This window comes from Zingiber officinale, chromosome 8B (assembly GCF_018446385.1).
Source record: "Zingiber officinale cultivar Zhangliang chromosome 8B, Zo_v1.1, whole genome shotgun sequence".
Lineage (NCBI taxonomy): Eukaryota > Viridiplantae > Streptophyta > Magnoliopsida > Zingiberales > Zingiberaceae > Zingiber > Zingiber officinale.
In genome coordinates, this window is record NC_056001.1 from 114031341 (window position 1) to 114092288 (window position 60948).

Genomic DNA, 60948 nt, shown 5'->3' on the forward strand with positions numbered 1-60948 from the left:
AAGCCTCGATAAGCATGTTGGCAGATTAAGATTGGTCCACTCACATAGACAATCATCTCTATTTGTTAAGTATAAATAAAGGTAAAATCGTTACTTATGGGGCAGCTTATATAACTGTGAATAGAGACATACTCATAAGTTAAGGTCACTTTGATAATTGTGTCAATATGAGATCATTTATGTAATAATCAGAGTAAATGAACCCACCATTTACTGAATCTGCTTAAGGCCAGATTGGAATTCATATGTTGAATTCAGGATAGACATTAGGTATATCTAGATCGAAATATGTACGATGTTAAATTTTAGGAAAAACATACGCTCTTTTTAGTAAAGAGAATAACATCGTAACATGTAATTCATATCATATATGCAATGGCAACAAGATGGGTAGGAGGAGAATGGATCCCTACTTCTCTACTATGTGAGACCCTTGAGATTATAAGTTAATATCAATTTTATCCTAAGTGACTTTTTAGCTGTCTACTTGAAGTTCTTATCAGTGTCTGTTACTTTAACATGTTTCCTATCGACTATGGATGATTCGGTCTATGGAGCATAACTAAGAAAGCGACTGATTAGAATGAATAGATTCTAGCTAAAAAGGAATATTAAGATTGATTTACATCTGTGATATTTGTTTACTGGTACCAGTTACATTTTTAATTCAATACATAAAATATAATTATAAATAATTGTATTGATTGGAGATGTTGAACATACTCTTGACATAATAGTTATTATGAGGGATTAGAAATGTTTATATTAATATAAATAATTTAATCTAGGATAAACACAAGTTATTAATGTCTCTGATTCGTTCTATGGAGCAGCTATGTAAGGTGTAACAATCTTCTTAGTAATTATTGCTCAGTGTGTTTGTTGTCACACGAACCATTTACCCTATAGTATGGATTGAATGTTCTTATTGGGTCTTTATAACTAATTAATTTTTGCTCTGGTCTTTGTGGCTTTATCATCATATAGTCTATGTGACTTATTTGGTCTTTGTGATTAATTAAGGTTTTGCTCTGATCTTAGTGATATGATCATCTTGTAGACTATGTGACTTATTCAATCTTTGTGATTAATTAATGTTTTGCTCTGGTCTTTATGACATGATCATCTTGTAGTCTATGTGACTGACATGGTCTATATAACCATTATGGATGGACTTAGATGAGTGGGAGATGTTGGTAGAAGATTTGAAACGTTTCAAACGAACGTTTGCAACATTAAACGTTGAGGAGATGATTGGTTCATCTCTCTCAATGTTTAATGCAATGAATGTCATCAAAATATCAGTTACAAACCCATGCTTTCTAACTATATAATCTGTCATCCAAGAACAATCGAGATGACAAGAGAACAAGAGAGTAAGAGAGATATCGGTGAAGAACATTTGAGCAGCAGAGGATTTTGGTTCGTGAACTTTACGGAAAGCTTTTTGATATCGATTTGTTATCATTCTTCCGACGTCAAGCAGTGACCAAGTTCATCTCGAGATATCACTGTAAATTATTTACAATTTTATTTAGTGTTTGTTTCATACTTTAGATACAACAATTCCATAGAAGGGTAAAAAAAATTGAATTTATTGTACACAATTTTATAAGAGGTTGATTTTAAGATGCAAACCTGTAATTTTAAAATCACACACAATAATTTACCATTGTACCAAGAAAGATTCCATTAATAAGGAGGGATGAACTTTTAAAAAGTCCCCAATCATTACCAATTCTCCTAAAACAATCAATAAAAATTAAAACTTCAAACTTAAATTTTCTTAATTTAAACCACATCAATCATGTATAATAAAAAGATGACCAAATGCAAGCATGCTTGTGAACAACTTCTGGGAAATTAAACACAATTTCAACAATTGATCTCGCCGTGAAGAAGTTGAATGAAACAGTTCTATGCTTTACCGGGTAGTTAAGTTTTTCAAATAGTTAATTAAATATTTAAGGGTTGAATTTTAATTAGGGTATAATTTTTTTTCCAAGTAAAATGATAATTTTTAAAACGTCGACAGCTTGTATAAATCTATGTGAGCCTTTTTCTGAATTATTTAATAATCGATGAAAAATTTAAATAGACTAACCGATATTAATCGATTCAAACAATTGAATACTAGCTTGAATTAAAAACAAAAAAAACCCAAGGATTTACTATAGAATGCGTATTTAAAAGAAAGAATAGCATTACATGTCCATAAAGTGTATTTCCTTCTCATAAAGTGTCGTTATCGGAAATTTAATTTAAAAAATAAAGTAAAATAAAAACAGTTCGGATCCTCTGTCTCCATTTCTCTGTCTCCGTGTCTCATTACCGATCGGACGGATCAGATTATATCTCAAGGATACCTTGCACATCACGAGAATATTACACACATCTTAAAGATGTCATGATACATTGAGATATAATCTGGTTCGTCTGATCAACAATGAGGCACAGGGACATAGAAAAATGGAGACAGAGAATTTGATCTCAAATAAAAATAAACCAATGATATATAAGGAAAAAATTTTAAAAATTTAAAGGTAAACATATAAATTTATAATCTATTTTTACTTTTATAAGTCTACTTTACATGTCTATCTTTAAATTTTTTTAATAATTTTTTCCTTTTTTCTAAAACGTCATAAAACCCCACATCCTGTTTTTGTAAAAAAAAAAAATTGACGATTTATTTTTATTTTGAAAAAATCATAATAATATTCTATCTAATTATCTTTAAAAACTGATATTATTTTGCAAAATGAACGGTGAGCAATATGAAAAAAAAATAAATCCAGACATTTGGTAAACAAAAACATAGAGTAATGTGGCTGCTGGGATTCGAGCCCAGGTCTCCACGGCCACAACGTGGAATTCTCACCACTAAACTACAGCCACAGATGAAGTGCGTATGATGCTTATAAAACTTATAGTATATATTCATAAACGATCAAAACTTAAAAATTAAGAGATATCTGATAAAAGAAATGTGGCTGCTGGGATTCGAGCCCTGGTCTCCACGGCCACAACGTGGAATTCTCACCACTAAACTACAGCCACAATGATGGCTGGAAAGCTATTGTAATTTTAAAATATATAATAATATAGAAGGTTTTTATTATAAGATATGTATTTCAAATGATCTTTATCATTTTCGTGTCGATATATGAGAATTAAAATTGAATTTTCAAAAAACAACCTGTAAATAAAATTTTTGGTCACTTGACCATCTTTACTATTTTTGTATTTCGTTATAAGACCAACCATAAAAAAACATTCGAAATAAACAAGTCACTTTTTTGTCACGTGGTCTTTATCATTTTCATCTTTTTTTTTTTCATATACAATAAAGTTTAAAGTCGGCAATTTAGAAAAGATGTATCCAGATTTTTGAAAGTTACTAAACATTTGCTATACATTATTATTTTTAATCATGAAGATGTTTTGAAAAAAAATAAATTTAATAGATTAGTTTTTTATCATATGGCAAAAGGTGATTCGTTCGCCCCAGTACCCCCGTCAACTCGTCTCTAGACTAACACAGAGGAGGTAAATCACGGGTGACTATTAGTCATTAGTGCAAATGACCAAGACATAGGGGAGGTTATGCTTGATCACGCCAAGTTTCGATCTCAAGACCTCATATGATAACACCTCATGTTTTAACCATCGCACCGTCCTGAGAAGACTAGATTAGTTTTTTATCAGTAGAGTGGTAGAGTGGAGAGAGAACGAGAGAAAGAGATTGTGGTTGCATGTATTTGGCAGAGGGTAAAATGAAAATTTCAAATAAATTATTATGTCTTTTGGTAATTATGAAAGTTTAGTATGTCTTCGGAAATTTATAAGACTTGAAATAGATATAATCGAATCTCTCTAAGTCAATCAATAAATTTCGATTGAAATTCATTGATTGACCTAGAGAACTCTAATTTGATCCATTTTAGATCCTAGTTCTGATGTTATAAGAAGTTTAAATATAATATTAATTATTTATTTCAGTTTTTCAGAGGTATTAAAATGTAATTGAAAGAATCGGTTGATATCTCAGATACATTTTCCCTGATATAAAATCTCACATCCAGATAAGCCGAAATAAATAATGGATGACATATTTACACTCTTTACAATATCAGGAATCCACATGATTTGAAATGGGTGTAATCGAAACTCTTTAGGTCGATTAATGAATTTCGACTGAAATCGACCGAAATCCCACGTTGGGCTTGATATAATTTCATATCAGGCCCAACATGAACTTGATATGAACTCATATTAGGCCCAACATGAGATTTCGGTTGATTTCGATCAAAATCCACTAATCGACTTAGAAAGTTCCGATTGCACCAATTTCAAATCATGTGGATTCATGAGATTGCAAGGAGTTTAAATATGTCCTCCATTGTTTATTTAAGCTTATCTAGAAGTGGGATTTTATACCAGGCCTAATGTGGGATTTCGGCCAATTTCGATCAAAATTCATTAATCGACCTAGAGAGTTTCAATTGTTTCCATTTCAGATTCTATGGATTCTTGAGGTTGCAAGGAGTCTAAATATATCCTCCATTGTTTATTTCGGCTTCTCCGAAGGTGAGATTTTATATCAGACCCAATGTTGAATTTCAATCAATTTTTCAAATAACATTTTAACACATCTGGAGAAGTCGAAATAAATAATGAATAGCATATTCAACTTTTTACAACCTAAGAAATTTACAAGATCTGAAATGGGTGCAATCGAAGATCTTTGGTCAATCATTGAGTTTTAACCGAAATTCACTAATCGACCTAGAGAACTCTGATTACACTCATTTCAGGTTCTCTAAATTTCTTAGGTTGTAAAAAGTTCAAATATGCTATCCATTATTTATTTCGACTTATCCGGATGCGTTAAAATATTATTTAAAAAATTAGCTAAAATCTGACATTGAGCCTGATATAAAATCCCACTTTCGAAGAAACCGAAATAAATAATGGATGACATATTTGGACTCCTTGCAACCTCAAGAATCCACGGGATCTTAAATGAGTATAATCAGAGCTCTCTAGGTTGATTAATGGATTTCAATAGAAATCTGCCGAAATCCCACGTTGGGCTTGATATAAAATCCCACCTGTAAAGAAATTGAAATAAACAATGGAGGACAAATTTAAACTCCTTGCAACTTCAGGAATCTACAAGACCTGAAATGGAAGTAATCAGAGTTCTCTTGATCGATTAATGGATTTCGAGAAATCCCACGTTGGGTCTTATATGAAATCATATCAGACCCAACGTATGATTTCAGTCGATTTCGGTTAAAATCCATTAATAAACCTAGAGAGCTCTGATTACACCTATTTCTATTCCTGTGGATTCTTGAGGTTGCAAGGAATCCAAATATGTCCTCCATTATTTATTTCAACTTCTCCAGAGGTGGAATTTTATATCAAGCCTAACGTATATGAGATATCAGCCGATTCTTTCAATTATATTTTAATACCTCTAAAAAAGTCGAAATAAACAATGGATAGCATATTTGAACTAATTTCAATCTCATAAATCCACAGGACCTGAAATGAGTACAATCAGAGTTCTCTAGGTCAATCAATGGGTTTTGACCGAAACCCATTGATTGACTTAGAGAACTCTGATTGCACTCATTTCAGATCTTATGAATTTCTTAGGTTGTAAAGAGTTCAAATATGTCATCCATTTTTTATTTTAGCTTCTCCGGATTTGTTAAAATGTTATTTGAAAAATTGGTTGAAATCCAACATTGGGCCTGATATAAAAGCTCACCTCTGGAGATGCCGAAATAAACAATGGAGGACATATTTAAACTCCTTGCAACCTCATGAATCCACATAACCTAAATTGGATACAATTTGAGCTGTCTAGGTCGATTAATGGATTTCAACCAAAATCGACCAAAATCTCAAGTTGGGTCTGATATAAAATCTCACCTCTAGAGAAATCGAAATAAATAATGGATAACATATTTAGATTTTTGCAATCTCAGGAATCAACAAGACCTGAAATGGGTGTGAGATTCTCAGTCGAAATCCATTAATCGACCTAGAAAGCTTCGATTACGCCCATTTCAGGTCATGTTGATTCCTGAGATTGCAAAGAGTCTAAATATGCCCTTCATTATTTATTTCGGCTTCTTCAAATGTGGGATTTTATATCAGGGCCAACATATGTGAAATGTCAACCGATTGTTTCAATAATATTTTAATACCTCTGGAGAAGTTGAAATACACAATAGATAGCATTTGAACTCCTTATAACATCAGAAATCTACATAATCTGAAATGGATGCAATCGGAACTCTCTAGGTTAACAGTGAGTTTCGGTCGAAATCCACTAATTGACCTAGAGAACTCCAATTGCACTCATTTCAGATCCTATAGATTTCTGAAGTGGTAAAAAGTTTAAATATGTTATCCATTATTTTTTTTAGTCTTCCCTAGTGGAGGTGTTATGAAAAAATAAATAAATTTGAGTAGAATAAATCAATATGTAAGAGAGATGTTAGCTTTCTACGATGGTTGCAAAAAGTGAATACGCTCGCCCCCAGCTTCCCCGCCAACCCGTCTCAGGGCTAACACGGATGAGGTAAATCACGGGCGACTACTAGCCTTTGAAATAGTAATTAGTATATAAGTCAGGTATTTACCTCAATTTTACTGAAATTTGAATTTCATATCTCATGATGATAATAGATCTCATGGTGACAATCCCAGACCTTAGCTTTCTACGAGTAGAGAGAGTGAGGGAAGAGCGAAGGAGAGAGATTATGGTGGTATTTAACATAAGGGGTAGAATAGAAAAAATCAAATAAATTAGTATGATGATAATTATTAAAATATACTACACCTTTTTAGTAAATTTACAAAAGATAAATGCCCCTTTGGATAAATTATTGTAAAGTTTAAGCGTTTGTTGTCTTCTCTTACTTTTTTTTTAATATTATAATTATCCTTTTTCACTCCCTATTAATTCCAAAACTCTATTCTTTTTCTTAGATGAAGAGTTAATAGGTTTTGTTCTTCATTTCGTCTGAGTATTCTTGTATTAATTTGTCCTAGGTCAATATAGAAAAAATAAATTATGAGTGACTATTATTTATTAGTACAAATGACATACTTAAGCATACTAAATTTTAACTCTAAGATTTCATATAATAATATTTTATGTCTTAATCATCGCATTGCGGCAAAGGAATTACATAACTTCCCAGCATAAAGCCCATCACAGATTTTGTCCATTTTGATGTTTGCTATCTCGGTTGCCTCCTTATGTTACTGATTTATTAATCCTTTCCCAATTTAAAAATTAACTTAAAATGTATACAAACTAACTTTAAAAGGCACATAAGGTTAGTAGTAAATTGGCTTACTTATAAAAAATAGCACAAAACTAGTATAATTTGATAAATAAAATATAAATCATAATTTATTTTGTAAAATAACTTGTGTACAATGATATAAATTATTATGAGAAAAATGAGTATTTCGTAGGGCATCTTATAAATTTTACTTGAGGGATATTTTTTACATTGCATCAAATTTAATGATTTTATTAATTTCAAAATATTTTAAAATATTTTTTTACTATTGAAATATATTAAAACGTGCTCTTATATAAAGAATACATAAGAATAGTGCATATCAATTGATATTTTTAATTTAATTTTATTTCGGTCAGTATCATTCTCTATGGCAATTTGAATTTTTAATCATTTGAATAGAAATTATTAGCATATGGAATCGAAATTTGAGAGTATGATTATACTCATGTCTATCAATCTAAGTTTATGATCGTGAAGATTTTATGTTAAATTATTTTATGATCATCAAGATTTTAAAAACTCATATCTATCAATCTAAGTTGTAAAATTTAAATTTGAGAGTATGATTATGGTTACAGTTAGAAGGCTTTTTTTACAAGTGTAATGAGTTTAATTTAAAATGATTCTGATATTACTAAAACATAAATTTTGATAAAAATTTACAGATGATCTTACATACCTAAAAACATTCCAAATTAAATTCATTACGTTCTTTACATCTCCTTAGTCTAAGGATGCCCTTTGACAAATATTTCAAAGTGCGATAAAAAGTTATGAGTTTTTAAAATATTATAAGAGTTATATAATCATTGTAACAGTATATCATCTGATGTGGTGGTAAGAAGGGTCCCACCTCACGGAGGATAGATATCACAGTGGAGGTCAGGGTCAAAATGGTCAACGTGCAGATATCATCGGTCAGTCAGGCAACTTGGTCCCCGATCGGGATAAGAAGAAGCCCGATTCGACAACCTTTAACTCGGGGATGCGCTAAACAAACTATACCCAATGGAGTACTGGACGTCGGACGGAGGAGGAGACGATATATAGAAGTCGGACCGAGCAGCTACTCCGCTCGGCCTAGCAGCAAGACTCGACATTGGTGGAGCAGAACTTCGGCCGAGTAGACGTAGCACGAGCACAGGGGAGTTCCGATCGAGCGGACGCATGCAACGAAGTCCCGGTCGAGCGGGTGATACACAGGAACAGCAGAGTCCCAGCCAAGTGACTAACCCGCTCGACCCAGCAATAGACTCATTACACTACCTTTCGACATCCTTTTGGGAGTTAGTGTCGCTGACATCAGGAATAGGCAACAAGAAGATCGTACGGCGGAAGCTTCTAATGTCACGTTAGATATATGCTCGGCTCGTTAAGGTATTGTGTCAGGGACACTTTACTTACAAGTCTTTTTAGGAGAAACTTCGAGAAGTGTGTCCGCTTGGGGAAGTATGCACGCGTGCTACAGGATCTCTATATAAAAAAGGTCTAAACATTGACGGAGGTATTCACAATACACTGTTTTTGCTACTGTTCATTCTTGTTGTTGCTCCGCCTTTTACTTCATTTGTTGGTGACAGACTTGAGCGTCGGAGGATCAACACCGGGATCCCTTCCCTGGTCCGACACTAACATAATCTATGTTATAAGTCAAAACAAAATCTACAAACAATCAACAAAAACCCTACATCCTTAACTTTTCATCATACCAACTTTTAAACAGCATCATCATCAAATTGAGTTATGGGCCATCAATTACTTATCGCAAATTGAGCACGAGAAAAGAATCAATCGTTGAACTTGATTGTAACATATATAGCAGTATAACATCAATCAATTGCTCATAAAGTAGGGGCATAACTGAAAACTATTATGTGATTTGATAAATATAAAAAGTTGGATCTACATTTCAGATATTATGACAAGTAAATTGCTGGAAATTATTTTTTTTAATGCAAGTATTCAGTTCTTACGTTTGATTAATCTTGGATGATGGTTAATCTTGGATGATGCAGTGATAAGGGCCCATCAAATATGGATCAAGGACAGAGATAGCAAGTAGCGTGGAGGTTAAAGTTAACGCCAATGTAGATGTCAAAGTAAAAGCAGTTAATGTTAAGGAATTAGTGGGCTCACCTAAAGTAGGTTGAGCGGAGGACGACTTCAGCTGTTGACCAACATGATGGGTCCAATCAGCTAGAAGACTTATCGAAATAGATCGCTCTTCCAGACATATATTATAGAAAGAGCATCATATGCTTAGCACGGATCGGAAGAACGCTTAGGCTACCAGAACACTAGTCCGGTCGGGCGGAATCAATCAAATGAGCTACGGGATTATGGAGAAGAACGGTAGAGGTTGACCAGGCAAGGATCCCCGGCCGAGCGGTTCTCTCGCTCGGCCAAACAGTGGGAGCCCTCTCATATCCCATAATATCCCTTTGGGAGATAATGTCGCTGACAAATATGCATGGTCAACGGGCAGATCGTACGACCGAAGCTTTTGCTATCTTGTCAGGGATTTGCATGCTCTGTTAAGGTATAGTGTTAGAGCTAGTTTTCTGACATGTCCTTTCATAGAACAATTTGGAGAACATGCCCACGCCTTGAGGAGCGTGCACATCACTCACTGTAGCGCTATATAAAGGGAGGTTTATGCACCGACGGAGGTATGTGATATTCACTATTCACGTCTGTACTTACTGTTGCTTCATTTTCTTCTACTCCAGCGTCTGACTTGAGCGTCGGAGGATCAACGTCGAGGACTCATCAGAGGAATAATGCTGAGTGGATAGTGATCCAAGACACTCCTTGGACGATGCGCCCATTCGGGATACACGGAAAAGGAAAGCACCAAGAAATGATGATTCACCAGAATGGATCAACCGACAGTTCTCTCACGGTATTCTGGACAACCCCCTACCCTGACATTACACCCAATTGATGATCGAGGAATACAATGGAACGACCGATTCAGATGACCATCTAGCTAAGTTCGATAACGTGGCCATGCTCCATCAGTGAAGTGTCGGGTCTTCCTCACCACTCTTTCAGGATTAACACAACGTTGGTTTAAACGCCTGTCGATCAGATCAATTCACAACTTCAAAAATTTTCAAGCGGCATTCTTGTGCCACTTCACTAGCAGTCGCCGCTACCAGAAGACAAGTGTTAGTCTGTTCGCAGTGAAACAGGGACCTAAGGAAGCATTGAGGGCCTACATCAAGTGGTTCAACAAGGTGCCATGGATCGGATATTCCATCGGTCTCCTCGAAGATATTGGTAAATGCCTTCTCCCAGGGGCTCGCCAAAGGGGAATTCTTCCGCTTTCTCATCCGGGGGCCACCAAAAGACTTCAACCACCTACTTAGGCGGGCCACCGAATACATAAACGTGGAGGAAGCCCAAGCGGCGCGAAGGAAGGAAGCGCTTGCCGAGCATATTGCTCCCCCGGAACGACGGCTGACCACCCATCATCAACCACCAAAGGGTCCCTGATCGGGAGTAGCATAGCCGCACCCAGAGCCAAGAACACATGCCGTGCAACATGTAGTAGCAGGTCGGCCCAAAGCTGCGAAAGGCAAACTTGGACGCCAATGTTTTGCTCGTTTCATCAATCGATGACACATAACCCTCAGGACTGTTATGACTTGAGGCTAATTTCCAGTCCACTGGCTCCTTCAAGATACCGTCATCGCTCACCAACTCCTGAGCAACGACATCGACGCCGGTCAGACGGGCTAAGAGAAGAACACAGGCTGACAGACGAACAACGCCATCGTCAGGCTCAAAGAAGAAATAACACAAGTCCCGTATGAGCTTCTACTGAGCAGACTAGATCCTCAGCTCGGGAAGAGGAGAACGAAGCAATGCCGCTCGGGGTGAAATTGGAATAATCGTCGGTGGGCTAACCGACGGTGATTCCAACCAAACAAGAAAGTCGCAGGCCCGACAACTAGAGATACACACTGTGGGATGCAGCAAAGAGAAGGCCAAGGGACCAGAGATCAATTTCAACCCCCGAGACCTAGAGGAAGTAGAGATTCCTCATGATGATACCTTGATCATCTGGGAGGTAATAACTAACTATACTATTCACCGAACTTTGTTGATACATATAGCTTTTTGAATATAATATTTAAGAAGGTGTTCGACCAGCTGCAAATCGACCTGAGCGAACTACAGTCCATGACGACCCCACTCTATGGGTTCACGGATAATGAAGTATTGCCGATCAGCTAAGATCGGCTGCCCATATCGCTCGGAGAGGAACCTCTCCAGAAGACCAGGACAACAAATTTCATTGTGGTGGATGCGTCATTCGCCTACAATGTCATATTGGACCGACCGACCCTTAATGAATTCCAAGTTGTGGTGCCCACCTTCTGTCAGAAGATCAAGTTTCTGGTAGATAATGAGGTGGACGAAGTTAAAGGCGACCAGTTGGCCGCTCGACGATGCTACGTCAAGATGGTCAAATCCAAAGTAAGGGTCGCGCGGAAGATCCCGCGTCTGGAAGTGAATGCCATCATGGAAGGACCTCTCGCGTTGGTCTATGAGGAAAAGGAGGAGGTTCAAATCCATTCCATTCGGTCGGAAGCCACTACATTTGTCGTCGCCGACCTAACAGATGAGAAGAAGGTAGAGCTGGTTGTCTGCCTTAGGCGAAATCATGATGTGTTCGCCTGGTCGACACACGAGCTCCTGGGCATCTTGCCAAGCATAACTCAGCATGAGATTCATGTCTGACCGGACGCTTGGCTGATGAAATAGAGAAAGAGGGACTTCAACTCAAGCAGAATTAGATTATCCAAGCAGAGATAGAAAAGTTGCTGAAGGCTGGTCACATCCACAAAGTACAATTTCTGAGCTGGTTGGCTAATGTCGTGCTTGTCTCCAAGCCGAGTAACAAGTGGCGAGCCCGCATCGACTTTCACGATCTGAACAAGGCATGCCCAAAGGACTTCTATCCCTTGCCCTGGATAGTCTAAATGGTGGACTCCAGGCGAGTTTGTGAGCTGATCTGCATGCTCAACGCATACCAAGGTTACCACTAAGTGTCGCTTGCCCATGAAGATCAAGGGAATGTCAGCTTCATTATGGCCAATGGGACTTACTGCTACAATGTCATGTCGTTTGGATTGAAGAACTTCAGTGCCACCTATCAAAGATTGATGAACAAGGTGTTCTGACGGTGGATTGACCATAACATGGAGCTATATGTCAATGACATCTTGATAAAATCTCTCCAAGTCGTTGACCTTTGCACAGATATTGAAGAAATCTGCCGAACTTTGAGGGCATATGGAATCAAGATGAATCCAAACAAGTGCCTGTTCGGAGCAAGGAGTGACTGCTTCCTGAGATATATCATCATCGAACGGGGGATCGAGGCGAATCCGAGCAAGGTGAAGGCACTGCAGGACATGCCCCTGCCCTGTAACTTGAAGGAGGCCCAACGACTAACCGGACAGACCACCGCATTATCAAGATTCATCTCTAAATTGTCCAATCAAAGTTACCCGTTCTTCAAGATACTGCGTCGAGCGATGAAGTTCCAGTGGGATGCGGAGTGCGACAAGGCGCTAGAGCTCAGCGAGTACCTTACCTCCTTTCCTGTATTGGTGAAACCCAACGTCGGCGAGCCGCTCTGGATTTATTTGTCATCCATAAAGCATACGGTTGGCTCAGTGTTGGTGCGACAAAATGACCCTGAGTAATAGCTTGTATATTTCTAAGTCATATATTAAAAGATGTAGAGTCCTGCTACAGTAGTCTCCAAAAATTGGCATACGCACTAATACTCGCCACTTGGAGACTTCGTCCATATTTTCTATCACATCCGATCATGGTGATAAGCAACAGCGCACTAGGAATAATCCTCCTTAACCTAGAAGCATCCGAATAGCTGATCAAATATACCATCGAGTTGAGCGAGTTTGACATACAATATCAACAGTGAGCGGTGATCAAAGCACAAGACTTAGCTGATTTTGTTATCGAGGTCCAGAACGTCGAGTCGGACGCAACTTGGAAGATCTATGTAGATGGTTCATCTACCCCGTAAGAAAGCAGGATCGACATCCTCTTGATATCGCCTAGGGAGGACAGGATGTAATTGTCCGTATGGCTGGATTATCGAGTTACAAATAACGAAGCCGAATATGAGAGCCTGATAGCCGGCTTGCAGGTAGCTCGGCATGTAGAAGCCACAAGAGTCCTCATCTACTCGGATTCTCAACTGGCGGTACAACAGCTATTGGGCACATTTGATATAAGTAACGCCCATCTCAAGCTATATGCCGAAGCTTTCAAAAAATTGAAGGTCAGCTTTCCAGAAATGATTATATAGGAGATCCCCTGGTTGGACAACCAGGCCGCTGACGAGCTGGCTAAGTTAGGTAGTTCATTATCACCGATCGTGATAGATCAGTCGGTCGAACATGTCTCACTGGTGGCACACATCGATAGATAAACGGAATAACCTTCCCGGACAACTGGAGGACACCATTGATAGAGTTCCTCCAATTAGGCATCACACCAGCCGATCAGGAGGAAGTTTCCTTGTTGAAAAAGAGGGTCGGGTGGTTCACCATGATCGGGGATCAGCTATATAAAAGAGTCTTTTTAAGGTCGCTGCTCAAGTACATCAGATCGAAGGACATTGAATACATCTTGCAAGAGGTTTATTAGAGCTCCTGCGGAAGTCACCCGGGCGTCATATCACTGTGCCGAAAGATTTTGTTGGCAGGGTAATTTTGGCCCACATTGCAAGATGACGCCGCTCGGATAGTGGCCACTTGCTTGTCATGTCAAAAGTATCATAACATCCTGCACTAACCCATCGAGGAGATGAAAGCATCCACGGTATCTTGTTCGTTCGACCAGTGAGGCATGAACATTGTTGGACTGTTTCCCTTAGCGATTAGGCAACGAAGATTTCTACTCATGGCAGTAAATTATTTTTCAAAATGGGTGGAGGCCGAGCCGCTAGCCAAGATAACCAAGTATATGGTCATCAAATTTATATGGCAAAATATCTTGTGTTGGTTCGGCATCTTTCGCCAGCTCGTCTCAGACAATGGAAGATAATTCACAGGATGGAGGCTCAAGGAGTGGTACAAAGGCTATGACATTGCACAGGCTTTCACCTCAGTGGCCTACCCCAGAGTAACGGCCAGGTGGAAGTCACCAACAGGGAAATCCTCATCTTCAACTAGTTACATTGACGAACGAAGGTATAAGAATGCATACTTAAAAAATTTTTCACAAAACGCTATAAAGTGGTCAAGATGCTAGACAACCCCACGGGGGTAAAACAACGATGCATGGAGGAACACTTGCAAAATTTAACAAAATGAAGAAGTGTCGAACGGGCGTTCATCCATTGACACTTAGAAAATCTTTTACAAAACATCTGGAGAAAGTACAAAAGGCAACCTGTGAAATAGAGAGGAGGGTTACTCGAGATAGACGAGCACGTCGTCCGGCAAATACTCGGTCAGCTACTCTCTGTTTATAACTTTGTTGGTCAGTGTGGGAGAGAGATAGCCCTCGTCCTTCAATTGTTGGAGGGTCCCGTCGATGTCGAAGTTGAAAAGGCGAAGCGCCCGATCCATGAGCCGGTCATTGAAGGGTTCCGAGCAGAGATAGTCGCATTTAAGAACTTCAAGCCCGACTCTGCCTCTTAGTAAATTTGGAAGGTCATTCGAGATGCCTCTAACTCGACCTTCAATGAATTTAGCTTAATATCCCTAGCGTCTAACTGAGCCTGCGTAGTCACTTGCTCGGTCGATCGGCTATCCCGCTCGATTACCAAAGCGACCTCAATCTCCTTTAGATTTTGCGCTAAGACCCTAGCCTCTTTATTTTTAATCTCTAAGTCCTTTATGGTGCGAAGCTTTCGAGTGTTGGCAGAGTTGATTTTGGACTCAAACTTGCTAGCCAGCTTGTTGAGCCGCTTAATTTGCGAGGCCCGCTCGGTACTCTTGTTCTGCTCAACTTGAAGTTGTTCGGAGCTCCTCTCTAGATCGGCCTTCAATTGGGCCACCTCGGCAATCATCTGCTCAAAATGAGCCCGAGAGGCCTCGGAGGAGCCGCTCGAGTTATGCAGCTATTGGACTTCATGCTCCAAAAAGGCTAGTCTCTTGAACACGATCAGGCTCTCAACCCAGAATTGCAGAAAAAAATAAGTTAGTAAATGCTAATCAGGAAATAAGCAAGTGGGTATAAGGGTAATATACGTACCCCAGTGACCTTCTAGGTATGGCTGTGCGCAAGCTCCCCCGGGGAAATGGTTGTCACGTGTGCCCTAGCATCGACTCAAACTTGTGCCAGCGACCCTTGTATCCGAATCTGGTGTTCGGGGGAGCACAACTCAAAGTCTCTCAGATGGAGCCACTCATTCGTTGGTAAATGGATAATGGTCGTTATGTGTCTCTGGCCGCTTGGACCAAAAGGCTCAGAGGTCGCTTAGCCTGTGGACTTGGGCATCGAGGAAGATCGGATAGTAGATACTTGTGGGCCGACAAGGAGGAGTGAGGAGGCATATACGTGATAGACGGCGCACATATGGTCCCCGACAGCAGCTCAGATAAAGAAGGTGTTTGGTCGGATGACACGGAAGTATGAATTGAGACGTTCCCTTGCTCGGGAAAGGCGGGTGATGAAGTATCACCCCGCTCGGAGGAAGGGCGCGAACCGATATGGGCGAGGGTCTGCAAGGTGGAAGTGGTTGAGCAGGAAGAAGCTTCCCCCGGGTGCCTCTTGCGTCGTATTAGAGGTTCGCCGGATGTAGCCAACTCCAAGGGCATCACGATCAGGAACATTGAAGGCTGGCCAGGAGGAAATTCTGCCGTGGCAGCTGCGACATCGCTAGCCACTATATAACTTGCTCCGACCTCACTAGTTGCATGGCTCCCTCCCAAATCACCGGTCAAATTGTCGGATTGGTCGACCGGTTGTAAGACACGACTCTATAGCTCAGCAACGCCAATGGTGTTAATCTCTGTGTCTGTGAGCTTGCTCTTACTACTCAAACGCGCCCTCAACATGATTTGAGCGGAAAAAAGGAGAAAAAATCAGTTAGATTCAAAGACTAGGGAAAGAAAGAGCATACCTAGGGTAAGAGGCAGCCGCGTTTAGATCGGGCTCAACCCAAATACATAAAGGGCACTCTCCAATAATAGCCCGTGTATATGGTGTTGGTGCAATATTCCTTAGGTCAAGGTTGACCTGGTTGACTGAGCTTGAATTGGGTTAAGCTCGAGTCTTGATGTTTGGATTTTGATGTTTGATAATACATGGAGACAAGACATGGAGATTGCAGGTGCAATTGTTCATATGGTTAGATTGTGAAGGAGAGCCAAGTAGGTCAAGGTTAACTAGATACTTGACTGAAAAATCCTAGTGAGTGAAGCTAGGTGAAAGACCTGGTGAGTGAAGTCAGGCAGTATGGAAAGTCCTGGTGAGTGAAGTTAGGCAGTATGAAAAGTCCTGGTGAGTGAAGCCAGGCAGAAGGAAAGTCCTGATGAGTGAAATCAGGCAGAAGGGAAATCCTAGTGAGTGAAGCTAGGTGAAAGACCTGGTGAGTGAAGTCAGGCAGTATGGAAAGTCCTAGTGAGTGAAGCCAGGCAGAAGGAAAGTCTTGGTGAGTGAAGTCAGGCAGAAGGAAAATCCTAGTGAGTGAAGCTAGGTGAAAGTCCCGGTGAGTGAAGTCGGGCAGCTGGTAAATCCTGGTGAGTGAAGCCAGGTGAAAGACCTAGTAAGTGAAGCTAGGCAGGATGGAAAATCCTGGTGAGTGAAGCCAGGTGAAAGACTTAGTAAGTGAAGCTAGGCAGGATGGAAAATCCTGGTGAGTGAAGCCAGGTGAAAGACCTAGTAAGTGAAGCTAGGCAGGATGGAAAGTCCTGGTGAGTGAAGCCATGCACAGGAAATTCAGATGGATCAAGTTTGATTAGACATCTGGTGTTGGGAAGCCCAAGTAGGTCAAAGGGATTGACCGGATACTTGGCACGGGAAATCCAGGTGGATCAAGGTTGATCGGACATCTGGTGAAGATAAGTCCAAGTGGGTCAAGGATGACCGGACACTTGGCACGAGGAGAAAAGTCCAAGTGGGTCAAAGGGATTGACCAGACACTTGGTGAGAGAGTTCTAGCAGGTCAAGGATGATTGGATGCTAGGTGTGATGTACCAACAGGTCATGGTTGATCGGATGTTGGTTTAGGGGACTTTGGACTTGTTTTTGGGCAAAAAGAAGGGCTGGATCGATCAGCCGATCGATTGGCTCATGCCCAATCGATCAGCTGATCGATTGGGAGAGTCCCCGCGACAAGCCTCCTCCCAATCGATAAGTGGATCGATTGGGGAGAAGTGTCGCGCAACAGAAAGTCTCCCAATCGATCAGTCGATCGATTGGGAGCCTCCGATCGATCAGCCGATCGATTGGGAGATGCGATTCGCACGATAAGCTCTGGATCGATCAACCGATCGATCCAGGCAATTTCCGAGAGCACAGAGGCATTCTGGATCGATCGACCGATCGATCCAAAGTCTCCCCGATCGATTGGGAGCAATCCAATCGATCGGGATTTGACCGTTAGCGCAGGATATAGCTGTTGGCAAGCGTCTTTCTCGGTAGAACTTCCACGGCTTCGATTCTCTTCTACACAGCAGTTCTCCACAGCCTTCTTCTCCACTCTCACGCCAGTTCTTGAAGGATCTTGGAGGCACGTCCAAGTCAAGAGGCAAGTTACAACAAGAAGAAAAAGCTAGGGTTAGGGTTTTCATTGCATATCTTGTAAGATATTTCTTGTATTTGTTTTCCCTTGCTTTCTTCTTGTATTGAGAGTGTTGTAAGGCTTTTCCGCCTTCGGTAGTTACCGAAAAGAAGTGTTTACATAGTGGAGGGTGTGTGAGTGTGTGGATCCTTGGATTAGTCACCTCTTCTTGAGGTGTATACCAAGTAAATCCGTTGTGTTAGCGTTGTATGTGTTGTTTCTTGTATTTTCGCTGCATATCTTTGAAGAAACAAGCAACGAAGAGCACGAGGAGCGCTCCGAGCTATTCACCCCCCCTCTAGCTACATATTTGGTCCCAACATATGGTACTTCTAACCATCCAAGCTGGAAGCTACTTGAAGGTAGTCCGAACGGCTTCGATATCTGCTGAGGGACGGAGGCTTCATCACTTTCATTTGCCAATTGGTCGGGAAGTTAAGCCGATCGAGAAAACGAATGAAAAAATAGTGCTCCCTCGAGTGTTTATTGGAGGACAACATTTTTTCAAAAAAGACAGAGCCCACTCAAGCTTGGAATAGAAAGGTCCCTGGCTCGGACAACTTGGAATAATAGAAGTAATGGAATAACTAAGGTACTAAGGGGATGTCGTGCAGACGGAACAACATGACTACCCCGCACATCGGCCTAAAGGAGTTCGACACTAATTAGTGTAGGGAGATACAAAAGTATTTACATACAAAAGAAAGCGTGAACGGGAAATCGAAGACCGACACCGAATTGGTCCTTAAAGAAGGGCAGGAAGCCGACGGGAGGTTGATGGGGTCGATCGTAGGCGGAGGGGATGGCGATTTGATAGTCTAAAGGGAAATGGTAGGTGAGTTTCATCTGATCAATCTTGTCCCCATTGAACTTGGATTCGGTGGAAGTGTACCAAAATCCAGGGACGACCGGGCAAGGTTGAGAGAAGACAACCATAGAAAAGTAAGAAATTAGCGAATCGAGGACTCAATGAAAGAAAGAGAGGGAAGGCTTACTGAGAAAAGTCGTCGACAAAGACTAGAAGAAGAAGAAGCTTCAAAGAACGTGTTTAGGAATGAAGACGCAAGAAAGTATGAGGGTGACGACGAGTAAATAAGGGCTTATAAAGCCCAGCGAGCGATGGCTCTGAGCCATCTGATCGAGGGTTATAGAAAACAAGGTTAAAATATGATCGTTGAATTTGAAAAGGTGCTTGTCACATCAATCACGGATATTCACCTATCACATCAAACGTGCAACAGCAGAGGTTGGGACACGTGGCGGCTGGCGATAGAGAAGTATTAATGGGGCTTAATTAAAAGGCATGAACGACTCGCTCATCCATAATGACTAGGGATTTGTACAATCTCCCAGAAATTGAGATGGTGTCAGCAACTATTACAAGGCGCTCGCCCAAGAAAGAAATGAGATATGAAAAAATTGCTAAGTGTCGCTGCCAACCACCCAGATCGGCACATATCTTTGACTATATGATACCTGAGCAGTGACTCAAAACTCAGGCTTGTGAAGTGAGATTTGAGCGGCGGCTACACACTCGGGTCAGTAAGATGAAGCAGAACGACGATTAAGAAGATTATATAATCCGATTGGAAGTTTGAGAATAGAGAATGCCTGATCAAGAGGGCACGAAAGACACTACCTATCCAGTCAGTCGGACTTACAGTCTCCTTCGACTAGACTTGAGGGGAAGGCTTGTAATGTGGTGATAAGAGGCCCACCAAGTGCAGGTCAAGGACAGAGGTAGCAGATAGCGTGGAGGTCAAAGTCAAGGCCAATGTAGATGTCAAAGTCAAGACAGATAACACCAAAGAACCAGCGGACTCACCAAAAGTAGGCTGAGCAGAGGATGACTTCAGCTACCGACCAATATAATGGGTCCGATCGAGTAGGAGGCTTATCAAAGTAGATCGCTCTTCCGAACGGGTATTATAGAAAGAACATCAAATGCTCAACACGGATCGGAGGAATGCTTAGGCGACCGGAGCGCTGGTTCGGTCGGGCAAAAACAATCAAATGAGCTACGAGATTACGGAGAAGAACGACAGAGGTCAATCGGGCGGGGATCCCCAGTCGAGCAGCTCTCCCACTCGGCCAAATAGTGGGAGCCCCATCATATCCCTTAATATCCCTTTAGGAGATAATGCGGCTGACAAATATGCATGGTCAACAGGCAGATCGTACAATGAAAGCTTCTACTGTCTTGTTAGGGATTTGCATGTCCTATTAAGGTATGGTGTCAGAGCCACTTTTGTTAGACCCCGTGGTTATTTTGATATGATCAACCAAGTTAGTTAGGTCCTGTTTGTTGTTGATCCCTGTGTCTAAGTGTGCAGGAGCTTAGGAGCACAGGAAGTCGAGCAGAAGACACAGCTAGCGAGAAGGACGACACGGGAAGGGAGCCGACGGGCTCGGTGTGTCCGAAGGATGAGAGAGCTGCGGAAGAGTACATCAGTGGGCGAGAAGAACGTGTACGACGTTCGAGGGACGTAAAATCGGGACGGAAGATTGCTCAAGGAGAAGGCCAGAAATTGGGTTTGGATGAGCCCTATTTCGGTTGGCCGAAATCACCCAAGCAAATGGAGCTTCGGAAGTCAAAGCAAAGGAGAAAGCGAGCTGGAAATGCAACTCAAGGCGCCTTCATCAAGATTAGAGCGCCTCCACCTTTGAGGCGCCTCAATCAAGCATTGGAGGTGCCTCAAACCTTTGAGGCGCCTTCAAGCTTGTTTAAGGCGCCTCAGCCCGGGTCAACTCGACCGTTTGTCCGTGGATAAAACTTTATCCCCTTGACTTGGTTGGAGGCGCCTTGAACCTTGTTGGAGGCGCCTTGGACCCTCGGGATAGACTTTCCAGGAGTTATATAAAGGCCCCTGGAGTTAGGAAATAAACATTCATTCAAGCAATCAACTCTGTAATCATTCCTAGCAATCTCTGAGCGTTCTAAGTGTGTAAAAAGACTTCTCCGCCTATAGTGAAGGAGATATTCTAGTAGAGCTATTCGATCGCTGTGAATCAACAACCGTCTTGGTTGTAACCAAGTTAAAATTCTGTCTCCTCTTTTATCTCTGTCTTTTATTTTATTAGTATTGTATTTTTGAGTTGAAATCCTTGAGGAGGGTATAATCTTATTTTGCAGGCAATTCACCCCCTCTTGCTGGCCTCACTACACCAACAACTTTTTTGACATGTCATTTCATAGGATAATTGGGAGAACGTGTCCATACCTTGAGGAGCGTGCGCGCCACTCACTGAGCGCTATATAAACGGGGTCCATGCACCGACGGAGATATGTGTTATTCACTATTTACGTCTGTGCTTACTGTTGCTCTGTTTTCTTCTACTCTGGTGATTGACTTGAGCGTCAGAGTGCCAACGTCGGAGACCCCTTCCCTAGTCCGACACTAACGTTTCTTGTGTTGTAGGGCGGAGCGGATTCTTCATGCAGTCAACCCAGAAGCCACATCCCAAACTAGCATTCTTCACGATTTTCGGACATGATCATTGGAGATGATTGATGTGATTATGTTTGACTAATTTTAGAGTTGATTAATGTGGTTCTATGGAAGTTTTTTATCGATCATCAGGATAAATCATGAAGCACAGATGGATCACGACGAACAATATAACATTATAAGTTTTTTAAACTCGCCAAGTGTAATGTGCTATACCCGGTTTTAGGGATTTGTTTTTATCAATCATCAGAGTAAATTGAAAAGTACAGATAAATCCTAATGGACAACCTAACGATACAAGTTTTTCAAATTCACTAGATGTAATGAGCCTGGGTGAAATTTGAATCATTGTTGTTTAAGCCTCTGTTAAGAAGGAGGTGAGGAAAGGGTAAATAAAAGGAAGGGGAGAATTGACCCTTGTTTGAGATAAAGTGAGTTAAGGAGAGGTAGGGGAGAGAAGGGTAAGCCTTCCCCTTGCATGCTCGAGAGTGAAATTTCTTATACCTTAAATCTGGATGTAAAGAAGAAAGAATCTCATAACAAATTTGTTCCAATTTTATTCCTAATTTAAATGAGGTATTTTAAATAAACGTTTTCAAATTCTATTGAAATTATCTTATTAATATATATATAAATTTATTTTAAAATTTTAAAAACTATAGATAAATTATATTTATTAATTCTATATATTTTCATCTATTAAAATCATTAATAATAATTTGATTATTTTATTTTATTTTTAAAGAGAGTTTTTATATATTTAACCTTATTTTTCTTTTTTCTTCCCACTGTGGAAAAAAAGATAAATACGCTCGTCCTGAGTCCCCCGCCAATCTGTCTCAGGGCCAACACGAAGAAGGTAAATCACGGACGGCTACTAGCCTTTGGAATAGTGACTAGCACATAAGGGAGGTATTTACCTCGGCTTTGCCGAAATTTGAACCCTAAACTTCACTATGACAATACCTCATGCTCTAACCACTAAATCCATCCGAGAAGACTACCTTTTTTCTTCCCACACAACATAACATGTTAGACACATAACATGTTAGATTAATAAATCTTATTTCTCTCCAAACAAAGAGAATATTGTTCTCTTCTCTTATCTTTTTGTTTTTTTAATGAATCTTTAGTCATCCCATTCAAACAGAGACTAAGGCTCCGTTTGATAGGGATAATAGGATTAAAATTGGGTTGATTAGGATAGGAATGAGGGTAGAATTATTAATCACTCCTCATACTTAGGAATTGTGAATCTCACTCCTAATCAACCCTAATCCTATCCCTAATCAACCCTACCAAATGGTATATTAATAACTTTTTTAAAACATAATCCTAATCCTATCACCCCTATCAAACACAGCCTAAGAGTCCATACTATCTCTTAACATTGCACTATAACCTAGAGCTAAAAATTACATTTTACCTTTTAAATTAGTCTTAATTTGTATAAAAAAATGATATCGTTCATTCTAAACGGTCCAATATCATCTTACGGTAAAATATAAATAAATCATAAAAAAATATTTTATCATAGTATATTAGCCCCTTACATAAGAAAGATTAAACACGCAACAAATTATTTTACACTTGTTAAAAATTAATAGCAACTATGTCGGTCCGTTTGAGCAAATTGGTCTTAAAAAAAATCGTAATTCATGGTCCAAAATAATAATAATAAAAATAATAATAAATTCAGGTTCCATTTCATCCCGTCCCATGCCCTATAAATTCTCATCTTGTGCAGAGGGAGGTCGTGAATGGTGGCCAAAACCAACATCGCCGCCGCCGGCCAACGTGGTCGCCGACGAACCCAACTCTGCTCCGATTCCATACGTGGTTAGTGCGACCTATCTTCTCCGCTCCTCTCGCAACCCGTCCTCCCTACTCTGGTCGCCGTGGCAGCGGCAGGTGTTATGCAGCTGCAAATGCCTAGATTCGGGTAGAAATTTCCATTGATGATTCTTTGTACCAGGTTTGCCTCAGAACGGATCCTTTCTGATTATTTCCACTAATTGCTAGCTATGAATTGTTCTTTTTTGCAGCTTTCTGTTGTGTTCCAGTGATCTGTGGATTTGCTGCTAATCTATCGATTGTGCCTCTGCAGGTCAATATACGAATAATTTCTGGCCTATCTTACGATTTCGTGTGCTGATTAGGATTGCTAATCATGTTGGTCTTCTTGAGGCGGGGGGCCTCATTCCAAAACCCTTCCTTTTCTTATTCTTTCGTTAGATTCCTGTTAAATTCGGCTCATTTAGTGAGATCTTACCCAGTGAGCGATCTCTCTCTTTACACTTCTAAGATACAAGAACTCTGTCGACTTGGTCGCGTTAGGGAAGCTCGTAGCTTATTTGACGCAATGCCCCACAGAGACTCCATCACCTGGAACTCCATGATATTTGGTTATTCTATCAATGGCATGATGGACGATGCACGGATGCTCTTTGATGCCTTTGTTGGAAGGAACACTCGGACATGGACCATCTTGGTCTCTGGTTATGCTAAGAACAGCCGCCTCAAAGATGCACAGCTCCTGTTTGATTCAATGCCAGAACGCAGCATCATTTCATGGAATGCCATCATTAGCGGATATGTGCAAAATGGGGATATAAACACAGCTCAGCGTATCTTTGATGAGATGCCCGTGCGAGATATTGCATCGTGGAATGCTATCATCACTGGGTATTGCCATGCTCATCGTATGAGTGAAGCGAGGAAATTGTTTGACCAGATGCGCATGAGGAATTTGGTATCTTGGTCTGTGATGATATCTGGGTATGTTCAGGTTAATCAATACGGAGAGGCCTGGATGAGTTTTGTTAGGATGCAACGGGAGGGAGTGAGACCAGATCAAGCTAGTTTCACAGTCTCTATATCTGCAATTATTGGGCTTGACGACCTCAAATTGCTCGAGAACCTGCGAACATTGGCAATCAAAACAAATTATGAAGAGGATGTAATTGTGGGCACTGCCATCCTGAATGCTTATACAAAAGATATTGTAGGCTGGGACAAAGCAGTGAAGTTCTTTGAATTAATGAAAGAGAGGAACGAGTACTCCTGGTCTACTATGATCACCGCATTTGCTCATATTGGCCGGTTGGATGATGCCATCTCCATGTATGAGAGAGATCCTGTAAAATCTGTAGCTTCTCAAACTGCTATGTTGACTGCCTATGCCCAAAATGGACGGCCAAGTGAAGCAAGAATCCTTTTCGAAAAGATTCCTAATGCTAATGTGGTTTCTTGGAATGCCATGATCGCTGGGTATGCACAGAATAAAATGTTAGATGAAGCCAAAGAGTTATTCCACAGGATGCCCATAAGAAACTCTGTTTCGTGGTCTTCCATGATTGCTGGTTGTGCACAGAACGGAGAGAATGAGGAGGCTTTGCATCTTCTCTCCGAGCTACACAGGCTTGGAACCTGTCCCAACCTTTCATGCTTAACAACTGGCTTTTTTGCTTGTGGCAATATTGGAGCTTTTGAATTTGGCAGACAACTGCATTCTCTTAGTTTAAAAGCAGGTTCCCAGTTCAATTCTTATGTAAACAATGGTCTAATTACCATGTATTCCAAGTGCAAGAACATAGAAGCTGTCTCAAGGGTTTTCACCTGGATGCGAACGAGAGATATTGTCTCCTGGAATTCTTTGATAAGTGCCCTTTCTCTGAACAACATGTTGGAGGATGCACGAATGGCTTTTGATAAGATGTCCAACCGAGATATCGTATCCTGGACTGCCATTATATCTGCATATGTACAGGATGAGAATTGGAATGAAGCTTTGAGACTCTTTATCAGAATGTTGGGTGAAGGAATACTTCCCAACTCGCTAACAATCACTAGTGTTCTAAGTGCTTGTGGCAATTTAGCCTTCACCAACCTAGGCCGACAAATCCATGGCTTCACCTTTAAATTGGGATATGATCTTGAACTCTTTGTTGGCAATGCTTTAATAACAATGTACTTCAAGTGTGGCTCTGCGGATTCGTTTAGGGTCTTTGATGAGATGGTTGATTGTGACATTGTTACGTGGAATTCAGTGCTAGCTGGTTGTGCACAACACGGTCTTGGAAGGGAAGCAATTGAAATTTTTGAACAAATGAAGTCTGAATGTTTCCTTCCAAATGCAGTCACATTCTTGGTGCTCTTGTGTGCTTGTAGCCATGGTGGTTTAGTTGATGAAGGATGGAGTTATTTCAAGATGATGAGCAATGTATACGGAATTAGGCCATCAAAAGAGCATTATGCTAGCATGGTGGATCTTCTAGGGAGGGCTGGTTACTTAGTTGAGGCCGAGGAGTTCATAGAGAATATGCCAATTGAACCAGACTCGGTGGTTTGGGGTGCACTTCTAGGCGCATGTAAAATCCATCAGAATGCAGAACTTGGCCGGAGAGTTGCTGAGACACTGTTTGATATGGATCCACAAGATTCAGGTAACTATGTTTTACTTTCAAATTTGTATGCATCACTCGGGATGTGGAATGAAGTTGAAGAAGTCAGAAAGTTGATGATTGATCGAGGGGTGGTAACAAGGCCGGGTTACAGTTGGACTCAATTGAAGAGAAAGATTCAATTCCTTTATAGTGGGAATAATCAGCCAGAACACATAGGTGCCATATATGCTACCATGGGAGAGTTTTACGACAGCATGAATAATCCAAGTTATAACTCCAATACGAGAATCCTTCAATAAGATACAGAAAGGATGACAGTACTCAAGAGCTTAGAATGCTGATGGTTCAGATATTGAAACAGCAATTTCAACTGAAACTGTGGCTTGTGCATCACCTTTACTCAAGGGGGGTCAATGATTTAGCAAATGATCTACTCTATCGAAACTCAGAACAAGTGCACAAGTCCAGTTATTTAATTCAGCTGTTTATAACTCACTTCTCATCAATTGGTATCTGTTTCTGAGATTACTGAGAGTAAAAGATCACTCACATTACTGATTGAATTGACTGCAACAGACCATTCCAATTTACAGTACCATTACAGCATCACAGTTTGTGTATGTCAATCAAAGATACAATTCCATTCTAAGTTAACTCTTGGAGACTGGAGATGGCTTGAGAACAGATGCTTGAGAAATAGCTCGGTTCTGGTGAGAAAAGTGCTTAATATTCTGTTCTCTTCTACGCATCATGGTGTCCATTCTCACGCCACATTCAACCTACTTTTGAAGCCCTTAGCTCAACGTTCCCTCAAATAAAGAACTTCTTAGTTGAAAAATCATCGTCCGTGTCGAGGTAACTCAGAAGCAAATCATTTCAGTTGATCTGCTCCAAATTTTAACAAGTTGCCGATGCTGTGTGTAAGTACCTTATAGATGAAAATTTTTGTAATCAGTGTCCAATCAGGAAATGGTATTCATAGCTTTCCTGCTATATTGCTGATCAATGAAACAACAAGGCTTCCATATCATGAGCCAAAGGATCTGAATTCGCTTGTGTATTTCTACCACAGAAGCACTGGTACAATGCTCTAACTGTTTTTCTTTTCCTAGTTAAACATCTCATTTGATTTCCAATTTCTACCATATTTTCTGTTTAACCTTTTTTTTATATAAATGTTAAGGAAATTAGGTGGACTCTTGCAAACATAGAACTGACTAGCCTCTGATTATATAGTAGATTTGGCTTTTATGATGAGAGATCAAGTGCCTTTATTTCATCTTCATCTACTGTGGTTATTCTATGTCTTATCATTTTCTACATCTTGTGTAGTAATATTCTTACACCTCAAACCTTTTTCTTTATATTTATACAGGTTTAGATCCAATCATACTTCTGGAAATAGATCAGTCCAGTTCAGAATTCTCGAATCTGCAGGGGAGTTGATAACCAAGGAGCCTTATTTGGTGTTTGAAGTACTTTTCATCTTCTTGAGAATGATCATATACTTTGTCCCCGCGATATACTCATTCGTGAAACCTTTTTGGGTCCCACATACCTGGCACCTGAACTTGCGATTACTGCATGAATTGAGCCAGCTATTGGAGCAGATTTAAAATTTAGTTGAACTCAAAGGTCGTGGAACAACCTTAAGCTTTGGAGCCAAACGAGGAACCTTCAGAAAGGAGCGAATAACTTATGGGTTCTGGCGGCTTCTCTTGCCTCTTTATCACTCAGGTGAGTCCTCATCACTTTCCTCAAAACTCTCTCTTTCGAACTTGCAATGATATCTTTTCAATACTTGTGATGGTAACAAGCTGTGTTTGGTGGGAAAAGTGAACACTATTTTCTTCATTTCCCATCTTCATTTCATAAAAAGGCAAATTAATTAACCAGAGCTCATTTATAGTTGAGCTGTCACACTAGTCTTTTTTCATGTCAATGAATATTAACATTTTCTACCTGTGACAAATTTAACTCTACTTCAAATATAATATAATAAATGGATTAAAATTTATAAACTGAATAAATATGACTTGAAATGGATCGACTCTGCTCAAAATGGATACAAATTAGATGGCATACTTAATAAATGGTCATGTTACAATGTACTTGAAAAATATTTGATGGTCAAGATGAAAATTGTAAAAACATTCCTATTATTTATGATTGCCAAGTTATTTTTCTCTTTTGATCTTGAGGTATCTTAAAACAATCTATTTAACCAATCTATGAGTAATATGTAATTAATTATCCATTGCAATTTAGTAGTGATAATGATTAAATTCTGGTTAGCACTAATAATAAGTTCACATCATTTGTATCAATAGTTGTTTAGTTCAATGTTAAACAAGTTAATTTTAATTTTTTTAAATAAATTTATATAATAATACTATTTAGAGAGATTTAACATTATCACTATGACATACAAATACTTCATAATCAATAGTCAAATCCAAAAAAAATACACCATATTTATTTATTTATTTGCTTAAATTTGTAGGATATTTTTTAATTTTTAATAACGAGGAACTCTTCTCCGATCTCTACCTTTATAACAAGTTTGAAATCAAAAGAGTGGTTTCTCTTTGGATACCAATCAATGAGTTAAGATGTAATCTTTCAGAACAATGAAACGAGGTGCATTACTTTCGGGAATGTATGTAAGGATCACATTGATAAGGGAGTGCTTATAGATATCAAGAACAATGCAATACTATGAATGTTTGAATATGAAACTAGATTGTTCTATTTTGAGAAAGGGAGAACAATATACAAAGGAAAAGAAAGTCCAACTTACTATAAAGCTAAAACCCTTCTCTACTCGAAATCACACATTTAGTTCCCTTATTTTAGTCTCGTCCTTTGATAACTAGATGATGTTAACACATTGCACTTTCATAAATTCAATACAAGACGACGAGCATGCCAACTCTATACCTAACTAATCCAATATCATATCTAGTATAGTTCATGGTGTTATCTTGCTTGCACTTTACACAGGCAACATAGTTGGCATAACATATAATAAGGCTCAACCTAATTCTTCTTGTCCCTAGACATTAATACCTAATTTATTATCTATATTCAACCCAAGTAGAAGAACACAGAATATAGAAAAGAATGATATCTTTTTCATTCACTTGTGTGATCGTACATCACTTTAACAGCACACTAAAGAATGCAAACTCTCTCACTATCTACTTGTTTGATTTTTTTAATCCAAATTTGATGTATGCTACAATTATATATACACACACACACCCATGAGGCATTGTATACTTCGATTGAATTTATAGTAGATTAGATATGATGTGAAATTTATCATTTTATTAATTTTGGTTTGGACCAATGAATGAGCTTATAGTGGAACAAGTACAAATTCAACTTAGATAAGGCCAAGTAAAGGGAATTTAGGTATAGTTCACCAAGTACAAATTCAATTCATCTTCAAGGCTTTACAAGATTGAATAGTTTTTCAGTAGATACTCTAGGTACAACTCTGTACTACCAAAAAAAAAAAAAACCCACAAGCTTGAATGGTAGTAATGCTGCCACTTCCATGGAATAAATCTTAAAGAGTGGTGGTGAGCCAACAACATCAAATCAAAGGCACTTGTTAATGAACAGTTTAGTATCTGAATAATTGCTTGCTTTATATCAAGAAGTCTTTGAATTATAACACAAGATTCATTTGGCCTTCCTTACGTTCTCCTCTGCTATCTGCCACTCCAATTTAAGTTAATGCTTATCATCACCACATCATAAAGCCACTTTTACAAAAAAGTTGTTGTCACTTTCAATTGTGAGCCTCTTTATCTGTCACTTTCCTTCCACTTCCTCATCTTTTATTCAGCATACATCACTTTGCTTACTATGACTTTCAACATCTTGTTTCTACGAGTAGCTGTCTTTTTAGGAACTGCACAACTCAAAATGAAATCTCCACAGATGCTGGCAGAGTCTGTGTTATACTGACTCAAAAACATATATTTGAGAACTTGATAGGAGCATATTGAATTCATTCTGAATTTTGAAATGTAAACATTGATCGATGTCGAATGCTTCTCATAAGTAGCTTTTGTACTATACCTGACTAAAGATTACAATCTTCGCCAGTCCTAATAGGATAAAAGAATACACATAGAACGATACATTTCCATTCATCTCATGGTCCCTGTACAGTAAGGCAGTTGAAAATCTTGATAAGCAGTGGAACATTGTGCTGTACAATTTGCAGATGTTAAGCGATAGGTAGAGACTTTGTCCTGGTGTGCGCACTTGCAGATCCAGAGTAGAAGTTATTTGCAGTGAACATCTGCTCAGGACTGTCAGGAGAGTTCATAACACGATTTTGATCTCTGTGCGATTGCAAACTGCAATGTCTTGAATCAGAAGAAGTCATCTTAAGACTGCAGGGTTCGTCAGTATCGCTCTGAGGTATGTGGAACGAGTATCTCTTCCCCAAATGAAAGGACTTCATCTGCATTATTTCTTCTGAGGAACCTACAAAGCCGTTTTGTTTGCCTCTCACCATGTTAGTAGAGTCAGGGGATGGTCGTGGCCCTCTTTTGGATGGTCGTTGTGACTCTATCACGTAGTTTGCCTCGAACCATTTCAGGTCTTGACCGATGCCATTCAAAGAAGCATCTAGTTCATTGGGTGCAGTAAACTGGTAATCAAACTCGGGTGAATCAAGATACTGCTGCAAAGTCTTCTTGGATTCACTTCTTGAGCAATCATCCATGTGTATGACCTTTTCCCCCTTCCCTAACGAGTCTAATTGTCCACATTCTTCATCAGAGTGATTAAACCTCAATGAAAGAGAGCAATCCTCAAGTTCAACAGATTGGCTTGTGAATAGCATAGGCACTTCCTCTGTGACACAAAGCTCGGTTTCCTCAACTTGGTAGGTTACCTCTTCAAACCGGCCATGCATTTCAGCACACTCAATGTGGCAACAGTTGACAGATTTCATTGAACCACACGAAGAAACATTAGACGCACATTTGCGGCAAACTCTTGGATTTTCTTCTATGCCAGGACCTAGTTTCCATCCCGGTACCAGAGAAGCTACTTCTCCGTCGATCATGTCGGCTATTTTAGTTACATCATAATCCATTATATCTAATTCCGCAACCATCTCGGTAGCAACACTCAATGCTGTATCAGCCTCAATGTCAAAGAGAAAATATATATTTCGTACACAACCTGCACAAAGATTTGAATTTAGCTTCCATATTTTGTGTAACAAATGAAACAAGGAAACAAAAATTCCAAGATGTAAATTGTCATTACCCTCTTTATCTGAAATCCTTAATCTAAGAAATATGTTCCCGTCTTCTTTTCTCTTTCCCTTGATAGTAATATCTATGTTCGCAGGTTGATCATCTTTGCGATTGTCAAAGAGGCTCATGCCATGCTCTACCATATCGGTGATATCGTAATCCCAGCCATTTTCCAATTCTATTTGGTGTTGTACATTGTTTGAAAAATAATTACCACTCAAAGAACCATTGCTTTGAATAAGTTCAAGGGAAGGTTCCCTAAGTATCTGATGCAGAAAGCCAATGTCTTGCTCCTCATAACTCGAACCAAGATCAATTTGTAAAAAGGGATCGTCAAGAAGCTCCCTAGCAGAAAGCCTCTCGGATGCAGTCGCAAGGCATTTTTCAACGAATTCCCTGACCTCAGGATCTTTAACTCGGTATAGTGCTTCCGGCTTCATTCCCTGTAAGTAAAATGAAGGTCACACCTTCACTACTTGGTTGCGATATCAATCAACAAGTTTAAAGTTCCAAGTTTCTTACAGAGATAACTTTCTTGTAAATTTGCACAGGGTGGGTGCATTCGCTATAAGGGTACTCAAAGGTGACCATTTCCAGCACACACATCCCGAACGAATAGATGTCGACTAGTTCATTGTATTCTTCCTCATACACCTCCGGTGCCATGAACTCCGGTGTGCCTGTAAGTGATTTCAAAAACCATCCAAAAAACGGTTACATACTACTGCCACAAGGAATTTGATGGGCAAAGATCCAAAAGTCTATGATCATACCCACGCAATGGATGGCGTGTGATTTCCGAAGAATGGCAGCAAGGCCAAGATCCCCAATCTTGACCTCGCCTTGATTGCCATTGATGAAGATATTGTCACACTTGAGGTCCCTATGGATGATTGGGGGATCATGGCTATGGAGATAGAGAAGGCCACTAATAATCTGCCTACACCAATGCTTCACTGCCCTGATGTTAATCCTTCTGTGCTTTTGCCTATACCTATCCACAGATCGTAAACCGCTACCGATCGGAACACAAACAGATTGTTTTAAGGTATAAGGACAGAAGAAACAAGCAACAAGATCGACTTACTGCCTGAGGGTGCCGGAGGTGAACAACTCAGTGACAAAATTGATGTTCCTCTCAGCGGTGTCCACCCACGAGGTGTAGAACTTCATAATGTTCCTGTGCTTCAAGGTCTTGAGGAGGTGGATCTCACAGTAGAGCCTCTCCAGGTTCTCGGGGCTCTGCAGGAAATCATACAGCTTCACTTGGTTCCAAGCAACCTCAATCCCTTCGTACTCATCGAAAGCCCTATAACTGGCGGCAAGAAAATCCCCCCCCAAAAAAAAGAGGGCAAAAGATCAGAAAAAGCAAAAGCCTGCAAATCAAGCGACAAGAAACCCAGATTTAGGTTAAGAAATGCTTCGTACACTGTCTTGGAAGCGCCCTTGCCCAGGATCTCGTTGTACTGCGCAGAAACAAGCCAAAAGAAAAAAAGATGAAATCTTTACCCCCAAACTGGAATCTATCTTTAGCAGCAATCAACGAAAAGGATGAAGAAAGAAAGAAAGCAAGAAGTGTCACTACCCTTCCATATCTTCCTGTGGGATCGACCTCGACGAACTGGAGGTGATTCGGGTCTTCCGCTTCACTGCCCATCCCTGAAGAACATGAAGGATCCTGATCGCCGAGAAGGGGGAGGGGCGGCGGAGGAAGCGGAGGAATCAAGGTGGAAGATAAGTCGAAGGAATGGGCATGGGGATTTCCACCAAACAAGAAGAAGAAGAAGAGATCTTCGCAAGAAATCAAAGGCACAAGGAAGGCTGGCTGGCTAGCTGGCTAGCTGGCTCATAAGTTTTCTCAACTGGGAGAAAAGAGTCCCCATCCCATAGGACAAAAGCAGGACGAGATGAAACCACCTTTAATTTCTTTTTTTTTTATTCAATTATTTTAAATATTTTATTTAATAGATTTAATTATCCTTTTATTTCATCATTTTTTTTTCTGTTCTTCTTAAGTTATCTTATTTTATTTAATAGAATTTTAGTCGCACCCTATCTTACGAGGTCAGGTCCTCTCGTCCAGAATTTTTTAGATCAGGAGAAATCCTATTCATTCATTGGGTCGGTGGATTGGATCCTACCTATCAAACATGTGAGATTCAACTCATTCACCCAATAAATGATCAAGGAATCAAAATTGATCCAGGGATCCAGGACCAGAGAATCCCTACCTTTACCTTGCACATTCATACATAACTGAGTATAAATTTAGATATCAAGAGATTCGTTCGGATATGTCTATTTATTTTTGAAAATCGAGGTATTTAAATTTATATTCAATCACTTTGAGTGTGTAACATAATGATGTGAAGATTAAACAAATTATATATATACACATTCAATTTTACGTCCCACATTTCATACCCATCTAAATATTTTTTCGATTTAATTTTTTTTATATTTAATAATATAATTCAATCTTTAAATTTTAAAGTTAAAATTCTAAATAATAAATTTGTAGTTAAAATAAATAAATTAAAATTAAAATAATGCTTGTCGCAGGCGTTCACAGGGACTGTTCTTAGAATATATATTAAAAGATGTTCTGTTGCAACCTGTGTGGATTTGAACAGTTTGTTTTTAGTTGTGATTATATATATATATATATATATATAAAAGGAAAATAAAAAGGTTTTAAATGATACGTTTTTCCTTCAATTTTCTTATTTATAAATAGTAGTATTTAAGATATTATTTAATAAAATAAGTTTATTATATTTAATAGGGTGTTGAGCAAAATTATGACTCTTTTTTTTTCAAACTACAAAAAACGAAGAAAAATATTGGTTGAAAATTAAGGGCCACCTACTCACATGGAATCTATTCAAATAATATTTTTTTAAAAGATGAAATAATTCGACTATTGCAAAATCTTTTCACGTGAATGAAACCTTTTATGTCCAATCACTTTTGTTTAATATTTTTTAGAAAAAAAATGTTTTTTTCTATCTCCTAAATTTAATAAGTGTATTTTTTTTCCCCCTAAATGTCTATAGACTTTTCAAATTCTAATTATAGTCCCTTCTATCACGGATTAACGTAATTAATATTGATATGGATGATTACTTTAATAAACTTTGGGATTAATTTTCAACCAGTATAAAATATTTCATTCGATATCTAATCTCCCCATATAAAGGATCGATATGATAGAATAAAATATTCCTCATAATTTACATGTCTAAATATAATCAAGGGTCAGTGATATTGAATGGTACAAGTTAACATTATCAATTTTTTACTTCAATTATAATCCCCAACCGCCCTAATTTTTGATTTCATTGCTCAAATAACTCCCCATTGGCTCATCAACTCAACTTTACCATTTGTTCTCCTCCATTATTGAAGTGTCAAGATTGATCAGGTTGATTAAGTTTAAGTTGGTTCAACCTTAAATCTTGATATTTGAGTTTTGATATTTGACAATATATGGAGATTATTGGTGCAATTGTCCATATAGGATATTGACGGTCAAAGGTTGATCAAAAGAGTCAAATAGATCAAGGTTAACTAAATACTTGATTGAGAAGTCTTACTCCTAACTAGAGGTTTGGCAAGGGCAAACACAACTGGAAGGTTGGCAGAATGTGAAAATCCAAGTGAATCAGTGTTGACCGAACATTTAGTGTGGAAAGTCCTAATGAGTGAAGTCAGACAGATTGAAATTCTTGGTGAGTGAAGTCAGGTAATTGGAAAAGTCTTGGTGAATGAAGTCAGACAGTTGGAAAACCCTAATAAGTGAAGCTAGGCAAATAAAAGTCCTGGTGAGTGAAACAAAATAGTTAGAAAAGTCCTAGTGAATAAAGTCAGGTGAAAAATCCTAGTGAGTGAAGTTAGGCAGTGTGGAAATCTTGGTGAGTGAAGTTAGGTGAAAAGCCCTATTGAGTGAAGCTAGGCAGCTGAAAATCCTGGTGAGTGAAATCAGGTGGTGAAAAGTCCTAGTAAGTGAAGCTAGGCAGAGAAAAATCTTTGTGAGTGAAATCAGGTAGTGAAAAATCTAGTGAGTGAAGTTAGGTGTTACGAAGTCACAACTGCATGGCTACATCGTCAGTAATAAAATATCGATCAATTAGGGATTGAGAACACTCAAGAACTCACACTTTGAATTAGCTAAACTAACGAATTCTCGAGGAGATGTTTTTGCACAAAAGTAAGTATAGAAGCAAAGTAAACTAAAGATAAAAGTGAGGAAGTCTTGTTTAGCGAAATGTTCTAGGGGTTTCAGTTTCAACGTGATGGAATTTAATGTGCTTGGATTTACTCATTTTCTATCATCAATTCTTATATATGTAGGAAGCTTAACCGAAGTACCAACACTAATTTGGGCTAAGAGTCGGAGTGCTTTCCCTATTATCATCCAATTCTCCTAAATGAAAATAATAATCTAGGAAGTTTGGTTAAGAGGATATCCCTGTCACTAGGACCCTCAGCCATACATTTATAAATCACAAAGTCACCTATGAGCATGAGATTAAGGAAAACCCATTACGTATAGTTACGATCTCCCTTGTGGAGAAAATTGCCCCCTTATCAAGATCTACCCTCTAGATGTCTGGTTAAGAGGGTATCCTTATCACTACCCCCCCCCCCCCCCGCGGTTATACAATCTAGAAATCAATCTATACTAAGTTAACAATCCACTACATCCATCAAAGCTAACATGATCATTAAGCATAATTCCACACAATCACATTAGATTTAACAAGAACAAGCAATAAGAACATTACTTGAATAGGGTATTGGCATAGTCCAAGAGTTTACATCAAATCTTCATTACAACTACTCTCTAATCCCTAGAATGAGAGAACTACTTTATGACAAGAAGGGAATTGAATTGGAAGACAAAGATAGCAAGCCTCAACATTCAAATCGAGAGAGAAGTGAAGAAGAGACTTAGTGATTGCCAACGAGTGATCTCTGAAGCAATCCTTGCCAATGGAGGGATGGAGAGCTAGATTCCAACCTTAGATCATCGATTCAGGACCTCTGGTCACCAAATCTGAGTTTGGATCATCTTCCCCAAAGGGGAAAATTTTCCTCCCCTTTTGAAAATGGGGAAGAAGACCCCTTATATACGCAGTCACGCCCCTGCCACAGCTCATGCCAATTGGCACGGCCAAAGCCTGTTGGCCTCAAAGTCATAAGCACACGGTCGTGTGGAATCCACATAGCCCCTTTAAGGTCGGTCTCTGGTGGTGTGGCACAGCCTCAATTGAGTTGAGCTCTGGATCCCCTACATGACTGTGTGAATCCACACAACCTAAGTGGGGTTAGCTCTTGGTTGATCCGCACGGCTGTGCCTAGGGGCATGACTAACTTCTTGTTGCCTTCGAGTGAAGAAACACTTCGTGCTAAGAGGCACGATCCTACTAAGCTCTTTTCTCTACAAGTTGCTCCTTTGTACGTTTCTGCTCCGTTTCCACTCCAAAAGCGTTCCAGTCACAACAAAATATACAAGAGCAGATCTTTAAACCAAAAGAGTAATTATGCGAAAATAATGATGAAAGGAAATGCAAATGTGTAGAACATACTCGAGATAAAACCGTGAATGTGCGATAAAGTATGCATAAATACTATTAGGCAGTGAGGAAGTCCTGATGAGTGAAGGCAGACAGTAGAAATCCAGGTGGGTTGAGGTTAACCGGACATTTGGTGAGTGGAAGTCCAAGTGAGTTATGGATTACTGGACACTTGGCACGAGACAGTTAGTCCAAGTGAATCAAGGTTGATAGGACACTTAGCATGAGACGGTAAGTCCAAGTGGATTACGGTTGACCAGATACTTGACACAAGAAGAAAAGTCCAAATGGGTCAAAAAGTTGATTGGACACTCGGCGACAAAATCCCAACAAGTCAAGGCTGACTAGATGTTAGGCACGAGGAAGCCCCAGAAGATCAAAAGTTGACCGGTTGTTGGGCAAGGGAACCCTAGACTTGTGTTTGACGAAATAGGGCTAAGCGATCAATAATTGATCGATTGACCCGAAGCCCAATCGATCGATTGGGACATGCCAATCGATTAGGCGATCGATTCGGCTCAAATTTCTCACGATGATGCGAGGAAGCCGGAATCGATTCCTGAGTCTTCTACGATAGCACATAAGGATTCTAGATCGATCAGCTGATCGATCTAGCTGCCCCCAATCGATCAACCGATCGATTGGAAGATAACAGTTGCGCGGGACGTAAGGTTTGGACGGCTAGGATCACTTGGATCTGACATGACAATCGATTAAGAGCAAACTCAATCGTTTGGGAGCCCAAAAAATGCAGATATAAAGGTGACAACGAGTTCAAACGCAACAAGACTCACACGCATCTCTCCAGCCAGTTCTTGGAAGCTTTGGGAGACAAAGTGCTATTGCATTTCCCATCTTCAAGAGACATTCAAAGCAAAAAAGGCTTAAAGGATTCAAGGTTCAAAATGTAAAGTCTTTTTCGATTTGTATTTATGTTTATTTCCTTATTTCGAGTTGTATTTTCTTGTTCTGAGTTGTAGAGGTTTCTCCACCTCTAGATTATTTTAAGGAGTGTATTTCATAGCAAAGAGTGTGTTCAACGTGGATCCTTGGATTAATATTCTCATCTTGAAGTGGATACCAAGCAAATCCTACTTGTTAGCATTGGGAGCTTGCTTTGAGTTTATCTGTTGCAAAATCAACATCGACGAAGTAATCAAGTGAGCAAAACGAGCTATTCACCCCAGCTCCGGTGTGTCCCAGCACTAGCAAGGTTGAGGCAATGATAATAATATTCATACCCAAAAGGAGGGATGGTAAATACAAAGATTAAGCGAGGAATGTAAGTGATTCACTTTTAGTTTTGTTGCAAGAACTAGATTGTGACTGGGGTGTAAACGAATGAAGTCGGCTTATGAACTTTTCAAGCTAGTTCAAATAATATTTGATTCATTTTTAAAATTATCAAATTTGAACTGAACTCGAACATGTTCAATATTTTTTTGACCTGAATTTGAATCTGTAATATTTTATTTAACTGTTCACGAGCCACTCGTAAACTTTTATTTAATTTTATTATATATTTATTATTTTCTATTATGTTATTCAGTAAACATATTTTAATATATTTTAAAAAATCAACACCACTAGAATGTTCAAATCAAAGTTCTATCAATTTGAATCAAATTTGAGTTCGAAGTTCATTACGAATCAAGTTCGAGCTACAATTATTTATATTTTCAAACTTCTAATTAAATTTAAATGTCATATAAAAAATTTTGAGTTCAAATTTGAATATCAATATTTTTATACTATTTAATTCGATTCAATTCACTCGCACCCTGATCATGACTTAGATAACTCAAATGCATGGGCCAATTTAAAAAAAATTCTATGGTGATCACAACTCATGTTTCTCTATCAGCTAAAATAACTCGACAAATGTAGAATCTTAGAACCAACAAATTTATATGGTCGATAGTGTTTCACCCCCTTTGTCACTATTAATGATAGAAGGGGATATTTAAATAATAAAAAGTTGCTGTTTAAAAAATAATAATAATAAAAGTTTAGCTTAAATATAATTTTAAAAAGTCGGAAATTTTCTTTTAAAAAGAAGATAAACTAAACAAGACAAATCTAGAATAATTGAGACGGATACCAACTCAAAATATATGAAAAAATAGAAATATAAATAAAATTAATAATTATGGGAAAATAAATTAATATTGATGGTTGATGTGCATATCCATGAATGTTAGTGGCTCCGTAAACACAACACATGATGCTCTCCAACACCATTAGCTACTCCACATGCAAAGATAATGATATCAAATGCACAAAATTCCAAATGGATATATATTTTTTTTTTTAAAAAAAAACAATAGTTTGAATATAGAAAAAAATAGGATTGATTTTTAATTAGTCTTTAATTTAAATACCCTTATATAAAATAAAAATATCGATTTTTTGTCGTTTTAATTACCATTTAAATTATATACAAGTTAATATAAAATATAGGGTGATTTTCAAAATGTTGCTAATTTTTAGTATTCATTTGATTTATTATTTATTTATCTTTTCAAAATGGGCATGGCACGTTACTTGTCGGTGGTATGAGTTAGAACTAAAATATTCACCATGTCTTATACAAATGATCTGAATAACTAATATATAATGCATATTATATATTATAGAAATATAACTGTAAAAATAGTTATTAACAAGGTGAATGAATCCATTTCAACTCCTAAAAACCTCCAAAATCAAGGTTCGAATATGATATATATTTTTAAGAACACAACTTAAATATTAATATTTTTATATTATTCGACTCGATTTAATAGGTTTATGATCCGGCGGTAAGAAGGGAGGGCCCACCCTCTGAAGGGTCCCAGCCTAAGGAAGGATGGAGGGCTGGCCCAGCGAATAATGATCCGAGCGGAGCTATAGATAACTCATCCATGGGCTTGGGTTTCCGACGCCAAGGCAGGAAGATCGAAGGGCCGAGCGGAAGTCCGCTCGGCTGGGACCGAAGGGCCGATCGGGTGGTCCGTTCGGCCAGGATAGAGGCGAGGGTACAAAGGTGGTCGAGCGGCCTATGCGCTCGGCACGGGTTATGGGATGTCAGCAGAAGCATGTCTGATGATTAGGCCGTACACAAGATCACACGATGGAGGATCTTGCCGTCACATCAGGGGAAGGTTGTACAGTAGTAGTATGGCCTCATGGACGTATTCCTGACAGATCCATATCTGGGCATGGCCCTTCTGACAGACCCATACCTGGGCATGGTCGAAGGCAGGTGGTTGCTTTGACTGGTGCGCCTAGGCTTCTTCGAGAGGTCTATATAAGGCTTCCATTTCTTCATCGGAGGTACGAGGGTCTCCTACTTAAAAGCCACTTTTTTGCTATTCCTCGCCTGACTTGAGCGTTGGAGGGCCGTCGCCGGGACACCCCTCCCGGCTCGGTTTTGCTGCAGGTTCGCCGGAGCGCTCGAGGATTCAGCAGGGAGTGCCACGCGCCCAGTGTCCGTTGGCTCCTGGTTCGGACAGGATCAAATTGGCGCCGTCTGTGGGAACGCTCCTGCATCCGACTGGAAACAATGGATGAGGCTGGACGACAACACACGGTGGCGCTTTCGACGGAAGAACTCGAAGCTCTGGTCGAGATGAGGGCCGCCAAACTTGTGGAGCAAAAACAGAAAGCAGCAGCCGAGCGGCCTGAGCAACAAGCAACATCTGCGTCAGGTGGCCGAGCGGAAGCACCTCCAGCCTTACCGGGCAGGGTGAAAGGTGTGCCTATGTAAATCATCTTGTGTGCTTTTTTCGACTGAATATTTGAAATGCAGAAACGAAAAATCAAAAGAACAAATAAGGCACCGCCAACAAAAGAACGAAGGCCCCGAGCCGCTCGGCCGGAGGTAAATGGGTCGAGCCAAGCGCTCGAAAATTGAAGGCCCCGTACCATTCGGACGGAGGTATATTATCCTAGCCAAAATGCTCGACGAAGCAGACCCTGAGTCGTTCGGCCAGGAGTACGTTCTCCGAGCTAGGGAGCAAAAAGATGAAAACACATGGAGCATTCTCCGCTGAACGGTGTATGCATTTAGATTCGTAAGCAAATGACCCGTGCCGGTCGGATGGGCATAAAATTTGTTCGAGCATGGGATAAGCTATGAAGGCCAAGGTCGCTCGACCTGGTAAGGAGTTAGCCTTCAAGGCCGTCTAGCCCAGACGTTAAACCGTAGAGCCGCGCCGACCGGCTATAAAAACCGAGCGAAAAACCGACGAGCACCGTCGTTAAAGATCGAGAGCCGCGCCAACCGGCTATAAAAACCGAGCGGAAAACCGACGAGCACCGTCGTTAAAGATCGAGAGCCGCGCCGATCGGCTATAAACATCCGCGCCGACGAGCACCGTCGTTAAAGATCGAGAGCCGCGCCGACCGGCTATAAAAACCGAGCGGAAAACCGACGAGCACCGCCGCTGCAGAACAAGAGCCGCGCCGATCGGCTATAAACATCCGCACCGACGAGCACCGTCGTTAAAGATCGAGAGCCGCGCCGATCGGCTATAAACATCCGCGCCGACGAGCACCGTCGTTAAAGATCGAGAGCCGCGCCGATCGGCTATAAACATCCGCGCCGACGAGCACCGTCGTTAAAGATCGAGAGCCGCGCCGACCGGCTATAAAAACCGAGCGGAAAACCGACGAGCACCGTCGTTAAAGATCGAGAGTCGCGCCGACCGGCTATAAACATCCGCGCCGACGAGCACCGTCGTTAAAGATCGAGAGCCGCGCCGATCCGCTATAAACATCCGCGCCGACGAGCACCGTCGTTAAAGATCGAGAGCCGCGCCGATCGGCTATAAACATCCGCGCCGACGAGCACCGTCGTTAAAGATCGAGAGCCGCGCCGACCGGCTATAAACATCCGCGCCGACGAGCACCGTCGTTAAAGATCGAGAGCCGCGCCGACCGGCTATAAACATCCGCGCCGACGTTCACCGTCGTTAAAGATCGAGAGCCGCGCCGATCGGCTATAAACATCCGCGCCGACGAGCACCGTCATTAAAAATCAAGTCGGACCGGCGACTATAAATACCCCGAACAGACGAACGAACATCAGAGTAAGAAACCGCGGAAACTACAAATATCAAAACATTCAGTCGGATTGGGGATTTTGGTCCTCGATACTGGCGAACGAACTTCAGAGCAAAATACGTGCAGAGCGAATAGGCCTCCCTGCTCGGACTTTATGCAATGGGCCAAGCCGATCGGACGCGTGACGGTGAACGCTTAAGAGCATGACTGACTCTAAGCATACACGTTAAGCAAACAAAAGAATATTATGGATAATGAGCAAGAAGACAAAAGCAGATGGGCATCGTTGCATTAAAGGAAAAATTAGGCCGAACGGCACGTACAAAAATTTTGCATCCGCCGAGCGGATGAAATACAGAAAGCACTTAACTCGTCTCACTCAGGGTCTTCAAAATTAAAAAAGGCGTCCGGGATATCATCGATCATGGCCGCCAGGTCGGAGGCGGGAATATGCATTCCCTCAGGAAGGTGGCCACCCCTCTTGAAGTACGCCATGGCGACCTTGATCGCTTCGGCAAAAGTAGAGGAGACGCTGCCGCCGAATTTTACGCCGAACCTCTCCGAATGGAGGTATTCCTGGCGCGCTGCTGCTAAGCGACTCGGCTCTCCCTCTTTATATTTTTTGAGCACCGCCCGGGAGGCGATTAAGGAATCTTGGAGGGCCTTCAAGTCCATCGCAGCCTTTGTGCGTTCTGCCGAACGGTCCTCTCGCTCGGCGTTCTGCTGGGCCTCCAGATCCTTGGATCGCTGATCTAGCGCACGGACTTCGACTTTCATTTTATCTAGATCAGCAATTGCTCGCCTCTTCCGACCATTGGCGCGCTTCACGTCCCCGTCCCGCTTCTTCACCAAGTCTTCGAGTCGGGCCACCTCTGCAGCCAGATCGACAGCCTTCTTCTGTTCGGCCTCAAGAGCTTGTTTCTCCCGCTCGGCCGTGGGACCTCCCGATACTTGAAGTTTTTCCAGGAGATCCTCCAACTCGGCTAGCCGATGGCTAGTGGCGATTTGCTCAGCCCAGCGCTGTAAAGGAAATAATGAAGTCAGTAACCAAACAGTGGCATGGTACAGGAAGAAAAATGAATTTACCTGAGTGGCCTGCTGCATATTGTTGTCGCTGAGCTGCTTGGGCGTCATGAGGGCCACTTGAATCTGGGCGTCCTCAAAGAGCTTGGCGAGTGGACCCGTCAGGGTTACTTCGTGGACAGGGCTCGATGGCCGATCGGCTGATAGTAAATATTCCTCCGATGGGAATCGGAGGGTAGTCTTGATGGTCGGATGGCTGGACGGCGCTTCTTCAGTCGCGGCCGCCTGATGCAAGGACTCCCCTATGGTGGAAGTTTCGCCCAACCGACGTAAGCGGCGGCGAGTTCGGGGAGGAGAGCCGGAGGACTGTGCGGTGGGCGAAACCACAGGGGTCCCGATCTGTGATGGCGTGCGATCCGGCGAAGTTACGTCGATTGGCGCCTGTGTTTCCGCCTCTTGGGTCAGCGGACGGCTGGAGTCTCTTCGACGTTTCCGCCGAACATCCAATGGGGGATCCCCGACCTGGGGAACGCCTAGCTCGGCGGGGGCTGAGGAAACAGGATCCGCCTCAACCTCCGTTGAAGCGGATGGGGCAGCTTCTGCTTCAGGGGCGGACTGCGCTCCCCCCTCTCCTGCATCTGCCGGGCGGCTGGGGATAAGACCCCGCTCGGCGAGCTCTTTCTTGGTGGCCGCTTCAATCTCCACGGACTTTAATTTCAAATTAGCGGTAGCCTTGGAGCGCCACATGACTTCAGCTGCAGTAAAAGAAATTAAAATCAGTTAGACAAAAAAAAGAAAGTAAAGAATCCTTACTCATGCGGAAGGGTAGATTTGCCCGAACGGGAGACAATCCGAAAATATACAACACCCCCTTGAGCAGCAACTGGTCGATCTTGTATCGCTGACCGGACAACCAGTTCGCCGCATGGAGATAAGCTGGATTGCTTCTGAACTTGCCTAGCTCCGGCTGAGGCGGCACAGCGGTCTGCCATTTGGTTCGGAATGCTGGCCGCTCGGGAAGTCGGATATAGAAGAAAAACTCCTTCTAGTGTTTGTTGGAGGTCGGCATATTATCAAAAAATCTAAAGCCTATTCTACTTTGGAAGATAAAAGTGCCCAGCTCGGATTGTTTGGGGTAGAAGAAGAAGTGGAATATTTTGGGGTCCAGGGGGATACTATGCAGCTTGAAGAGGACGACCACCCCGCTCAGCAGCCTAAAGGAATTCGGCACAAGTTGGCCGAGCGGGATACGAAAATAGTTACAAACTTCCAAAATAAATCGATGGGTGCGAAACCTAAGGCCGCCCTGGAATTGGTCCAGAAAGAAACAAATGGTGCCGGTCGGCGGGTCATGGGGCCGATCGGTTGGGCCGGCTATAATTATTTCATGGTCATCTGGGATCCCGTACGTCCGAACCAGACGCCAAGCGCCCTCTTCGTCAAACCGACTCTCCATACTCATATATCATGGACCGTGAACATGGGTAGAGGGGTCAGAAGAGCTCGCCATCTCGAAGAGACAAAAGGATAGCAACGAAAGAAAGGTAAAACGGTTAGGAAAGACCTGGTAAGCGAGGAAAGAAGGCTCACTAAGAAGGGGATGGGCGGAGAAGATCGCCGGTGAGATGGTAGCTGCCGAAGAACAGGAGCTGGATCGCCGGAGGCCGCAGCAACAGAAGAGGCAGGGGGGCAAAGCACGGGCAAAGATGCGTAGGCGGAGGAGGGCTAAGGCTTTATACGGCCGAAGTCGATGAGCCTCCACCGTCCGATCCAGGTCACGGGAAACAAAGACGCCATCGGGTCGTCCATTTTAAACGGAGGCGTCCCATCGTAAGTGGCGCCGCCGTCACACAATGGTCGACACGTGGCGCTCTGTCACCAAGCGCAATTAATGCGCCCATACTGCGCATGCTTCGACTTAATGGAGAGGATTTGTGTGATTTTCAAGAAGATTTAGACAGGCAAACATTCCTGTTGAGCGACAAGACCACCATAACGAAGAGCCGAGCGGCTGAATTTGGAGAAAGGGCCGAACGGCCCCACGAATACTATAAGCAACGGAAAGGCGACGAACGCCCGCTCGGACACATAGTCCAGTCAGTCGGACTCACTGCCTCCTTCGACTAGACTTGAAGGGAAGGCAAGTGATCCGGCGGTAAGAAGGGGGGGCCCACCCTCTGAAGGGTCCCAGCCTAAGGAAGGATGGAGGGCTGGCCCAGCGAATAATGGTCCGAGCGGAGCTATAGATAACTCATCCATGGGCTTGGGTTTCCGACGCCAAGGCAGGAAGATCGAAGGGCCGAGCGGAAGTCCGCTCGGCTGGGACCGAAGGGCCGATCGGGTGGTCCGTTCGGCCAGGATAGAGGCGAGGGTACAAAGGTGGCCGAGCGGCCTATGCGCTCGGCACGGGTTATGGGATGTCAGCAGAAGCATGTCTGATGATTAGGCCGTACACAAGATCACACGATGGAGGATCTTGCCGTCACATCAGGGGAAGGTTGCTACAGTAGTAGTATGGCCTCATGGACGTCTTCCTGACAGATCCATATCTGGGCATGGCCCTTCTGACAGACCCATACCTGGGCATGGTCGAAGGCAGGTGGTTGCTTTGACTGGTGCGCCTAGGCTTCTTCGAGAGGTCTATATAAGGCCTCCATTTCTTCATCGGAGGTACGAGGGTCTCCTACTTAAAAGCCACTTTTTTGCTATTCCTCGCCTGACTTGAGCGTTGGAGGGCCGTCGCCGGGACACCCCTCCCGGCTCGGTTTTGCTGCAGGTTCGCCGGAGCGCTCGAGGATTCAGCAGGGAGTGCCACGCGCCCAATGTCCGTTGGCTCCTGGTTCGGACAGGATCAGTTTACATTTCTAATAGTGATGAAACTTCCCTATTAATATTTTTATATTATTCGACTCGATTTAATAGGTTTACATTTCTAATAGTGATGAAACTTCCCTCTCACAAATAGAAGGGAGTATCTTTACTTTTCCACCAGGAAAGCTCCTTCTATTTTTTTCTCTTTTTTTAATTATAATTTTTATTTTTAAAAATAAAAAAATTAAAGGAGTTGGTGAGAGATTGTAATTTTTTAATTATAATTTTTATAAGGAGACTTATAAAAAAGTTGTTGAAAGATTTTTTTTTTATAGCCGAGAGATGAGTAAGAATTTTTATTTTTGATGTGATATTATAGTGACTTTTACCATTGGAGATGTTCTAAGTTCCTCTTCCACGATCGTTTAGCACTACAAAATTTTCTCAATTCCCTTTCGACATCCAAAGTTCCTATCGGCCTCCCTTCCAACTTCCTCGATCCCACAAATGACAAAAAAGGCAAAGCATTTGTCTCTAACACTTTTATCCCAGGACCAACATGAAAAAGATAATTGAGAAGACAAATGGATGGATGAGTGAGTTATAACGGACGCAGAGATTTACACTCCATCAACTTTGATTCCTCAATCCCACAAAGCTACTATGTGTCGTTGCTCCCACTTTTATTTCCTATCCCTTCTTCAAACCTCCCAATGTGATTTATAATATTGTTCGAATTTTTATATAATATAGCTCTTTTTCTAAACAATATCACAATTTATAAATAAATTTACAAATGGACAAAAATAAAATAAAATATTTTTATTTTCATGAAAAACCCTCATTTAAAAATTATCAAAATAACACCTCATATTTCAAAACTAACCTTGTTCAACATTAATATAATAATTTTAGTTAAAGTTGTTCGAAGTAATTTTGGTTAGAGCTACTTCAAGGAATTTCGATTAACTATTATTCTAAATTGTAGTAATTTTGAAAAAAAAAAAATTATTCCAAGTTGTAATAATTTTAATCAAAACTATTTTAATAAAAATTACTCTATAATATTTGTTCATTCTTTTGGCACTGATGGACCAATTTTGTCTCAAACTATTACAATACTAGCTTTCCATGATAATGAAAATAGGAGGGTCTTTTTGAATTTCTGCCTTTATAAATTTTTAGAAATAATATATAAAAATATAATAATAATAATAATAATTGACGAATTGGGAACGCGGAGGTGGTGGGTCCGATCACGGCGTGGGGGCACCGACCATATCTTCAACATGGTGACCTGGATGTTTGATTGGGATTCGGATCAGGATTCGTCTGGGTGCCGCGTCATGAGATGAGATCCTCTGTCCTCAAAATGCTGTGTCCTCATGTCCCAGCGTCGATCGGACGGCTATGATATTTTCATGATGTACACTGTATTCTTGAGATGTGATTTAGTCCGTCCAATCGGCTCTGGGACATGGGGACACAGCATTTTGGGGACAGAAGATCTCATCTCGCCGCGTCATGGTCTGGACTTTACTGGACGGGACAGGCAGATTAAACAAAGGACCAGTGGGGTAGCTAGTACTACTTCCAGTACGGCAACTTTATTACTCTTTCCCGTATTTTAAAATTATTTAGCCTTCATTAAAAAAAAAAAAAATATATATATATATATATATATATTTTAAATTAATCACAGTATTACTATAATCCGTTTAATTACAGAATGATTGCTACGAGCGTAACAGTTGCTACAGTAGCATTGAGAGTACGAATTATCATAGTATTAGTAAGAATTGTTATAGTTTGGCAGTCGTAGCTACTGCAATACTATATAAAAATATTCTAGAGATAAAACACGACGGGATACCCATTTAATGATTATTACTAAATGAGTGTCTATTTAACAATCCCATATCATCCCCCGCTATAGTCCAACGATAGGATATTTAAATTATCATTCAAATATCTATGATTTAATCCTGAACTATGATAAATTTGTATAAATTTTTCTCCAAATGAGACGCGCAATCAAAGAATGTTGAGCTTCTGGACCGTCCACCCATGAACGCTTCCCGATTTATCTGGGTGACTGATGAGAAAATTTCGTAGGACCGGATCAATCACCCAGGGCTAGTTGGATTTATCATTTTTTTTTTTTTATAATCTGCACATCCAAATTTTATCCCCTCAGGACGGTCTAGTGCCTACGTATGAGGTGCTGCCAACTTAAAATCTGGGGTTCAAATCTTAACATAATCAAGGTAAATGCCTCCCTCATGCGTCAGTCACTATTCTAAGAACTAATAGCTATCTGTAATTTACCTTTTCTGTGTTAACCCTGGGATAGTCAGTTATTATTCTAAGGACTAGTAACTACCCGTGATTTACCTCCTCTGTATTGACCCTGGAACAGGTTGACGGAGGCGTTGCGGACGAACACAGTCACCTTTTTCCAATTTGATAGCCTGCACATCCGTCAGCGGATGACTCTTGTGCGCGGGGCGTCCAAAAATGATCCAGGCACTACGTCCACCCATTGCACGCCTACGTGCGCGTGCGCGTACGCGCATATATATATATATATATATATATATATATATATATATATATATATATATATATATATATATATATATCCTACGGACTATTTCCTAAGGATGGTTACGGACTACTTTCGTGAACTGCCATGTCATTTTTTTTCTTTTTTAAATACAACATTTTCTCCTTTTTTATTTTTTGTTCTTCTTCTACGTTCTCGCCGACCGCGCCTAGCTCCTCGCCCCCTGGCCACCCGCCCGACCGTCGACCGCTGCAGAGCAAGCGTCCGCATGGAGCTGTGGGCGAGGTGGCGAAGCTAGCGGAGGTTTACAATGAGAGGAAGTCTCGGCGGCGAGGGGATCCGGATGCTGCTCTTAGTTGGCCCCCGGAGGAGGAAGAATGTGGAGCTATGGGCAGCGAGCGAGGCCATGTTGGGCAGGCGCCCAGATTCCGACGCGATCACGTCCGGAATTCGAGCGCGATCGCGACGGATCACGCCCAAATTCTGGTCGCGATCGCGTTGATCGCACGACGCGATCACACGGATTCTAGTTGCAATCGCGCCTAGATTCCGACCGTTATCGCGCTGATTGAACCGGATTCCGGACGCGATCACATCTGGTAGCGATTGTGACAAATTCCGACCACAATCGCACCGGATTACGGCTGGAATCCATCGGCGGTTGAGTTGGATCGCAGCCAAAATCCATGCCGTGATCTAGCTAGATCGCGGCCGAAATCCATGCCGTGATCCCCAAGGGTTCACCTTTCTCTCCAGGCTATAGTTGGAGTGGGTCCAGGCGGCCAGAGGCCGCTGGTGAAGGGCAGGCGATTGGCAACCGACGGTCGGGTGGGTGGCAATAGGCGAGGAGGTGCAGTGAGCATTTCGACAAGAACGAAGAAAAAAACAAGAGAAAATGTTGTATTTAATTTTTTTTAAAAAAAAATGATATGAGAAGTCCACGGAGATTGTCCATAATAATCTGTAGGAAATGGTCCGTAGCATACAATTCTCTCTCTCTTTACATGTATATATAGGTGGCATCATGTACAGAACACGTATGGACGATAAGTATAGTTGAGGCACTCAAAAGTAATTCGTGCACCCCAACTGCACTCGGTCACCCATGGTGTTGCACACGGGTGGATGTGCAAGTTAAAATTACTATATTTTTTATGGTGCGTACGTTATGTCACGATAAGTATAGTTTTAATTTTTTTTAAAATTACTATATTTTTTTAATTTTTTAACTTTCAGTTATGTCATTTAAGATTTAGAAGTTCAATCATGCCATTTTAAATTTAGAAGTTGAGTTATAATATATATATACACAAAAATATTACCCTACGATATACATCCATGCAGATCGGTGCGGTGGATCGATCCACTGATCGATTCAGCCCCACTGGATCGATCAGTGAATCGATCCAGCAAGCACGAGAAGACGAAGCGGGCCAGAATCGGTCACGACGCTAGCAGACGCAGCACCGCCGAATCTGGCCGCGATCTAGCCAGATTCCGATCGCGATCTGACCAGAATCCGATCGCAATCCGATCGAAATCCGGTCGCGACCGGATTCTAGCCAGAGGCCGACGACGATGGAAGGGCACGATTGGCACGATGGGCGCGAGAAGACAAGCGGGCTGAATCGATCCACTGATCAATTCAACCCCGCTGGATCGATCAGTGGATCGAACCAGAACTAATTTTGATGACGGCCGGAATCCGACCGTTTCGTGGCCAAAATCGGCCGCGACACTAGCAGACGCAACATTGCCGATTCTGGCCGCGATTCGACCGAAATCTGATCGCGATCCAACCAGAATCCGGTCGCGATCGGATTCCGACCGGATCACGACCGGATTCTGACCAAAGGCCGACGACGATGGAAGGAAGCGACTGGCACGATGGGCGCGAGAAGACAAGCAGGGCTGAATCGATCCACTGATCAATTCAGCCCCGCTAATCTATCAGTGGATCGATCCAACACTAATTTTGATGCGCGCCGCACCAAACTGCACGGAGCGTGCTGCAGGAGATATATATATATATATATATATAATATCACCAAATCAAATCAATATTACTGGATAGGTCTTTTTTAATAAAAATGCTTCAAAGTGCTTCAAAGAAAAGTCAGATATAGCTCTGATACCATATTTACTAAAGAAGTGATTAATTTACTTGTAACACATATTATGCAAGGAAAAAAACAGATTGTGAAAATTGCAATTTAGAGTGGAGGCTCACTTGGATGAGGATTACCCATCAACCTCTGCAGAGCCTAGTTTAAAGATTTGGCCGACTGCTTCAAGGGCAGGGACGTTCCAACTCTCAGCATGTCTCATGATCTGTTAGAACAACATCAGTTCAATCATTAATGTCAGATGATCTGCATCTTGTAGGAGCTAGATGTTGTATTGTATCTTACTTTGAAATCTTTGCTTAGGTCATAAGTGGTTGTTCCTTTGATGGCAATGAGAGGCTTCCAAGGTAACTTCAAGTAGGTTCTGACAGTAAGTGTGCATGTTACATTAGTAACCTTCAATCTTGATGCAGTTTGATGAAGTGTAAGGTAAAGCGATGAGCTCTTGTCACTAGTATAGTATTGCAACAAATAATGAATGCTAAACAGAGATTGACGATGAGTGTTTATCGAATACCTTAGGTGCCATGTTGTTATGATGAAGTCCATTTCAACCTTGCGACCCTACACAGAACAGTGTTCATGATTATAATGGGAATCAAACAAACAAGTAAATCTTTATCCTCTTCAATTGCCACATGAGGGACATAAAAAACAAACTATGCTGAAGAACTAAGCTTGTTTATTGGGGCTGAAGGTAAGCATGGTAGGGAGAAGTTGAAGGGAGGAAAAAGTCGGATTAGTTTCCTTAGGTAGAGAGAGAGAGGAAAATTGATACATTGTGCCTACTAACATATCAATCAGACTTTATTCCTCCACAGATATCTCTCTCTCTCTCAGATTAAATATGCATTACATTTTCCCTTACATTGATTTTGTCAATAATCACAATAACCCTAGTGAAGAAGTTACTTCATATTGAAGGATGGAAATCAACTGTCTAGTTACGAACTCTGAAATATGAATACCTTCTCAATTTTCTCTAGTTTAAGAGATGGACAGTCAAAAAAGGGAACAAGTAAGTCCAGGTTCTGTGAATACTGATTTCTACCTAGCCAGAAGAGATCGAGATATTAGTTCAGTTAAGAACAAAAGGTATTTTCGTAAAACAAAAATAACAAATTTTATTCTTGTAACAGACAGTAGGAGAATAGTACAAAACCATCCATCGACTGATTCTTTTGTAGCACAAAAAAAAATGAAAATTCGTTGACCTAAAGGGTGCCTGTAAAACTTGATCATTGAGTCTGATGCGCTTGTAGACAGTTCAAAAATTCAGTAGGGTAACATTATTTGGCTATGTAACTAAGTAAATTGTAGGTAGCTAAACTTGATGCTTCTTGGCTTTTTGAGATCAATGTCAAACTCATAAGAATCATGGAATCCAGATCCAAATCATGCACTCAGCAGCCATACATGTCAATGAAGCTCATATTAATTACCTATAACAATACTCCCATATTGTTCAAAATTTTATTGACAGGATATATTATATATTTATATAGTTATGACTATACAAAATTCTATTTCAGCATTTAAAATTAGGCATAAACAAACAAGATTAACTGATGAAAACTAAATAAGAATAACAGATTTCAGTGATTTCATTCCAAATCTTGAACTGTTGTTTAATATAACAGATTTGTGTGATTTCATTCCAAATCTCCAACAGTTGGTTAATGTAAATCAAACAGGCAGAATCAGATTGATTTCTAAGGTTTTGAATGTTTGTTGTACACTGATATGGGCTATGATGAGTAGATCTAGAAAGTAACATGACGGTCAAAGTCCAGGTGAGGGGCAGTCAAAGTCAATGTGAGGTGGCAGTCATACTCTAGAAGAAGTAAAATCCCTTCATCCGGCTTTGATTAAATCGCCTAGTGCTAAGTTTCTTAGATTCCACCAGACTGAATTCTAATTCGGTCGGGGAAAGATGATCAACCCTTAAACCAAACAAATCGAGGAGTCTAAGGTCTCAAGGGCAACTAGATCTTAAGATGATCGAACTTAAGACCGGCCAACACTATATATTGGCCGGAATAACTGACTCACTCCGCAGCATACCAATCATAAGTAACAGTGTGTATGTACATCTGTCCAGTCTTAGGGTCGGACGAGCATACATACCCTAGCTATATAAAAATCCGACCGGGCAAGGACATGACATGGCTCGACTCAATATATCAACCGAACTTATCAAAACATAGCTGCCTCTCTCAGTAGCCTAGTATAAGCCCAGGCTGGAAAGGAACGACCAGGCTTGCAGTACCTATCCTCATATTATCACCCGGGCGGGAAAAGGACAACCGAGCCTGTAGTATCTATTAATATATTATCACTCGGGCGGGATTTCAGCAAAGCAGATGTTATTAGAAGGACTTTTAGGAAGCATGAGGCACCATATTATTTCTTGAGCAGATTTCTAATGTGACTAAGATATTATAACACCCTCAAACAAATATCTCATAACTACGCAGAATATAACAAAGCGGTCAGCTTAAAGACCGACCGAGATATATTCAGCAAATTACATCGTCCTAACAAAAGTGGTCAGCTTAAAGACCGACCGAGACATATTCAGCCAACAACATCATCTTAATAAGGCAGCCGACTTAAGGATCGGGCAGGTTATGTTCATTCGACAACAACATCTCAACAGGACGGCCGACTTAAGGACAAGTCGAATCATGTTCAGCAGACAGTATCCCAACAACTTGTCATAATAACAACTTTATGTCAGATAATTTTCTTCTGGAAGCTTCTTCAAGCATTATCGTGTCTCCCATCAGTAGACCAATAATAACAGCATATTCCCTCGACAACCTCGACAATAACAGAAGCTGTAAACAATAGAAAGGGTATACATGTGGATAAGATAAAGATTCCTTAAATAATTATGATGAATTGCTTAACAAACTCTAAAACATTTTGCCACCTCAAGATCGCGGAGGTTATGTGAGGTGGTATATAAAAGGGGAGCCCTCTCCATGACGAAGGTACGCTCACTAACATTTGCAATACGTTCTTACTGTTCTTCATCCACTCGTTAGGACGGTTACTGACTTGAGAGTCGGAGGACCTTCACCAGGGACTCCCCCCATCGGTTTCAAGGCTCTGACGTTTTGTTGGATCGTCTCCTTGTGCGCAGGATCGAAGGAGAAGCTGCTTTTGGAGAGAAAGGTCTCCTGATAGTCAATCATCCGTCCACCGTGCCCAGCGCATCATCTCCGCAGGTCTCAGACAACATAATCATACTTTATCATTGACAATTTTCCTTTATTTCTTTTATCTTCCTTTTTAAGATATATTTTTATGATAAAAAGTTGTTGGTGAAAATTGACCAACTTTTCAAATACAATTTCTATCTTGAGTATATTACTATTTTTAATGATTATATTAGATATGATGATAATTATGTCTTAAAAAACCATAGAAATATAGTTAAATTGGAGAATCACGGAGATACAGGTAAGAATAAAAAAATATGATAAGTAAATCTCATACCACGAAAGCTGATTGTAGGATCTTCGAATAAGCAATCATCAGCATATATGTCTGTGGTGAAATCCCCTATTTAGAAAGATAGCATTAGCTATTTAATAGGAACTTAACATCATGTCATTTACAGTGCCCTACAGCGCTACTCATCCTTGCACATACATAATGACATATTTATTTGTGAATTACTGAAGGAGTTACCCAAATAACAAACAATAATAGACAGTCCGCAGCATGATAAGCCCAAATAATTATGCTTTCCGTCTTAAGAAGGTACATGTTCAGTCACAATGATGCATTTCACATGAAAAAGATAAGTTAATCAATAGTTGAGAACTGATGATAGATGGAAGGGATGATTACAAAATTCAGAAACTATTATAGTTTTAAGCAAGCTGCTATACTTGTTGATGTGATTTCTTGAGGGCAGTGAAAGAATCTATCAAACTGTTTGAAAGATTCCTTGTGGGAACTAGTCGACCAGGATGCACATGGTCTACAAACAAGTTCTCCTGATGCAATCATGGAAGTTCTGTTCTATGTGCTTGTAAGAAACACAAGTATTATATGGTGAATTCTTCAGAAAAAAAAAACAAACCAAATTCACCACATACTTATAAACTAAGGGGATCGAGGTTTGTTTCCTTCTTGCAGTACCTATTTAACATGCTGAACTTGAAAGAACCACACATCAGTTTCACAAAAAAGCTTGTATGGCAGCCAAAGAACCTACCTATTAATTTCCAGACTAGATTGGTACCACTTTCACTGACACGCTTCTACCAACCCAAAAATGTAATCAATTTGGTAGGGAAGCCTGTGGCCCTTGTTGCAGCCTTTTGTTCACAGACATGACTGCATCCCATTACCTAGAACTCATCTGACTACAGTACCATTTGCCATATGATTGTCATATGACTAGAAGCTTGGGAGGGTAATTTTTCTTTATTTCAAGGCATTTGTTGTTAATCACTAGTACCATTCAACAAGGGAGCTAAATGAAAACCCAAACAGTATATACCAAAAGTATGAAATCACTCCCTCCTATATAGAACCAAAGGCATTTGGTGTAGATCACCGTGCGCAATTCAACAAGAAAACTAAATGAAAAGCCAAACTTAATATATCTACTCTAAATCACATAACAAAAGACATGAATAGTGCTATGATAGAAATTCCTAAAATTGTTTGTATATTATTTTCTTTGGTTGGGTTCACACATATTGCTTGCAAAGTGTGTTATTCACAACGCTTATATGATGTGAAGTTAACCAAATTGATCAAGCATGAATTTGCATATCTTAAATTGTAGTAATGAAGCAATTAGTTCAGCAAATAGGATTAACGAACCCTACTACCTGTGAGGAAATAAGCACGGTCGTAGTCTTCTCGAAGAATCCGAACCACATCATCTACGCTATGAGCCAAAGAAGGCGCATTTCCTGCATTTCCATCCTCGTCTCTGCAATAACACATCGATCATTAGCGATGGAAGCGACGGAGGGGGGAGCGAGGGCGATGGCAGCGGTTGTTGACCTCTGTATTCTGGGAGAAAGGAGCTTGAGGAGCTCCGTGACGCCACCGACGACCAACTGCAGAAGCGGAGGGGCTTTCCTTCCGTCTCGAGGCTGCGCGGAGCAGCGGAAGGTGAGAGGCTTCTGCAGGAGGAAGTGCGCCTTAAACACGCAGAAGAAGGGAGAAGAAGGAAGAGAGGGAGAGAACCTCCTTGGGATGCCTGAAGAGGATGACTGAGGGCGATGAGGCGACGGAGGTAGAAATCGCCGCCATTGTCGCCGCTGTTGCTTGGTCGAGAAGCAACAGAAAGGGCAAGTCCCGACCGGTGAACGGGAAGAGATTGGGATCGAAAAAGCACATTTACGAATCAGCCCCAAATTGTGAGTTGTTCTCCAATTAACCCCTAATTCTCAGTAGGTTAAATTTACGAAGGCTTTTATGTTAAATTGGAGTCTGGTTTTGGGCTTTACCGCAAAAAAGAAAAGATCCATTAATATAATTTTCAAAAACAAAAACTAGTTCTGTCGATACAAAACTTCTAAAAAACTCCTCTAAATTTGATAAATAGAGGAAAGAATTCAAGAAGCGCGTTGTTCGAGGTCTTCCTTTTGGTCCATGTATCTCTTCCAGTACCAATGCTTCTTCCACACTCTCTCCGCCATCTCGTCGATCGGCACACCCTTCGTCTCCGGTATCAGGAACACCGTGAACAGCCCCATGACCACGATCCAGGCCGCGAAGAAGAAGAAGATCGCCGCCCTCATGTGGCACAGCATCGACAGGAACGCCTGGGCGATGAGGAAGGTGAAGAGCATGTTGGAGCTCACCGCGAAGGAGAACCCCGCCGTCCTCGTCTCCACGGGAAACGTCTCGCTGGGAATCAACCAGCCCAGTGGCCCCCATGACCACGCGAAGCTCATCACGTAGACGCACACCAGGGTCACCACTGCGATCGCGATCCCTCGCTGGAGATCGTTGTTTGATTTCAGATACACTTGGAGCAGGATCCCAATTATAGTCTGGAAAGTTCAGTAGACGAAGAAGAATTAGTCTGAGATTGAAAATTGTAACTTTTTATAGTTTTGGATCGGTAGGAAAGTTTTTGAGTTCAAAGATTGGAACTTGCTCAAAGCGTGTTCGATGGAATGAGTGAGTGACCTGGGAGATGAGCATCTGGACGCAGGCTTCGAGTAGCAACATCTTTCTTCCGACCCGATCGACCAAGATGATGGAGACGGAGGTGGAAAAGACGTTGACGATCCCAGTGATGACGGCTGACAGCAAGGAGGCGTCATTGTGGAACCCCATGGTCTGGAAGAGCACCGGCGCGTAGAACATGATGGCATTGATGCCGGTGAACTGCTGGAAGATCTGGAGGAGGATCGCGATGACGAGCGGCGGGCGGCTAGACCTCCGCATCAGTTCTCGGTAGGGGTGCTTCACCAGCTTGGCGCTCTCGCAGGCGTCGACGATCTCGGCGAACTCCGCGTCGACGTTGTCGACGCCGCGGATCTTCTTGAGCGTGGCGAGGCCGCGGTCGGTCTTGCTGCGCTCGACGAGGCTGGTGGGGGTTTCGGTGATGATGAGGGAGCCGAAACAGAGGATGGCGGCGGGGATTCCGGCGAGGCCGAGGGAGAGGCGCCAGCCCCACGGGTGGATGTCGGAGGTGAAGTAATTGACGAGGTTGGCGATGAGGATTCCGATGGTGACGTTGAGCTGGAAGAGGATGTTGAGCGCTCCGCGGGTTTTCACCGGGGCTATCTCCGACAAGAACAGAGGAACCGCCTACGAGACACAGAATTTAAATTTAACGCAAAAAATCGCTTTTTTATCAACAAAAAGGCGAGAACAACTTACCTGATTGCCGAATCCGACGCCCATGCCGAGGAAGATGCGGCCGATGATAAGCATGACGATATTAACGGCGGCTGCGTCGAGGACGACACCGGTGAGGAAGAAGACGGAGGCGGCTTGCATGGTGCGCTTGCGGCCGAATCGGGTGCAGGAGTAAGATGCGAAGAAGCTGGCGACGAGGGCGGCGAGGTAGAGGGAGGAGGTGAAGAGCTGCAGATTCTGGTTATCGTACTTGCAGTAGTTGTTCTCCTTCGCTCTCTGCTTCTTCACGTACACCTCCGGAAAGAACTTCTCCAGGAAGTCGTCCATGGCAGAGACGCCGCCTGCCGACGACCGTCATATCAAGTTTTCATTTCACTCCCCAAAATATTTCATATTTACAAAAAAATCCTTAACATTTCTAAAATTTTTTAAAGGGTAGTTTAGAAGGAAAAAAAATTACAATGACATTAAGACATCAAACAAAGTAGAGCAGATCCTCTAAATCATATTTTACTATCTAGAGAATAGATCATTATATTTATTGGTTGATTTGGATGAAGTGAACCATCCAAATCAACCAATGAACTTCTATGATTCATCCTCTGAATTATAAAGTATAGATTAGAGGATCCCATCTATAAACTATAAGCTCATACCAGAGATTCCGACATCATATCCAAACATCAATCCACCGGTCGCGGCGATTATCCCACAAATCACAACATAAGAAGTGATCTTTCCTTCAAATTCTTTCTTCGAATCACCTGAACTAGAAATTATACCGCCGGCCATCTCGATGTTTACCGAACTATTTTCCTTGCAGGGATTATTCACAAAGAAGATCTCAACGAGAAGAAGGAAGAAAAATCGAAAGAAAAACCTTTTAAAAGATGGAAGAGAGACCGAAGAGAGAAGTAGAAGATGCATATATAGTATATAAACTTTAGGATAAGGGATAGAAATATTTATAGAAAGAGGGACGTACTCGATCATGCTTTTAACAATTGCCATAAATGCATATGAAATACATGGAATGAAATTAAGCACAAATTTAAATCTTTCTTTTGTGTCCGAGCCTATCTTTCCCTTACTTGTACTAATACTGGTAGTTATTCGTGATTTATCTCCATAATTTTATCATAAGTTTGTGATTAAGGTAATGATCGAGATCAAGTTTTGAAAACGTTCTATGTATGCGTGTTCAAGTTAATTAGATGACAATGGGTTACAGATGGACTTTCCTTATAAATTTATAATTGAGATCGAATATAACTTTTAATATTTTCCCTTGTTTTCTCTAAAAAAAAGTGGTAATAATTAAGCAACGACAAAATTTTGATAAGTTGAGAGGTGTTTGGAATTAGTATTTTCAAACACAAAGATCGAATTAAGCATAGAATTAGGAGTTAATTTTTCACTTGCAATGGTACACTGATTAAACCCTCCAACATATGGCAAAAAAATTTAACAGAAAATCTTCCAACTAAAAGATTTTCCCTTAGTTAGAAAGTGTTATAAGAATATTAGCCTTTTATGAATGGCCTGTAGAGAATTTTTCCTCTTGTTAAAAGTGGAACGCTTTCTGGTTTCATCACGTCAGTATAAAATTATTTTTAAAAAAAAAAATATTTACATTAATTAATGTCCAAATGATAATCTTAATGGTACCATTGAATCTATGTAATTATTCGAGATAATTATCAATTAACACATTAATAAATAGAAAAATAAATATTATTTTCATTTGATGCATATAAAAGAGGATGTTAAGGAATTGATCCCCTTCATGTGGTAAAAAGTTTTTAATTCGCTCACTTAGTATTCGCCAATTCGTCTCTGAATCAATACAGAGGAGGTAAATCACGGATGACTACTAATAAATAATAATAAATTTCATCCTCCCTCACGCACCACTGTTGGTCATGTTATTTAATTTATAGAGATGTCAAATTCTAATAGGTTATCATGTTTCGAGTTTAAGAGTTGCGGATCGTGTATTGAAGGGGTATTACTATCCGAAGTATGACTAACACCCCTTCTAGTCGAACCGAAGAACTGAGAATAAAGGATAATAATACCCTGTCAATTTGTCCTTAGATCAACACGGAAGAGTTAAATCATGTATAACTATATATGGTGGCAAAAGGCGAATATGCTCACCCCCAGTGCCTGCCAACCCGTCCCATAGCCAACATGGAAGAGAGATGGATAACTATTAGTCATTAGTATAGTAATCAAAGCATACAAAAAGACATACTCTAATGTACTGAATTTCGATCCTATGATCTAATATGATAGTATCCTATGCCTCAATCATCGCATCATTTCAAGAAAACTCTATAAACATAAATAGTAGTGGTATGGATGGAGGATAAAATCCTAAACTTCATCACTAATATCCCTATCTAGCCGGACTAAAGAATTGAGAATAAAAAATATTAATACTCCTTCAATGCACAACATGCAACTTACAAATCAAAGACCCAATAACCCATTAGGGTTTAGAATAAGATTTACTATAAACATGATTAGTGGTGGTATGGATGGAGCACAACATGTAATTTACAAATCAAAGACCCAATAACCTATTAAGGGTTAGAATACAATTTTCTATAAACATGATTAGTGGTGACAAAAGATGATTAAGTTCATTTTCAGCGCCTTCGTCAACCTGTTCCAAGGTCAATACTCTATAAACATGATTAGTAGTCGTATGAATGGAGGATGAAATCCAAAACTTCGTTACTGTTCTCCGATTAGGCACGGTGGTAGATTTCTGCATATCAATAAGTTTATCAATTTATCACTAGGATTGAAATGAATAATATTTCCTAATTTTATATTATACCATGTCAATAAAAGAAATATATATATATAGACTTTCCAAATCAAAATTTTAGAATGCCCTTTATTTTCAATAATAACATTAAGAATATTTTATTTTAAAAAATATTACAAGGTGATATTTGTATTTTAAAATTATTTTGTATTTTAATATTATTATAGAAATTTTAAATAAATATGAATTATTTTAAAAAATATTTCAACATGCAAATATTAATTAAAATTGATTCAACTTGATTAAAAAATTTAATCAAGAATTTGCAATGTGAAGCGTTTAATAAAAAAAATAGATTACTTTTAATTAAAATTGTTCTATTTTATAATAATTTTGTTTCAAATTAGATAAGTTTAGACCAATATAATAAAAATAAATAAATAAATAAAGAAGAAAATTTAAAATAAAATAGTTTTTAGTATTTTTTATACAATATATACTTTGGAAATCATGAAAAAAAAAACTAATTTACACAATTTTAAATATCTAACTAATAATTGCAGCTATTGGAGAAAATAATAAAAATTTTAATATACCATCCATATCATATTAAAATACACTATTCATATTGAAAAGAATACCAATAATTTCAATACCATATTATACTGTATTAAATTTTCAATATATTTTCCAATCTTTTAATATATATTAAAATATATTTTGAAATCAAAATGCACAACAACTGTTTTGGTAATTTCAACGTCATTATTTTTTAAAATTAATACCGTGCTAATTTTGATTCTACTGAATTAATTTTATTTTGAAAAATAATATGGTGCTGATTTAAAAATTAGAATCACAACTTTGTTGCTAATTTTGAAAAGAGAACTGATTTTCCTCCTCCTCTCT

At 40.5% G+C, this 60948-nt stretch overlaps 4 protein-coding genes, 1 long non-coding RNA gene and 1 other non-coding gene across 7 annotated transcripts; 2 read left to right on the forward strand and 4 right to left on the reverse strand.

Annotated features, from left to right (window-relative positions):
• Positions 1-2826: 2826 nt before the first annotated feature.
• On the reverse strand, positions 2827-2898 carry TRNAH-GUG. The gene has a single exon. It is a non-coding gene; the product is annotated as a tRNA-His (tRNA).
• Positions 2899-23325: 20427 nt separating this feature from the next.
• Positions 23326-27892, forward strand: LOC122017052 (pentatricopeptide repeat-containing protein At4g02750-like). 2 transcript variants are annotated; one of them, XM_042574524.1, is made up of 4 exons: positions 23326-23541; positions 23674-26827; positions 26928-27052; positions 27348-27892. In XM_042574524.1, the coding sequence occupies exon 2, from the start codon at positions 23737-23739 to the stop codon at positions 26269-26271; it is 2535 nt and encodes an 844-aa protein (XP_042430458.1). In that variant the 5' UTR covers positions 23326-23541; positions 23674-23736; the 3' UTR covers positions 26272-26827; positions 26928-27052; positions 27348-27892. The 2 variants fall into 2 exon arrangements, with proteins under 2 accessions (XP_042430458.1, XP_042430457.1); XM_042574523.1 differs by having other exon boundaries at positions 23674-27052.
• A 2070-nt stretch (positions 27893-29962) lies between these two features.
• LOC122017053 (probable serine/threonine-protein kinase WNK9) lies at positions 29963-32982 on the reverse strand. Its single transcript, XM_042574525.1, has 7 exons — positions 32846-32982; positions 32689-32726; positions 32348-32575; positions 32034-32254; positions 31783-31940; positions 31271-31703; positions 29963-31183 (listed from the first exon to the last, which is right to left on the reverse strand). Exons 1-7 carry the CDS (start codon positions 32915-32917, stop codon positions 30216-30218), a joined length of 2118 nt encoding a protein of 705 aa, XP_042430459.1. The 5' UTR covers positions 32918-32982; the 3' UTR covers positions 29963-30215.
• On the forward strand, positions 31567-33253 carry LOC122017054. The gene is made up of 2 exons (XR_006121259.1): positions 31567-31705; positions 31812-33253. It is a non-coding gene; the product is annotated as an uncharacterized LOC122017054 (long non-coding RNA).
• A 17136-nt stretch (positions 33254-50389) lies between these two features.
• On the reverse strand, positions 50390-55749 carry LOC122017060. Its single transcript, XM_042574533.1, has 8 exons — positions 55632-55749; positions 55446-55567; positions 55268-55371; positions 53916-53981; positions 51380-51462; positions 50929-50975; positions 50697-50775; positions 50390-50616 (listed from the first exon to the last, which is right to left on the reverse strand). The coding sequence occupies exons 1-8, from the start codon at positions 55695-55697 to the stop codon at positions 50527-50529; spliced, it is 657 nt and encodes a 218-aa protein (XP_042430467.1). The 5' UTR covers positions 55698-55749; the 3' UTR covers positions 50390-50526.
• A 54-nt stretch (positions 55750-55803) lies between these two features.
• LOC122017061 (sugar transport protein 8-like) lies at positions 55804-58071 on the reverse strand. The gene is made up of 4 exons (XM_042574534.1): positions 57917-58071; positions 57282-57601; positions 56583-57209; positions 55804-56443 (listed from the first exon to the last, which is right to left on the reverse strand). Exons 1-4 carry the CDS (start codon positions 58050-58052, stop codon positions 56003-56005), a joined length of 1524 nt encoding a protein of 507 aa, XP_042430468.1. The 5' UTR covers positions 58053-58071; the 3' UTR covers positions 55804-56002.
• Positions 58072-60948: the final 2877 nt, after the last annotated feature.

Excerpts from the sequence above, each read along its gene's own strand:
- LOC122017052 (XM_042574523.1), top strand. The coding sequence starts at position 23,737 with ATGTTGGTCTTCTTGAGGCGGGGGGCCTCATTCCAAAACCCTTCCTTT.
- LOC122017053 (XM_042574525.1), bottom strand. The coding sequence starts at position 32,917 with ATGGGCAGTGAAGCGGAAGACCCGAATCACCTCCAGTTCGTCGAGGTC. Across the intron at positions 32,727-32,845 it reads CCACAGGAAGATATGGAAGG|TACAACGAGATCCTGGGCAA; the intron begins GTAGTGACACTT and ends GTTTCTGCGCAG. Across the intron at positions 31,704-31,782 it reads TTTACAAGAAAGTTATCTCT|GGAATGAAGCCGGAAGCACT; the intron begins GTAAGAAACTTG and ends TTTTACTTACAG.
- LOC122017060 (XM_042574533.1), bottom strand. The coding sequence starts at position 55,697 with ATGGCGGCGATTTCTACCTCCGTCGCCTCATCGCCCTCAGTCATCCTC. Across the intron at positions 50,976-51,379 it reads AACTAGAGAAAATTGAGAAG|GGTCGCAAGGTTGAAATGGA; the intron begins GTATTCATATTT and ends TGTTCTGTGTAG. Across the intron at positions 50,776-50,928 it reads ATAACAACATGGCACCTAAG|AACCTACTTGAAGTTACCTT; the intron begins GTATTCGATAAA and ends ACTTACTGTCAG.
- LOC122017061 (XM_042574534.1), bottom strand. The coding sequence starts at position 58,052 with ATGGCCGGCGGTATAATTTCTAGTTCAGGTGATTCGAAGAAAGAATTT. Across the intron at positions 57,602-57,916 it reads ATATGATGTCGGAATCTCTG|GCGGCGTCTCTGCCATGGAC; the intron begins GTATGAGCTTAT and ends GGTCGTCGGCAG. Across the intron at positions 57,210-57,281 it reads GCGTCGGATTCGGCAATCAG|GCGGTTCCTCTGTTCTTGTC; the intron begins GTAAGTTGTTCT and ends TGTGTCTCGTAG.